Raw genomic sequence first — 60948 nt, 5'->3', positions numbered from 1 at the left:
AAGGTGTGTTTTTAAAAATCTCAAAAATAAAACCACTAAATTGTACTGATAACGTTTCTGTTGCATCTTTTCCATAGGTGAGCTCATTCACTGTTTCTCTGATATTTTTGAACTTCAGTTTAATTTATATGCCAGTTGATTGGGAAGAAAATTAATTGATGGGCTATTTTTCTTATGAACAAAATAAAGGGGGTTTTTTTTAGCTAGTTTTGTGAAGAAGCATACAACTTGCTGCCTCTCTCTGCAGTATAAAGTACAATTTAGGAAGATCTTCAAGTTTGTTTCTCTCTGTGAAAAGAATGTCTTGAAAGCAATAGCAAGCAGATGTTCAGACTGCTTGCTATTGATAAAGTATGTGATCCGTGGACCAACAAAAATGCCATTCTTAATCTTGGCATCCATGATTCTTGGAAACCTCTGTCTTAAATAACAAACTTCCCCGTTTATTGCTTTTACAATTTTCATCATTCTGAGTTTTATGTGAAGCAGAAACAAAAATATCTTTGTTGAGTCAATAAGTGGTTCATATGCAACATTTTTCTGCCTGGAACCAACCACATGGCCATTTCTTTTCAATGTAATGTGACTCTCTTGCACAGCAATCCCATTCCCATGTGTAACAATAGTACTTGGTATGTCTCAGCTGCATTGCAAGCAGAGGCACTACTTCTAGATTTCCACAGATGTACCAGTTGTATTTGGTGTACTGGATGTGCTTCAGTAACAGTTCCATGTTTTCATATGTTTCTTTCATGTGTGCAGCACAGCCAATATAGCTTTACAATATAGTAACACCAGCTAATATGGTTGTGATTCCTACCTGATTTACTTAGCAAGGGTGACAAAAATGCACATATTTATTAAATATATATGGCACCCATTTCCTTGATAAGACAACTCTGGCCAGCTTCATAAAAGATAAATAAAAAAGCAATTAAAGATGTAAAACTATGCAAATTAGAAGTATTAATTGTGAATTATATTATTAAACATTATTACTTGTTAATCCATCTGCAAATGTCTAAACATTTTATTAGTCTGGAAATGCAGTTTAGTAACAGTAACAGAGTTGGGGTACCTTGGAGGTCATCTAGTCCAACCCCCTGCTCATGCAGACCTGTACTAGGGATTCGAACCACGGAACCTTTCTGATCAACAAGCTCAGTGTCTTAGCCACTGAGCCACCTAGTCAGGCTAGTAACCCAGTTACTCCTACTGTTTTGTTATTTAGATATTTCTACACACATTTGAGTTAATAGTTGATATGGCATGGTAAAAGCATTAAAATGATAAACATTGTTGGATTAAAATGTTGATACAAAATTTAATTTAAATAATCTGTTTATGTGTGTAGGCACCTAACATGCTTATAATCATGCTTTAAATGTTGGGAGATGGAGTTTAACTCAGTGGTGCTAATTAAACATTTATTCAGAGGTTCACATTTATGACGGCATAATATTGTATAAATTCCCAACCTGTGTTTTTATGCCTACACTTCAGTGTTATTTTAAACCTTGAGAGTGGTAGGCATGCGAGACTCCAACGTTGATGAACCACAACTTCAAGCAACCCAACCTCTGTGTGTGTGTAGGAGGTGTCCAGCCATAGGGGGCAGCAGGGTCCCCCGACCTGTTTATCCCCGCACCCCCACACTTCATCGAGGCACCCCCTGGGCTGGCCATCCGTTTGCTCTGGCATCGGGGCAATAGCGAGCAAAGAGCAGCGACCAGCAGCCCCTTCACTAATTTTTCTGAAGGCGGACGAGGCTATTCTGGGCAAAGGAGCGTCTCCTTCGCGCTTCCACCACGAAAGAGGCAACCGCCTCCATTCCCTACTAGAAACCGACGCCCCTGCGTTAACAAGGAAGAAAAGACAAGAAGCCCAACGAGCTCCCCCGCCCCTCCGCTTCCCCAAGGGAAGGTGGGGGACAAGAACCAGCTCTAACCATAGAGGTGCCGACGTCCAGAGCAGCCCTGAAGGACTTCCTTTAAAAAGCAAATGCAGTCACTCGTTTGCACTTCCGGTGTGCGCGAGGAGGACGGATACGAAGTTTGCGCCAGAGGTTTGAACGGTTGTTATTGTTTTTTTAAAAAAAAATACTTCTCCCCCCCCCCCAAGTCTCGGGCCTGGGTGAGCTTTTTTCGCTGCGCCTTCTTCGTGGGGTGAGTGGGTGATCTCGGCTAGAAGAGGTCCGAGCACCTTGTTGGGCAGCCTTCAGGTGGGCCGCGCACTTTTGAGGTGACCTGGTAATCTTTTCGTTATTAGTAGGTATTGGCCGGCCCTCCGGATGGCCCTCAACAAATCTATGCATGAGAGGAATAGATACAAGAACAAACCTCCCGACTTCGCTTTTCTGGCATCCAAGTATCCAGAATTTAAGCAGCACGTGCAAATTAACTTGTCAGGAAGAGTGAGGTAGGTCAGCATGTACGCCCGCTTATCTTTTCTCTTTCTATGAATACCTATCGGTGAAGACAGCGTTTCACTGAGTGAGAAAAGGTTTTCCTCTAAGAGGATTCACAGTACCAAGGAAGAGGAATATTTGCAGGGTTGAAATGAAATGTCCTTGATGCTCTCTGGGCATGGTTGTTTTCTTGCAGACGTTTCATTACCCAGACTAGGTAACATCTTCAGTGCTAGACCGATGGGGATAGGATTCATAATCTAAAATCTCACTCCTGAGAGAGGGAAGTAGAAAGAGAGAGAAAGGAAAAAAAAAACAATCTCTCCAGTTGTTCAGTGTAAAATACTGCATATGTGTAGTTTTTAACTGAGGAATTTAATATGTTATGGTATTAGACAAGATGCTATCAATATATGTATGCATTACTAGGGCTGCAGGTTTTCGTTAAATTAGGCCATTAAATTAAATTAAAAGTGCAGATCTTTCTGGATATAGCAGATTATTTAAACCCCATTTTTCTCTGCTGTTTACTCATTTCACAGCTCTCTACCTGTTTCTTGTATCTTCCAGTGTAAATTTCAAGGATCCACAAGCAGTGAGAGCCCTGACATGTACATTGCTGAAAGAAGATTTTGGACTTCAGATAGATATACCATTAGAAAGGCTTATTCCAACTGTTCCCTTGAGACTTAACTATATCCACTGGGTTGAAGATCTAATTGCTCAGCAAGATACTGCTACTAAAGGTTCTGTTACATGGGGAATAGACATAGGTACGTGGTACACTATATGGATTTGATCATGCAGTCACCAAGAATTAAGCTAAATTAAAAAAAAAATACTTTTTAAAGTTGCTGTTTATGTCCTAAGGAGTAGCAAAAAAGATCCTCTTTGCCATGCAGCATTCATTTCGTAAAAGTTTACTTGACACAGTCGACTAATAGTGTGATTACCATGGAGAGGCTTGAAAGTTAGTACATTTTTCCCATTTTTCACTTTTAATTAATCAAATTTCCCCTTCTTGAATATGACATAGGTACTGGTGCATCCTGTATTTACCCATTACTTGGTGCAACTTTGAATGGATGGTATTTTATTGCAACGGAAGTGGATGATGTGTGTTTCAGCTATGCCAAGAAAAACGTAGAGCAAAATAACTTATCTGATCTTATAAAAGGTAACACTTTGTTTTTCTTTTATAATACCTAGGCAGAGTTCTTTATGTGCTGTTTAAAAAACAAAATCATATGAAGTACATGATTTATAGAGGTTGGTTGTTTTGATTCACAGGGTTCTTTTTAAACTACTTTGTTAAAGATTAGTGGCAATGAATAGGAAATCAATTAACAAAACATCTAGCTTTCGTTCCAGTTATTCCAGTCAATTATGAATAGATAATAATGATAATGATAATAAGTGTTAAAGGCTAATTATAATTTAATTTATTTGACTATATGAGTTTCCAAAGATTCCTTTTAATTGTTCTTCAGCTGTTGCACTGAAGTACAACTAGGTTTATAATAAAAATGTAGCTATTAAACTGAGCATCTAAGACCTAGGGCCTTGATGGCTAACCTTTTCTGGACTGAGTGCCCAAAGCGCCTGTGTGTGTCCCCACGCCCCCAAAATGCAATGCATGCACAGGGCTCTGCATGCGTGGGCCCCCCGCACGTGCCCCACACATGCGTGGCAGAGCCCTGAAGATCAGCTGGCCAGTGGGAGGCATGCGCGCATGTGCGGCAGAGCTGAACTGGGACGACGGCTTGCATGCCATCAAAGAGGATGCTGCGTGCCATACGTGCCATAGGTTGCCATCATAGGTCTATGGTGAGTTATATGCATCAATCTTTTTAATATAAACAACCTAGATAAATATTTATTTTCCGTGTTGATGTATTAGGGATTTCTAATGTTTGAATGAAAGACTACTAATTACTTCTCTTTGTTTTTCTTTTAGTGGTTAAAGTACCACAAAAAACACTACTCCTGGATGCCTTAGAAGAAGAGTCTGAAGTTATTTATGACTTCTGTATGTGCAACCCTCCATTTTTTGCCAACCAACTAGAAGCAAAGGTTTGTTTATTATGAGTTTATCAATGGACCTTTACTTCTTCATTTGATGAATGCTTATTGTTGAGAGGATATTTCATATTTATAATACTTGAAGCTGAATGGTGATGTTATAACTGAAACTAAACCTGATTTTTATCTCTGGTCAGTGGTTGAATGATCTTGGTAAAGGGGACCTAGACATCAAACCCTTGTCATGGACAGATCATTCGCTCCTTCACTTAGACTTTCCTACCGCTTTCCCCCGCCGCAGGGAGACGGAACCAACCAGATGGTTCCGTCCCAGGCGCCTGATGGATCCCGAAAGGTTCCTGACGGAGCTTGGGCCGTTTCCTGAGACTCTAACACACGACTCGACTGAAGAACTGGTGGCCGCCTGGGAAAGGGCGGCCGCTGGAGCTTTGGACCGCGTCGTGCCTTTGCGGCCTCTGACCCGATGCCGATCTCAATTAGCTCCTTGGTTCTCTGAGGAGCTGAGAGAGATGAAGCGTCGGAAAAGACGCCTAGAGAGCATTTGGAGGACTAGTCAATCCGATTCTGACCGGACACAGGTGAGATCTTATATCAAGACCTACCTAGTGGCGATAAAAGCGGCAAAATCTAACCATTTTTCCGCTCTTATCGCATCTGCAGAGAACCGCCCAGCTGCCCTGTTTAGGGTGACCCACTCCCTTCTTCAGGGGGGAGTACGGGAAGATCCCTTGCAGGGTCGTGCTGAGGATTTTGTGCAATTCCTGCATGATAAAGTCGCTCGGATTCGGGATGGCTTGAACTCCGATTGGATGAGTCCACGGGAGGAGACCGGGGCAGGTCTTGAGAATGTTATCTGGGAGGAGTTTGATCCTGTGACTCCCGAGGATGTGGACAGAGTTCTGGGTAAGATTAGTGCCGCCACGTGTTTATTGGACCCGTGCCCCTCCTGGTTGGTACTGGCCTCCCGGGAGGTTACACGAGGCTGGCTCCAGGGGATTATAGGTGCTTCTCTGAGTGAGGGTGCCTTTCCTGCCGCCTTGAAAGAGGCGGTGGTGAGGCCCCTCCTCAAGAAGCCTTCCCTGGACCCGGCTGAATTAGCTAACTATCGTCCAGTCTCCAACCTTCGTTTTGTGGCGAAGGTTGTTGAGAGCGTGGTGGCACGACAACTTTCCCGACACCTGGATGAAGCTATCTATCTAGACCCGTACCAGTCGGGCTTCAGGCAGGGGTACAGCACAGAAACGGCATTGGTCGCGTTGGTGGATGATCTCTGGAGGGCTCGGGACAGGGGTTGCTCCTCTGTCCTAGTCCTATTAGATCTCTCAGCGGCTTTTGATACCATCGACCATGGTATCATGCTGCAGCGGTTGAGGGGGTTAGGAATAGGGGGCACCGTTTTGCGGTGGTTCTCCTCCTTCCTCTCTGACCGCTCGCAGTTTGTGTTGGCAGGGGGACAGAGGTCGACCTCGAGGCGTCTCACATGGGGGGTGCCGCAAGGGTCAGTCCTCTCGCCCCTCCTGTTCAATATTTATGTGAAGCCGCTGGGTGAGATCATCCGTGGTTTTGGGCCACGGTACGCTGATGATACTCAGCTGTACATCTCCACCCCAGACCACCCCAACGATGCCCTTGATGTGATGTCTCGCTGCCTGGAGGCCGTGCGGGTCTGGATGGGGAAGAACTTGCTCAGACTCAACCCCTCCAAGACCGAGTGGCTGTGGCTTCCGGCGCCCCGATATAGTCAGCAGGTGCCATCGCTAACTATTGGGGGTGAATCTCTGCCCCCCACAGAGAGGGCTCGCAATCTGGGTGTCCTTCTGGATGCACGGCTGTCTTTAGAAGAGCATATGACGGCCGTGGCCAGGGGGGCCTTTTATCAGGTTCGCCTGATTCACCAGTTGCAGCCCTTTCTGGATCGGGACGCCCTACGCACGGTCACTCATGCCCTTGTTACTTCCCGGTTGGACTATTGTAATGCTCTCTACATGGGGCTCCCCTTGAAGAGCACTCGGAGGCTCCAACTGGTCCAGAATGCGGCCGCGCGGGTGGTTATGGGCGCAACTCGTTGTGCCCATGTGACACCCCTCCTGCGCGAGCTGCACTGGCTCCCAGTGGTCTTCCGGGTGCGATTCAAGGTGTTAGTTACCACCTTTAAAGCACTCCATGGCATAGGACCCGGGTACCTCCAAGACCGTCTTCTGCCACCAATAGCCTCCCACCGACCAGTCCGTTCCCACAGGGAGGGTCTCCTCAGCGTGCTGTCAACCAAGTTATGTCGACTGGCGGCGCCCAGGGGTAGGGCCTTCTCTGTGGGAGCCCCAGCCCTGTGGAACGAACTGCCCCCGGAAATTCGTAAGATCTCCGACCTCCGGGCGTTTCGCTGCGCACTGAAGACCCTATTATTCCGCCAGGCCGGACTAACAACACAATAGTTTTTAAATTGGGATATTTAAATTTATTGGGGTTTTAAATCTGAGCCACTTTATTTAATTATTTTAAATTTTATATTGTTGTTCTGTTTGTGTTTTTAAACAGGCTGTACACCGCCCTGAGTCCTTCGGGAGAAGGGCGGTATAGAAATAAAATTATTATTAAACATGTAAAATGGTTTTATCCCATTTGTTTATTTGCGTAATAAGGTAAAATAAAGAATCCGTTAAGTTCATAATGGCTCAAGTTAGGACACATCTTAGTCCAGCTTTTTGTTTCTCATACTTGCCAAACAGATGCCTCTGAGATGCTTTCAAATAGGAGATGTACGCTTATCATTGTTTCTGATGAATAGGTATATACATACATTTTATTTCTTTGATAACTATGAAAGTGTCTCACTTTTTGTCACTCTGCAACCTACATTGCTGCAGTTTCTTGGTGATTTCCTATCCCTATTTAACTTTGAAATTAACTAAGGTCAGATAGCTGCTGCCACCTGCTGTGAAGCAAAATTAAACTCTTCTCTGAGATGATTTTGGCTATAGGAAAAGATTATGAGAGCCAAACCAATTTGTCATATAATTTCTTCAGTTCATAATGGATCTTAATTGAGAATTTATCTGTTATATTACTATTGAAATATGTCAGTCTATTTCATGGTAATGAACACCTTTTTTATCTCATGCATTTATTGTTAATTGAGGAAGCAATAATACCAGCATTAATAGCCTTCTGAGGTGTGTAAAATGGGGGCCCAGATTGTTGGGGATAATATGCTGACTCTGTAAACTGTTTATTAGAAAGGGCTATAAAGCACTATGAAGTGATATATAAGTCTAAGTGCTATTGCTATGCTTCATAAATATTTTGTTTGCTGCCAGAATCTACAGAGATTTTTTCTCAGTGTGAATAGTTGTAAATATAATGGACTTTTCTCATAAATTCCCAACTTGGATGTTTTTTACATTAGGGTATTTGAAATCAAACATCTGAAAACTATACAATTGGAAATGGCTGCCATTGAGTATTTTCCCCCCAACAAATTTCTCCATTCTTAATACCAGCTTCACTTATGTATCTTATATAATTATTTCTATATTTTCAATACTCTTTTGGTCTTTAATTAATGTATTTTTGTGAGAGTAAGAACTCTCCCTTGAAGAAATATGTCCATATCTCTTCAAAAGACTTCTCTTGCAGAAATATGGATATAAAAGTGTGCTATAAAGACTCTTGTCTGATGTATTTTTGTAATAGTTATTTACTGTTAGAATAGACTTTGATCTCTTAAAGGAATGAAACAATGTAGATGTCATAGAAGTATGTCTTGGATCACGGATATTATTAAATTAAGTTATTAAGGAGGGCATGTTTTTACTATAACAATCTTCCTTTTTCCTTTTTTTGGGGGAGGGGGAGATTAAATTAAAATAATGTTTAAAGTTATGAACCACAGATATGTCTTATTATAACTAGGTACAGTTTTTATTGTTTTAATAAGAATTGTTAATTATAAGGTCCAAGGCCTGTTAAGTAAATTATTCCGCTTGTTATAAAACAACATGCCTTGACCCCATAATTCCAAATCTAAGAAAATACTATTAATCAAAGTTGTTACCAACCATTTTTACTTTATTTTCAAAAAAATCAAAATGTTGCCTTTTCCGTTTGCTTTTGTAAAACGTCTCTTTATTTATGCATGGTTGTGTTGGTATATATTTCCAATAATTATGACTTCTCATTTTAGTAGTAGCAAATATTGCTAAAATTCTATAACAAATTTGTTACCACACTAATAATTTTAGATTTTTTATTATATAAAAACAGTGCAAAATATACACTAATGAATTTATTCCACCAGATTTAATTCAAGAGGGGAGTGTTTGTGTGTAGTGCTTATATATATAAATTGATAACAGTCAAAAGTATAAATCAAATGTTTCTAGCGCATCTTCTGAGAAAAAGACCTCTTTGTTCTAGCAAAAATCTTTCCATCATAAAAAAATAAAGAATTGTGAGACTAAAGCCATTATTAAACAAACCTGTTATATCAGCTACTGAAATTATTCTTCGGTTGATTTTCTTCACTATTTTTTAAAAAATTGAGGTTTTTTTTTTCATCTTTGTTATTCTACCTGTTGAGCATTAGGGCAAATAATAAATGATCCATTTTTTATTGTGAAATAGATAAGATTCTGATGCATTTTGATGCTCTTATTTTTAATTATTAAAGTAAAACAATATGATTCCTTACATGTATATATATATATTCTTATATATAGTAAATCTGCAAAAACAGTCCATTAACTCTTTGTTATATGCATTATAAAACTATGTTGCCTGCCTGAGCATGGAACTATTTATTTTAAATATAAAATACTTTCCTGCATCCTTGTTCGTTCATACAAACCCTGGTGCTACTGTTATAGTAATGGAGAATACATGTAGCACAGGGCTGAGTGGTTAGGTTATTAATATACTAATTAGGTATCAATTTAAATGGCACTAAAAAGTAATTAGAAAAGCCACCCAATTTTTTTAAAGAAAATGTGAAAATATAAGTTACTAGAATCTGCTGCTAATGATTTTACCAACAGCTTTCTATCTTATTTGACCATTATCTAATTGCTTGTGATAAAGCAATTAATTTTATCTTTCTAATGAATGGCACATCTTAGTTTAATTTCCCACTTTTTATTTACTGGTTCCCAAAATTACTCTAGTTCTATTTTCTTTTAATAGCTTTGTTTTGCTTGTTTTGTTTTTTGAAGTAATCTGGCAATGGCAGAAAAAAAATAGAATGTTAATGAAAGGAAAACAAGATATGACATAATTATAGGGAAAAAATAATAGCTATTAGTTGTTTACATTTTAACTTGTTCCGCCAGGCAGGGCTATCAACATAATAATTTTAAATTGGGGTATTTTAAATTTTTGGGGTTTTAAATCGACCAAATCTATTTAATTATTTTAATTTTTAATCATTGTTGTGTCCTGTGTTTTTAAATTGGCTGTACACCGCCCTGAGTCCTTCGGGAGAAGGGCGGTATAGAAATAAAATTATTATTATTATTATTATTATTATTATTATTATTATTATTATTATTATTATTATTATTATTATTATTATTATTATTAACTGTAAAACAAATGGTTTCTTTTCCAGGGAGTAAATTCTCGTAACCCTAGAAGGCCACCACCTAGTTCAGTCAATACAGGAGGCATAACTGAGATCATGGCTGAAGGAGGAGAGCTAGAATTTGTCAAGAGAATCATTCATGATAGCTTGCAACTTAAAAAAAGATTACGGTAAGAAGTTACATTAAATTAAAAGGCACTGGCATTTAGTATAAACTGTATATCTGTATTTAAAGAAAAGCAAAAAAGATGGAAATTTTACGCACGCGCGCACAGACACATGCATGACATGCCTATAAATCATAATTAGCTTCAGAATAACTTCTTCAATACAGTGAAGAATTGTAGCCATAAATTTATCTTTCCAATGTTGAAGAATAAGTTTCTTAATAATAAGAAACAATATGAAGGGTGAGAAGACTCCATTTCCATTATCCAGTCATTAGTACCTATGTAGTAGATAAGTAATTCAAAACAATATGGACATCCACAAATATTACAACTTGACTTAAAGTCTAATCAATATATGTAATGATTTTTTTCATGGCATATAATATATTTTGTATATTGTATTTTGTATATTACAGTATATATTTTATATCCAAAAGGTAGTCTGCTTAATTCAAGGTACCATGTCTAAATATGCATGAAAGGAGAAATTGACTTTGGTTGTTTGCTTGCAAACATTTCATTACCCAATAAAGTAACCTCATTGCTAATGATGTGAGATTTAGAGAGGAAGAAAACATACTACTCTTCCTCATCAGAGAAAACAACAGCAAATTAGAAATGAAAGTCTTATTGAAAATCGGTCCACACTAACCAAACGCTCCATTATCAAAATAACAACTCAGCCTCCCACAAGGTGCCCAGAATCATGATGTTGACATGGTGGCAAATATAAATATTTTCATTCTCTCTTATCTAATTTTCACATTTCAAAAAGACCAGAACACATTTTTTTCCAGCAGCCAACTTCCAGATAAGCAGGGATTGATACCGAACAATCAACAGAAATTAAAACTCTAATCAAAGAACTACCAAAAAGAAAATCAGAATATCAGTTTTAAATAAGAATAAATATTAATTATTTGTATCTTAATGTAAATTTGTTTGCTGTTTCAAAAAAGTCAAAATGACAAGTCGTCTATTTTAAAAAGGCTGGTTCCAAGAAAGAAGAGTCACTCCAATATATCAGTCTATGATTTATTCTATTGATTTAGAAATATATTTTCTTTACTTGAACTTTATTTCCCACTTCTGAAATGTTTTCCTTATTAAAGGTGGTATAGTTGTATGTTGGGAAAGAAATGCAGTTTGGCACCATTGAAAGAAGAACTACGAATCCATGGAGTAAGTAGTTCTCTAAAGACATTAAAGTTATCTGTTACTCAAAAATTGTGACTAGACTGCCACTTACATAAAGTTACATCTTGAAAAAAGTAGTCTTTAAGTTTGCTTATTATGCTTACTTAAAACAAAACTTCTAACAAAGAAGTGTAGCCTTGATGCTCTTATAAAGAAGTATTAAACCACTATTTTTTCTTCAATGTAGATCCATTAGAAACCAATATTGGTATTATTTTGGGATATGCAATCCGGGATCTGCTTTCGTAGCTTGCTTGTTTTCCATATGGACTGTACATAGACATCTGGAGCAGAAAGAATGCTTTTTCTTTCATTTATGTGAAATTGCTGGTTCCTTCCTATCTGACCAGTCACTCATCCTGTGCTCTTTCTCTTTTGAAGAAATTTTAAAGCTGGTGCTAAGAATTAGAGTGAAATTATTCTTAATGTTTCACTATTTTATTATAAAAAAACCTGTAACTATTTAAAAGGAATTATGTGGGAGAATATTTAAATTGATTTAAATTCTGCAGTGCAGATTAATAAGTAGTATACTTTGCTTTTCTTAGTAAATTCAAAGGACATCATACCACTAGCATGCTATAAAATTTTCATTCAAGTCCCTTTAATATTGATTCAATAAAGTGGCTGAATCACATGTAATATGAAATTGGCACTTCATATTTGACCTTCAGATCATAGTGCTCTTTAGACCAGCTGTATCTGCATATTTAGATACACTCTTATTTGGCTCTGCAAATTGGGAAAAATGTCCACTTTAGAAACTTGTCGCTTATGTTTATATTTCATTCATAGATGTATATGTACACTATCTCATATATATGCTCAACAATTTATATCAAATTCAGCCCCTTCCCATACATGTACAGCAAATGAGAAAAACAGCATGCTGCAACTGAGAAAACAGCATGCAGAGTTAAAATTCCACATATACCAACACTCCTGCAAGACCTGTGCTTCCTCTTTAACCTGCAGAACTATCAATTAGCAGGTTTGTGGAAGTGCATTTTGTGAGCTGGACACTGTACATTTCAAGATAACTTATAACTTATAAGTTATAAGTTATAACTTATCCAGATGTGCTCTTCATATTATTCCTTTTTTTATTTTTGTAACAGGTTAATTGTAAAAAAGAATACATTGTCAATATAAATTATTTTTTGATGTTATGTCAGATATCTTTTAAATTAGACAGCTGCAGAATTCTTAGAAACTGAAAAAGCTTAAGACTGGTTTTATTTTTCCATGCAGGTTCCTAAAGTCACCCATACTGAATTCTGCCAAGGTCGGACTATGCGATGGGCCCTGGCTTGGAGCTTCTATGAAAATGTCAAAGTTCCAGTAAGTGGTTCTCTTGTCCTCCTCTTTCAGTACCTACTTTGAATCTTCATGGGGAATGATTTAGAGGAAGTCCTCACAACTATTAATTTAGAGACAATTCAAAATTATGGCACTAAATAAAGTGACTTATGATTGTCACCAAACTTATGACTATCACAGCATCCTCACAATCATGTGATCAAAATTCTGGCACTTCGCAACCAACACATATATACAACAGTTGTAGCATCCCAGGGATATGTGACCCTATTTGTTACCTTCCCAGTCAGCTTCCGACAGGAAAAGTAATGGGGGAGGCAGGATTTGCTTAACAATTAGGTGAGTTATTTAACTCCAAAGATTCACTTATTCGTGGCAAAAAAAAGACCTTAAAATTGGAAATGGCCACCTTGCTTAGCAACAGAAATTCTGGTCCCAATTATGACTGTAAGTCAAGAACTACATATATTCCTGTGACTGGTTGCATACTTTTCAGTTTTTCCAGAGCAAATAGAGAGAGATAGAGTACCTGTTGATGAAACACATTCAGCTCCCTTTTTATTTCTATGGCTTACTGGGGTGATTCTTCAGATCCCGGTGATGGGTTATTCTTTATACAGGAGAGCATTTCTTAATATAGTGTACTTGTGAGAGAGTTATATATGCATATCTTAAGACATTAAAACAGATGAATGTGGACAACAACACAAATGGAAAGAAAGAGTGCAAAGATTTGTTGTTCCATTGCCTTCATCTCATGCAAGTGGAGGCCATCAACCATGTGTGATTGCAAATTATGCCATTTGTCTTACTTGTATAGTCAGACTCAAGAGGGAGTAGTAGTAAGTGGCCCTCTTCGCTGGGTAATAGTCTTTGCCTTGGTGGTATCTGACTTCTCAGACACTATCATTGTCAGTCAAAAATTATTTATTGTTTCAACAGACAATGAAGATACTAAATATAATTCAACTACTTATTACTAATAATTGGAGGAGGTGTTAATTTTTGGGTTGTTCCCTCAGATGTATTGTAACTACCCTGTTTCCCCGAAAATAAGACATCCCCTGATAATAAGCCCAATTGGGTGCATGCTCTAAAATAAGCCTCCCCCCTGAAAATAAGCCCTCCCTGAAAATATTTAAACGCAGAACTGGAAATCAGGTAAGACTGCAAGAGGAGCCCCATCTTGCTCCACGTGCCCCAAAATAATAAGGTCTCCCCGAAAATAAGGCTAAGCGCTTATTTCAGGGTTCAAAAAACTTTAAGACAGGGTCTTATTTTGGGGGAAACACGGTATATTATTGCTGTTCCCAGAATACTTAGAATATGTACTTAGCTTTAGGCTGGCTCAAAAAGTGTATGAGATGCATTCTAACATGTATAGGGAACTTCAAATTGGAAAAATTCACAGAAGGAAACTACCTCATTGTGGCTTTCTTCTCTAGCAACATCTACCTCCCCAAATATATATTTAGAAAATGACAGAAGCTTTCTAAATAATGAGGCATCGATTTTTGAAGGGTTCTCTTTTCTGAATTTCTTTAGTTCAAAACCAGATTTCTACCTTTATTCATTCCATTTCCTTTCCCGGTCCCACTGATAATCCTTTCTGTTATGTTCACCATGTTCAGATGTGGCTTTCCACTGCCATTTTGTGGGGTGGGAGGATGGCTGCATAGTGAAGAATGGGATAGCAGATATTTTAGGAACTCACTAAGTATATGTATCCTAGGATCAAAGTCCTTTTAATGTTCTATTCATGTTCTTCAGGATATCATTTTGTTTTCTTATTATTTTGTTCAACTTGAATGTTGTACTTTTCCTCTCAGTCACCTCCTTCTAAGAAAAGGAAACTAGAAAAACCTCGGAAACCAATCACATTTCTCGTCCTGGCATCTACAGCCAAAGAGTTAGGTATGAAAGCTTCATCTGTAGGAATCAATGCTGTTGAAGGATTAGGAGTTGTTGCAGCATGGATTAGAAAACTACTCACTGATTTGAAGGTATGCTAACTTTTTAAAATTCTACTTCAGGCAACTGCCAGTAGCCGAAAAAGCCACACTATATTTGATATTATTCCCTTCAATAGGTTCAGCATAAAACACTTCCGTGTGGAAAAGATGAGGTCAGCTTGTTTCTAACAGCTGTGGAAAATTCCTGGATTCATTTAAGGAGAAAAAAGAGGGACAGAGTCAGGCAACTGCGTGAACTTCCTCGAGCATCTGAAGATTTCCTGCAATCAGCAGAAGAAAAGAATCAGAAAACATCCTGTAACATTTCTGAGTGTGAAGGAAATGCAAATGGATCTACTGAAAAATCATCTGAGGTACTTTGTCTTGATGTTGAGTCATCAGAAGATAATGGACTTAATAATGTACCTGCAATTCAGGAGAAAAATATTCAGGGATCCACTGAGGAAAGCAGCAGCACAGAGGAACCATCCTTTATTTCAGAATCCAAAGATATTTCCAGTAATCAAAATGAAGGGACCAAGACTTTTGCTAATGAAATCTTGGCTCTTGAAACTGGACAGAATGATAACACTTCAGGGGAATGGTTCCTTTTCAAATGTGTGTTAATTGTGAAGAAAGAAGGTTCTGATATTTTAATAGAAATGCACTGGATCGATGGACAGAACAGAGACTTAATGAATCAACTGTGCACTTATCTAAAGAATCAGATGTTTCGTTTGATCACAATTTAAAGACATGTGGATGTTTGGAAGAATTATCCTTATTTTTGTAATCTTGCTTTTGTATTTAATACCCGTTTCCCCTAGACCTATCCCGAAAATAAGCCCTAGCATGCTTTTACATGTGTGCCTAATATAAGCCCTACCCCCCAAAATAAGCCCTACTTAAGAACCAATGCAGCTGGCTGCCTGCCCATTCCTTCTGGTTGCTCGTGGTGCGGTGGCCACAAGGCAAGGTGGGGTGGTAGAGCTGCCCCATGCGCCCTGCACCAGTTTACCTCAAGGCCCCCGCAGCCAAGCCATCCATGCCCTGACCTCTGCCTCACAGCAGCAGCAACCACCATGTTGTGGCCTGTCAGCCACCGGACCCTCCACCAGCTGTGTCAGGTGAGGAAGAGGCAGAGTCAAGGCCAGTGTCAAGGCAATCTCAGAGCTCCAAGGGGGAAGAGGGAATAGAGCTGTCAGAGATAGAGGCAGAGCCTGAGCCATCCATTAGCCCTAAGATGGAGAGGCCACAGCCCCCAGGTCTAGAGGTTGCTGATGAGGAAGAGGAGGAACAGCTGGATCCAGTGCCTGACAATATGGATGCGCAGAAGGCAGGGGAGAGAAGAGCAGTGAGAATCCTGAATCCTGTCTGGGACTTATTAGACTCCTTCCTTTAAATCAGCATCACTGACTGGTGTGCCTTCTGAGTGTGTGTGTGTGTGTGTGTGTGTGTGTGTGTGTGTCTGCTGCTGGAAAAAGCACACCTTTCAGGACTTCTTGTGTGAATATGGAGAGAGAGATTTGTGGTGTGTGGGGCTATTTCAGTGGGAAAGGGAACTGACACAGGCACTGAAAGACTTAGCCTGCAGCTCCATTTCTCCTACCTCACGGCAGCGACACTGACACAGCACACTGCCTCCTGTCCCACCACGAGCAAGCAGAAGTGAGCCTCCTGTACATGGGGGGGAAAATAAGACACCCCCTGAAAATAAGCCCTACTGCTTATTTTGGGACACAAAAGAAAATAAGACCAGGTCTTATTTTGGGGAAAACATGGGTGGCATCCACAATGGTACCTCTTAAAGATAATAGGTTCTAAAAATTTGAGGTATTTATGATTAGTTAAAACAAAAAATGAATTGTGCTTGCTTTCTACTGGAATAATTCGGATTTATGTTATAACTGTATTTTCCTTACTGATTTCAGTGAGTCATAAATGTAACTAGTTAAATCTGAATCACTTTCCCTGTAATCATCACCTTTGTATAATGGAGTTAATATTTTTTGTTTCAGCTTACATATTGAAAGAGCAGCACTGTAATAGCATTAAAAATGTTGTAAAAAATTGTCAGCTTTTCCAACTGTTCAGAAATTGTTTTATATCTATATCTTGGCCTCCTTGTCAGAAGTGCTCCCACATGTTGGATTGCATCAAAGCAGAATATTTTTTTCAACTTTGAAAGAACAGAGGTTGTACACAAATGCCACTTAGATTATTTTGCTATAGAATTGAGAAAACTATACTTCATTCTCTGGTGTATCTTGATAAATTTTAAACAAAGTTGCAATGCTCTGTTACTTAAAATCAGAATCCAAGGTTTGGAGTGCCTCATTAACAATAAATTATTTTTTGCAAAGATGCAAAATCAGTAGTTAGTGGATCAAATAGAGATCAGTAATATCACTTCTGTAAACCATGAGGTTAGACAAGGTTAATAATTTTCTCATTTTTTGGAATTTGAAGTCACATGTTTGTGCTTTCTACTGCCATCTTGTGCACAAGTTGTAGTATTGTAACTAATTTTCTTGTTCAGTGCTTGCCATCTGGTTGTCAAAGCACATGAAACTTCCTGTTTGTTCCATATGACTGATAATTTTGTCTTCTGTCAACTTGAAAGAGCTGCACCACAAGCACATATTGAATGGAGCTTTTTGAGAAATATGTCCACAAATATAACTTCTCCTTCAGTGCATTTGTTTCTCAGGCCTTTTGCAGCCAATATTGTAGATCAACAAACCAAGCACAAGAAATAGCTGTGAGAAGGAAAAGAGCCAAAGATGTCCTATGTAGTCTTGCTGGACCATATGCCTCATCAAGTGAAGAGGAATTAATTAACGTAATTCAAATGTTCCTTTTAGTTTGCAAAAGGTACTTGGAACATCAATATAGAGCCAGTTCCAAGAAGTTAAACCCAGCAATAAAATTGTGCCAATGTACTCCCAAATTATTTTTCCTGATTATTTTGGCTGGTTTGATTTAGGGAGGGGTAGGGGGAATCAAAGCATACCAAAAGTTTGCATGTTCTTCAGCCAGGGGCCATGCATTGCAGGAGCCATCAATAAATCTTCAACCTTGTGCAAACTGTTCTAAAATGCTCTTCATGAATTATTTTCAGGAGCTCTTGGGCTCTTAAAAATCACTCTTGAATGCCATTCTGTTTCCTAAAGACAAGTGAGATGGTAACTTTGTTTCTTAGAGCTATGCAAATTTTTCAAGTGAGGTGCTTTACAAGGCACAGGGTGCATGTGCAGAGCATCTCTTTTCAACTCATTAAAGCAATACCTTTTTTTTTCAGGCTTGCACAACTTTTTTGTAATCTGCATCAACTGTCTATATACTGCAGGAAAGCAAGGACAGGCAGGAGCGTCCAAGGTTGGCAAACAACATTTTATTTATTTGTCATATTTAAGAATTGCCAACTTCTTCATAGAGGGACTGGGCAATGTACAATAAAATATTAAAAGCATTAAAAAAGTATATAAACTCTAAAAGAAGGATGGTAATTCATTAAAAGATGGGGGAGGGGCTTTTTCAGAGCATCAATCAACCCTACAGCGACATGCTCATCTGAGCCATGTTTTTATGCTTGTACAGAAGGCCTGGCGAGTGGGAGCCCGCCTCAACTCCAGGGGGAGCAGGTTCCACAGTGCAGGGGCTTATGGCCTCTTAACAGTTCTAAAAGACTTGGGACTTTGACAGCCCTACCACAGAGCCTACTGTACTTGCAAAAAAGGGTAGGTAATCTCTTCTGAACTCATGTGTGTATGTGTGTGTGAGAGAGAGAGAGAGAAAGAGTGAGTGAGTGAAATGGGTGCATCTATCCTTTCAGTCCTTTTAGCATCGTTTTTCTTTAGTACAATACTAAAATATTATATTTTTCTGGATTTGTGTTCTAAATCATGTGTTGCTAGTAACAGAACTTTACATTCAAGTCTTGGGTTTTGAGTTAACAAGATTTGGTGAATATGGTAAGGGGTTTGTGGACTTTCATGGAATGACATAGAGAGAGCAACGCCTGATACGTTGACATCGCTCTTGAACCCCAAAACATTTGGTTCCTCAATGACTTAACCATGGTGGCTTTTTTTTTTACTGTGTTTTATTGATTAATTTATAATCCCATAAATTCACAATAATCCAATAATGCACAAAACACAGTGCCACCTTGTGAATGAACTCAACCTCTGACTCCAGACCAACCCCATCTACACATGCATAATTCAAAAAGAAAGAAAGGAAAGAAAATGGGTAAAAAAGGGAAAAATATCTCACGGAAAACCTAAATAGAGCTTTACCATGGCAGAATGTTCATTCTATTCTTTTCCACCTTTGCATGATATATTTTAAAAAAGCCTTTTCTGAGCCTCCCCTTCCCTAAGTGAGACTGGGCACCGAATGTGTTAGTGTTGCCTTTTGCTCTCAGAACCTTTTCTCCCTTCTCTGTTCTGGCAAAAGTCTGATCCTCACCATCCCTTTCATTCCCTGAGTTCCTGCTGCATGAGAAATGAATTATTAATGGTGCATTAAACAGAGGCTGGCCCAGGGCCAAGGGATGGTGCTAATCAGAAGCTAATTGAGGGAGAAATTAGATACTGTTCCCAGCTGCCTGAAAGATGAGGGGTAGATGGCAGCCTGCTAGAAAAGGTGACCCCCATGACAAAAATCACAAATTTGCCGGCAGGACCATGGAGCACAGCTGGTTTGAATGCTGCTCTACACTCCCTCCTCTCCAGCCACATGACTACCCATTCTTTTCCATCTCCTAACCCTCTTCCTATGTTACTTATTTCCAAAGCCAGTTTGAGACAAGGTGTGATCTGGGCCCTGTATTTGATGGTGTAGATCAGCACACAAATTATAATTGTAGTAGTTCTGTGCAGGGCTGAGTTCCTTTTATTGGACAGCACAAGAAAGTGCCACTGTGGCTAATGGTTTTGAGATTGGACACCATTTGTCTGAAATGGTATAGGGTTTCCTGCTTGAGCAGAGGGTTGGACCAGAAGTCCTCCAACGTCCCTTCCAACTCTGTTATTCTGACGGGTGCAAATCTGGCTTCCCCTAGGTTCAATCTGCCGCAGCTCTTGTTTATTGGAGGAGATGAAATGGAAGCTTTTAGGATATAATAGGAATCAAGAAGATTCAAGCCTCACCTGGTTCTCACTTCCTTAATGAGAATTCAGACGAGCCCTGTAATGATATTTAGAAAAGACCTGGGGAGGTGAGCAAAGAGATACTGTCTAGGGAACAGGTAAGAAACAGCATAGCCCACAGCTGGATAGTGGGGCTGGGCAAGAGGATAAGGAGGGATTCTCCCTATTTCTTGAGCTGTAAAGGAGAATTGTACTTTCAGACTTGCAAGATTCTATCAATGTAATTTTACAAAAAAAGTAGAATTGGCTCCTCTGGTCGTATTTCCTGTCTGATCTACCTGGTAAGGCTGACAAGTACTAAGAGGAACCAAGTGAAATTTATTAGGTGAAAAGAGCAGATTGATTTATTGACCCAGCTCTGCTTGTCTTATCTTCCTTTCTACATCCAGTGTCTTTGTGGTGAAATCTATAGTTGCCTTAAATACCGCCCCACTTTCAGAGGGGGGAGTAAATATGACCTGTTGTTCTTGGCCTGCTTTATTCACCCAACTGATTGAAAATATATCAGGTCAGATTTCCCCCCCCCCCTTCCCTCTACATGCTATAAGGCCTTAATTCGTTTTATCCAAAGCAAATTCTCCTTTCAGGTCATTCATATCATTGACCTGCCCAATACCTCTGAAAAGTAGAGGGAGATGCGTCCATGCACTGAGAACCAGCAGTTTCAAAGTCATGCTCTAAAATAAAATTAGGTTTATTCTTCAGGGGGATGGTTATTTCTAGAGCAGGCGTGGAATCAGCCTGCCTGATATTTTCTTAGCCCCAAAGGCAGAGGTAACCTTCAGGAAATCAAGAGCTGCCAGTGTTAAGGACATGCAAGAAAAAGGAAGACAGAAAACAAGCAAAATATTTTGGATACATAGAAATAGGTCCCAGTAGAGATGCTGCTGGGGAGAATTTTACTGTCACCCATTTTTCTTTGCCTTTGTGCATTGCATATGTTCATCTATCTTTCCATCTGCTCTTGGGATTTTTCTGATGAAAATAGCTCTTTATTATATATGTGGGAATATTACAGTCATGGAAGGAAGCCAAAGTGCTGCATTCCCTGAGGAAAAAACTGTTCAGAGGAAATTCCTCAAATACCCTGAAGCACCAGTAATCCTCAATTTAGGACTGGTTATTTCCTGATCATTCAAAATTATGATGGATCTTGAAAATGGGACTTATGACCTGGATTTGAAATTCTGATTTTGCCCCCCTTCCCTAGTTACATAAGTACATTTGGGCTTTCGACAACCAGCCCACATTTACAGCAGCACCCCACGGTCACATAATCACAATTTATGACATTTTTGCCAGAAACCAGTATTTACTTCCAGTTTCTGGCAAAATCTGTCCCATAGCAAATAATGGATTCACTTAACAACCACTGCATTCACTTTGCCACCACAGTGTTTGCTTTATGACCACTGCAAAAAAGGTCATAAAATTAGGTCTGATCATAAGATGTTCTATTTTACCACCTTCACTACTTAACGATCAAAATTCTGGGGTCCATTACAATCATAAGTTGGAGACTCACTGTAATGGCAATAGCTCTCTGGAAGCTCTGATTCTGGAAAAGCTGGAAGGAAAGAGAAGAAGACCACCAGCAGTGAAGTGGATGGACTCAGTTAAAGTGGTGATAAATGTATCATTGGGAGACCTGAAAGATCAGATTAAGGACAGATCATCATGGAGAAAATCTAACAATTTGATCTCTAAGATTTGACATTGATTTGATGACACATAATGAATTCAGTAACTCTTTGGTGATACAGGGGCATAATAATTCTGCTGTTTTTCCATTGCACAAAATTCTCGGACACTGTTTAGAGTCATTGCTGTATGAAACTCAAACCATGCTTCAGCATGGATGAGAAAGACATTTGGTAAACCAGCTTTCCTTACATGGAGCCTCCACAGCTCTCTCCAACTAAAATGCCAAAACATCTTCTCATAGGATCTGCCTGGAATTAATAGACTTTGAAAAATGGCAGCAAGATAAAAACAGAATTTGAATTCAACAGGAAGATGTGTTACTGAACAGATGAAAAGGGATAAAAGTGTATTAGTTCTTTAGCAGCAGGTCTCCTTCAAAGAAAATTGCTTGTAATATAGTTAACTTGGGTGCAGACTCTAGGTTTAGCCCAGTTATCTTTGAATGCTAGCAGAGATTTGTTATATTTGGGGTAAAAGATAGGTTTATTAAGGAATTCTTTGGATAGGAAAGCCATGTTGCTACCTAAACTATAACTGAAACAGAGAGAAAGGGGACATGGTGCTGAGAACTTTATTAAATACAGTCTCATTTTACTACAGGCCAAGTGAGAGATAGATACAGAGGCAGAGTGCAAAGATTCTTCCTTTCCTCTGCTTCTAGCCATTTATCCTAGTGGTTAGAAGACTCACTGGTGCAAAGAGGTAATCAGCCTCCAACAGAGAGAGAGTACTGTTCATCCCCAAATGGATTTGTAGCTTCACAGCATGTTCAGTCAAACTGGAAAGGCTGGGAATGGAGGTCTCAGTAATACAGTCCTCTAGCATTATTGATTTTATCATAGAGAGGCTAAACTTGCCTACTCGCTGCACCCTTCAGATAACAACTCTGCGGAGCAATAAAAAAAATGACTTAGAGGTGTGGGGTGGGAATTTGTGAGAGAAATCACAAGAACCTGCTTGCCTGCCAGCCAGCCTCTTCTTGTTGCCTCCTACAAAATTTGGTGTGATTTTGTTCAACATGCCCTTTTTTCTGTAGAAAAGTAAGTAAAGGAGAAAAGCTGTTCAGGTATCTGGTTATTACAAGAGGGTAGCATTGAGAATAAGGATTTGTAAAAAGAGAAACCATGCAGAAACTTGGAACCTGTCCTATTAGTCACCTGTGACGTGCCCATTCATTTTCTAATGCTTTGTATGTTCTTTTCATGAGCATCAGCTCAAGAGAACATTATACACATTTCATTTCAGTTTCCTGTATGCAATAGTCTGATTATCACATCTCTTTTTGATATTATTTTTCATCATTTTTAAACTTATCCATTGAAAAAAAGGACAATTGTTCTAGTATTTCTCATCTCAGCATTTTTAGGATAGGTGCACTTCAACGCCCAGAATTTCTCAGTCAGCATGCTAAGGTTGAGAAACACTGGCTTAAGCCTTGGCTTTGGTAAACACTTGCTATTTAATTTAATTTAATATTTAAATTTATATACATATAATCCCAATATATATATATTGGGATTCTGCAGACTTAAACAATGAGAAAATCTCCACATCTATATCTGTCTCCTCACTACCATATTCTTTTTCTGGCTTATTCTTCAGTTCGAGGGTGGTTTGTTGCATAATAAATGTATTAGGTGACATTCTTCCAAATGTAAATGTAAAGTTCCAAATGTAAAATTCTGTCTGCTATTTTCCGGAACAAGTGTAGATAATTTATAATGAATGACCTCTAGACACACCTTTGCAAAGCCTAACATAAGTGCAACAGCCTTCTAGAATTCAGATTTTCTTAATAGCTTGGTTCTTTTATTTATCTGTTCAGAAATTAACATGCCACAATTTACATCAAAGCAATCTGTACACCAATAACAATGAAAACAGTACAGGGAAACGAGTCTGGAAAATAGTGGTGATGGTGGTGCTGTTGATGATGATGATTCCTCCTTTCTTTCTAGACTTATTTAACTGAATCTTTCTTATTGCTTCTTGCAGTACAGTCTACAAAAACAGACTTCATTTATTTATAAACGTCACTACTGAATTTGAAGAAGCAGGGAGCAGCAGAATTCAGACTTCTAGCAGACTGAGATTCCAGAATTGGGAAGCATCACTACATATTATTGTTGGTCAATTGTCAGCCAGATGTTTAGATTGGATTTGGCATTTTTACCCACATATCAAGTCCCTTCCCAAGGACCTAGGGTAGGTTTTAAAGAACATTTGGCAAGATGTAAACTGTTTCAAGTACAGCTGCCTTTTGTAATTGTCTGATGGTTATTGTCAATGCTAATGCTGTTCAAGTGGTGCTCCAGGTCTTTCGGGATTGCACCCAAGTCACCTACTACTATTGGTACTACCTTTGCTTTCTTTTGCCACAGTTATTCTGCTTCCATTTGCAGGTTTTTCTTTATTGTAATTTTCTCTTAGATTCTGCTGTCTCCAGATACTGCAACATATACTATCCCGATCAATAGATGCTATTATCATATCTAGATGCTTAGATTGGATTTGGCATTTTTATCACTTATCAAGTTGTTTTATTATTATTAACCTTAGAAACAAAGAAACCCCTGACTTCTAAACTTGCTGAATTCCAACATCTATTCTAGCAGTTCCAGCTAGTGTGGCCAATAAGGAGTATTCCTGGAATTTATAATTCAACAATATCTGGTGCCACAAATGTAGTGTCTCAATTTGTACTGTACTATATAAGCTTACTTTAGAATATAGTAAGTCCATCTTCTACATTTTTTTTTGAAAAAATTTTTATTTGTTTTTAATATAAAACATAAAACACCATCTTTTTAGAGCAAAAGTTTGGATCCAGGATAAAATAAATATAAATTCCAAATTTCATCAATTAACATCTTAACAAAAAAGGAAAAAAGAAAGAAAAAAAAACAAGTAAAAACAGAACAAATCTATACCCAATTTTGTCATTCAATTTAACATCTTATTCTAACATTTAACATTTTATTATGTAATCACCCTAAATCTTAAACTTCAAATCTAAACAGCTCTTTATAATATTCATTTATCATTTTAACAATCAGTATTTCATATATTCTCCTTACTTCAAAGACCCAATTCAAGTCAGTTTCTTTTAAATCACATCTAATAATCAACATATAATATTTTATTCCTCTCTTAAAAATTTCAAAATCAGTAACTATTCTTCAAAAATATCTCCCTTCACTACTCCTATTTTTATTTTTGGCTGAATTGCAGCTTAATTGGCTGTCTTCCACTCCTTAATTGGCTGTATTCCTCCACTCCTAACCTTATTTGTTGGCTGGATCACAGTTGATTTTAACTGCTTTCCAACATTTTCTCCTTCACTCCTCCTAGGTTTATTTTTAGCTGGATAACAGCTTTTCAGCTGTTTTCCAGTGGTGCTTACCTCCACTTCTTACCTTTTATTTAACTGGTTCATAGTTGATTTTAACTGGTCCCCAGCATTATCTCCTCTACGCCTCCTGGATTTATTTTTGGCTGGTTCACAGCTTAGCTGTTTTCCAGTGGTGCTTTCCTCCACTCCTTACCTTATATTTAACTGAATCACAGTTTGGCTCTAACTGGTCTCCAGCATTTATCTCCTCCACTCCTCCTAGGTTTATTTGTGGCTGGTTCACAGCTTAATTAGCTGTTTTCCAGTGGTGCTTTTTTCCACTCCTTACCTCATATTTAACTGAATCACAGTTTGGCTCTAACTGGTCTCCAGCATTTATCTCCTTCACTCCTCCTAAGTTTATTTTGGCTGGTTCACAGCCTAATCATCTATTCTCCAAAAATGCTTCCCTCAACTCCTAACCTTATATATAACTAATTCACAATTTAGTTTTAATCATCTGATCCCCAAAATCAAAATAAAATAATAATGCATTTTAATATATATCTTCTCTCCTACTCTCTCCTACACTATTAATTTTATTTAAATTTCATCCATTTTATATTTGTTCCTTGTTTTTATGTAAAGCAACATATAAAATCTATAAACAATTCTCATTGGTAAAGGCTTCATTCACATTTTCTTTTTTTCTATAAAAAACAATATTTTAAACCCTTTTAAAGAAGCCAGTTTCTATAATCATTAAATCTATCAGCAATTCTTATCAATAATCAAAAATCATTTATACTCTTCATGTTTCTTATAGTTTTTCTAGAATTACCTTTTTCCAATCTTAAAAATCACTTCTCTTAATAACAATAATAAAAGGTAAAAAAAGGAAAGAGAAAGAGAGAAGAAAAAAATAAAAAAGAGGAAAAAAATAAATAAGAGAAAAAAAATAAGAAATAAAATAAAATAAAAAGATAAGGGTATGGCAAAGAGAATATAAAAAAGAATTTCACAAAAAAAAAACAAAAATAGGGAAGAGAGGAATAAAATAAAAGAGTAATAAAGTAAATAAAAAAAGAAAAAGAAAAAAAAGAAGAGGTAAGAAAGAGAGTAAAAGAAAAAAGAGGAAATCTCCTTCTTACATCGTTTAAACCTCAATTACATAAAAAACATTTACATCCCTTTTAATTAGACTATAGTATTTTTCATCTTGTTACAATTTTTTTCCCTTTTCAATTCCAAATGTCAATAAAATTATAAAGACTAAGAAGTTTAGTTCTTTTTTATTCCCAATATGGTATTGTCATATCCTCTTCCGTTTCTACGCCCTTTCCTTTTGCTGCCACGTCTTTAATCAGTTTTAATTGTCCAATTAATTCCTTCTTTTCAACTATCCATAGATAGTCCAAAAATGAATTAAATACATCTAGAATCAAACTTTTTTAGTTTTCCTTCAAAATAATCTAATTGAGAAGACAAGAGTCAAAGTTTCTCCTTTAAGTAACAAGCGGTCCACAATTTATATTTTCACTTTTTCTTGACAGGCAACCATTTTATTTCTTTCCTTGAAACCTTAAACAAATTAGGAATCCCCAAAGTTGGACCTCCTTGATTGTTTCCATAACAGACCAATTTAGGTAGCAAGATACATTGTGTCTGAGTTAATTCAAAAGTAATCCACAAGTTTAAACTTTCACTTCTTCATGACATGACTCCATTTTAACCATTCTGTAATTCTCCGATAAGCTTTCCCGGTTGCTTCAAAAAATTTCTGCTTACCACCTCTTCCCTCTTTGTCTCTCCAGAAGTAATCCAGTTCAATAACAAAGAGTTTCAAAGTTTTACAATTTCCAACAATAATAAAGATAATTCATAAATGGGTCTCTTCCTCCGGCAAATAACTTTCCTAAATCTTCTTGCCCCCACAGTCTGTGGCCGCTGTTTAAGGCTAGGGCTCTCTTGTTAAAATCCATTATTTAAACGCTGTTCCCACCTGGGTTAAATCACTCACCCGGCTTCCAAACAGTTTGCTCTATTTCTTCGCTTCTTCCTCCTGCACATCGCTTTTCCCGGTTGTCATAGCCTCGGGGCAGCCGCCATGGCTGCCGCTGCCGACACAGAGGGTAATCCTCTGGCCGACCGAGGAGCCTGCCCGTTCCTCTCGGCCGACCGAGGGGTCCCTCTCTTTCCCCCTGTCCCTTCAGGACAGGGTAAGTCCGTAGACCTGCCAGTGGTGGCATATCAGATGGGGTTTTCGCGGGGCTCCTAAGAGCCCCGCTATTCCACCATCTGGGTCACCGCGACGCCAACCGGAAGTCCTTCCATCTTCTATATTTGAAGCAGGGATGGGTTCTAAAAATTTTTACTACCGGTTCTGTGGGCGTGGCTTATTTTGTGGGCATGGTTTGATGGTCATGTGACAATTCTTTAGGATTTAGCAGAGGTACTGGTCTACCAGGCTTTTAACTGCTTGCAGAGCTGTACCAGTCTACCCATTTGTTCTTGGAGCGTTCCGGTCTAACCATTTGTTTTTGGAGGCACTGGTTTACTCATTTGTTTTTGGAGGCACCGGTCTACCCATTTGTTTTTCGAGCGCACTGGTCTACCACCACACTGCCTTTTAACACTGATCAGCTGTAGGGCAGCCCTTTGAAGCCCCGCGGCAAGAGTTTAAACAGTTTTTTTCCTTCTAGCCGATCAGCTGGGACTCAGGAGGCAGTGAATAGATTGGGGGCAGGCCAAATAAAAGGTAAGAATAACGCGGGGGGGGCAGTTCCCAAGCAAAGAGAACTGGTTTGGTGACATCATATTGTCACCTCTACCGGCTCGGCCGAACCGGGAGGAACCTACCACTGATTTGAAGGACTTTTATTTGCTGAACAAGTTTTGGAATTTGGTTCCTGTGTTTGTCTCACCCAGCTAAATTTTTTGTCAAGATAAATGCCTATTCTACAGATTATGAGGTCAGCATCAAATCTGATTGTGTAGATTTTACAATTGGATCTGGTCATTCTAGATCAGAAGTCTGTGTTGCAATAAAATATGCAAAAAGTATTCTGCAAAAACATACAATAGACTTAAGGCAGGACTTGTGAAACAGAATTGGAGAACTAGAATCAGATTGAGGAACCAGGAGGTGGAGAATGAATTTGATATTTATAATTTGAGAGCTTATGCATAGACCCAACTGTTCAGGCTAAACACTTAATGTACCGATCTAGAATATGATTAAATAGCCAAACAGAAAATAGCCTGCCCTCTTATTTCTGGCTAAATAATCTTTGTTTGAAGTCTTGGAAAACAGGCTAAAACATTTAGAGCAGGTGTGTTCAACCCATAGCCCATTGGCTGCATGTGGCCCTGGACAGCTAGCAATGTACTTCATAATGTTGTTGTTTTTTAAATATAAAAAATAAAGGAATTATTTATTTATATACATTATTTATTATGTATATAATTTATATGCAGTCCAAGACGATTCCTCACTTCCTCTCTTGGATGTGCCTGATTTAAGGGTTAGACTCTGATATATGGAAAAGGTTAGCAGTTCGTACTTACTGGCCATACCAGAAGTCTTTCACAGAAAGCCTGCATGATACAGTATCATATTTTTCCATGTATTCTGTTGTGCTGTTGTGCCATTCTAGGGAATCCTAATTTTTGAATTTGATTCTAGAAACCTTGACAACATTGTCTTGAGTTCCCTTACAAGACATTCTTGAATCACCTCTGATTCTATTTATGAAAGATGGGGGAGGATCTTGAGGAAAACTGTTCTCTATCCATTCTGCTTTACCTCATTAATGACAACTGCTTATTACAGCATCGTCTGTTAGAGAAGGAAGAACATTAGGCAGATGAATTTGAGAGCTCTTCCAATGAGCTGCATTTCTGGAATCTGAATTTGACACAGAAAGAATATGGGGTGGAGGTTCAATTAAAAACACTTTTTAGCTAGAAGCCAAGATTGCATACAAGATGCTGTTCTATTGCTAGTTCAGTCCATTACAGAAAGAGATTTAAATCATGGTTTATGGCTCAGCAATTTGAAAATTTATGTTGAAATCTGTGGTTAGGCAAACTATGATTTAGTGGGATGCATGACAGTAGTTTATTTTGCCAGCATTTTAAAGTTCACAGTCCATTCTTATCTTCTAAACTCTATTTTCTCCAGGTTACAGTATCAAATTGTGTAGAACCAGCAAAGGTTAGCAAAGTAGGGGTGAGGGAGATGGTTTAATTTTTTTTCCAGAAAGAAGCTTAAAATAATTGTTTTGGTTGATCCCATGTTTTGCACTTGTTAGTGTGAGAAAAGAACTACTACTGGTAATTTTTTTTCTTGGTTTGTAATCAGCAAATTCATACATTAATAAAGATCTTTGGGTTTTTGTAAGTTTCAATCATGGCAGTTACCTGATTGTAGGATTTTAGGGGCTGAGTATGCCTATGAGTCCAGCTATTATGTTTTATAAACGACAGTTTACAGTTTAATGTATTGTGTAAGCATAACCAATTATGATTTACTCCAGAAGTTAATCAAACTAATAACTGAACTGTACTTCTGAGAATACTTTCATGAAGTTTCAATTAATGATACAGACCATTGTGAAGATGACGTTAAACCTTTTTTTTCAACAGCTGGTGGGTCTTGTATCATATTTTGCTCCTAACAGCAGCAGGAACAGATTCTTGTGAGTGAGTGAGTGAGTGAGTGACTAGTACAGCTACTGTTCCCAAGCTAAACGTTCCATGTGTGCTGGATTCAGTTCCCACCAAGCCTAGAGAGGAAAATCTGGGGTGTTAACACCTTCAGGAATGTCAGTATTTATCCCGAAATGCTTAGCACCCTCAGAAGAATGTGATTAGGTGCATATTCCCTTTTCCTTTATAAGGAAAAATCCCAGAGATTCACCAAGAGTCCTTCATGCCAAATATTTTGCAAAATATCTATATTGCCACCATACAAAAATATTTCTTTCTGCTTCTTTACAGTTGGTTATAAAATGTCCTATAAATTTGCCAAACAGTAGAAAAAAAACCTTGAGCAATTCAAGTCCTACAGTTTTCAGCAAAGACAACAGACTCTTTTACCATACTAAAGACTAAACTATTTATTCAACATGTCAATCTGAAACATAGTACACACATCATCAGATGCATGGAATATTATCTTGAGAAAAGAGAAAACATACAATACATCTTGTGGAAGATGTTAAAAATGATAAGATGAGCAGAAAATTAAACTATAGGAAATACAGTGATCATTATTGATTGATACTGGCCATTCACAAAACAATTGACACCAGATATGCATGACATTATCATTACATACATGACATGACATACAGAATGTTAAGAATCACTTGACTGTATTCTGTCCACATGGAACATTTAAATGAACTTTTGCCACAGTTATGTCGAAACGCTTACATTCTTCTTTTATACAAATGTGTTATTTTAGTATCATTTTCTGCAAGTGACTTACTTGGTTTTGAATTCTAGATCTAATCAAGCAAATATTTATTTAATTAGATTTAGATGCTACTGAACTCCTGATAGAAGAGACAGTATAGATTCACCCATACCAAGGTATATATTTAAAAAAATAATAATAATTGTATATATAAGAATTATTTTGGGTTCACATGGTCTAAGCCAAAAAGAAAGAAACTGTATCATAGTTTAGTGTGCTAAATCCATTTCACACTTCTTCTTCTTCTTCTTCTTCTTCTTCTTTTTTTTAAAAAAATTGGAAGGAATTCTACTGGCATGGTCCTTTTTCTATGAATTCTCCATTGAAAGATAATCATAACTGGTTGCCACCAATCAGTTTCAATTTTTTGACCTCTCAAGTCTGTGCAGCTGTGAAGTTTTCAGTGAAGGGTTTCTTTCGTCAACTGAATCATGGGAACATGAGAATAGAAGATGCCTTGTGCCTTCCATTTAAAACCCAGGAATGCAGAATCTTGTAATCTTGAAATACAGAAGGTGACAGCATAACTCTGAAGCCTTGCATATGGAGAAGTTTTGAATTAGAAATGTGCTTATTAAATCAATTAAACTATATGTTTGGAAAACTAGTTTATAGTTTTTACACACGTCTCTGTATTCTTTCTGATGTCAGATGTTTAGATTGGATTTGGTATTTTTATCTACCCAAGGACATGGTATAGGCAGATGCTGATGATGTAAAGATATTGTCACAGGATTTAAGTTGGTCCAAGTAAAGCTGTATTTTGCAATTGATTGATGGTGACTTTTTCAATGCTGATAGTATTCAAGTGGTGCTTTGGGCCATTTATTAGTACTACCTTTTCTTTCTTTTGTCACATATAACAAAATTCTTTCTTTTATTGTTATATAATAACATTATTTGTTTATTTATATTTTTACAGTTATTCTTTCCTTGAATATATTCTTGGATCTCAGCACATATTCAGGGTTCTGTGCAGAGGAGATATTTGCAGAAATAATGTCTGGGCCTTCTGTTTGGTGTTAGGCTGACTTTCTTTTTGGCATTATTTTCAGTTTGACAGAATGTGGAGGATGACTGCAAACCAGCCTTAGGAGCTCATCTTACTACACCTATGCCTTCTCTAAAGTCCTGGATCTAGTCAAATTATTGAGTGCCTTGGAGTCTTGATATGAATCTTTAAAAAGGTATATAATCTCATTGTCTGCCAGCTCTGCAGATAAAATAAGTGGGATTATCTGGGAAAGGCACTTTGTGGAAACAAAGTCTTAGTTTCGTTTATTCAGGTCTCTCAGCTTGGGTCAACCCACCAGATGCTTTAGAGGGCACTGTTGTGCCATACAAGAACTAGGGTTTGAACTATCCTGAAAACTCTCTTTACAAGAAAGTTTTCCTCTTTTGAAAGAAAGAGAATAGAGTTTAGGTTACATACCATGTTTGAGGATGTCTTTCCAAGATTATCAAAAAGTGCCTGCTATTATCTACTGTTCAGCAGTTTTGTTAGAAATCATACAGGATGTCTTTGAGTGAGGTGCAAAACAGAGACAAAGATCTTTTTTAAAAAATTATGGTGGGAAACAGATGTGTATTATACTATGTGATATATTTTCTCAAGGATCACAAAAGCCAGAATTGCATTTGCTTGCTGCAATTAGCAAACTTGCCCCAACCCAGTACTCTGATGGTATATTGGGAATATACATCCCAGAACAATAGTGCTGATACTGACTGGCAACTTTGGGAGAAACGGTCCCAAACTTTGGGACAAGGTGATTATGTTAACTATCTGTGCTATGTGGCTGTTGATAAGGCCACAGCTTTGAAAATCTGCTCTTTTAACATCAGAGTAATTAAAACTTTCACTTTCAAAAAAATCAATGTGAATAACAGGGTTTAGCTAAAGCAATTGGTTTATCTCCAGTCTGGGGTGGGGGTGGGTGGGAGGGGTAAACAACAGAATGAAAGTTCATTCCACCTTTAATCAGCAACCTAAACTTCACTTTTTACCTAGGAAATATCAGTAAGAATTTACTTCTACCCTGTTTCCCCGAAAATAAGACATCCCCTGATAATAAACCCAATTGGGCTTTTGAGTGCATGCCCTAAAATAAGCCTCCCCCAAAAAATAAGCCCTCCCCGAAAATATTTAAATGCAGAGCTGGAAATCAGGTAAGACAGCAAGAGAAGCCCCATCTTGCTCCACGCGCCCCAAAATAATAAGACCTCTCCGAAAATAAGGCCAAGCACTTATTTCGGGGTCCAAAAAAAATATAAGACACGTCTTATTTTCAGGGAAACACGGTATCAGCTAAGTGTCTAGGAGGCGCCAATAAGAATGGCAAGCCCAAGGCTTTCTCAGTGGCCTCCTTCAGCTCTAGGTTCAAAAGCTTTCAAAGAAAAAAGACATAAGGAAAACAGAAACTGTCATATGCAATTTAGTTCTTGAAAAAAGACATTGCCAGCACTGGAAAGGTCAAATCAAAGTTTTGGTTATCAGCCAGAAAAGTAGATATATACACTACTCCATATAATATTTACAGACACCCATCTTGTCTTTTATTAAAGTGTCAGGTCAAACAGACATTTTAATCAAAATCAGCTAAGTTAAAAGGGCACAGCCATGTACTACTGATGAACAGTAATAAACAATAATCTTTCTGTCAATTTTCAGCTACATACTAAAGAAACCCTATCACAATCTGTCTCGATGCATATCCCGTTGTCCCTGCTTGAATCACCCACCTGGAGAACTAGAGCACTGATAGTCCTTGACTTACAGCTATTTTTTAGCAAGCATTCTAAAGTTGTAGTGCTGAAAAAAGTGACTTACAACTCACGCTTATGATTATTGCAATGTCCCTATAGTCATGTGATCCAAATTTGGGCAGTTGGCAAACTTCATGTATTTACAGTGGTTGCAACATCCTGGGGTTATATGATCCTCATCTGTGACTTTCCCAGTTGTCTTCCAACAAGCAAAGTTAATGGGGGAAGCTGAATTCACTTAACTGTGTGATTCACTTAGTGATCATATGATTTGCTTAATGTTTGCCAAAGAGGTCAAAAAATCAGGTGGACTTATCAATCTCTTAGCAATAGAAGTTTCTGGTTTCAGTCAAAAACTACCTGTTTCTCCCAGAAGGCTGCGGAGTGGGTCAGGAGTGGGATGATCCTGTTGGTCTGGCCAGTCACTGAGTCGAAATGCTTTGGCCACGCCCCCTCGTGCCTCTGTCGCCTCCAGTTTTATTCGACTCAGTGGATCTGACCAGATGGTTTTTCTGAGTCCTTTCACTCCTGACCACTGCTCAGGGTTATTTTCTTACGAGCACTCCTCAACTTCTACACTTTCAAGCAATCCTGCGCTGTGCGAGCTGGCCACTTCAGTGTTAGGCTGAAAACGCCGCTGCCGCGCCGCCGCTGCCCACTCTACAGCTGACTGGTGCTAGCGCTCCCAGTGCTTCACCGCTTGCGGAACAAACGCTGGCCGTTCCCTCAGCCTCTGGCCGCAGGATTGCTTTGTCAACATTTTCCTCAGCTCCTCGCCAGCAGCCGCCATTGTCGCACCATTACCATCGTGCCATGGCCGCCATTTTGAAAAACGGCGCTTCTCCGAAGCGTGATCGCAAAGAAAGTGCCACTCTTCTCAGTGAGTGAGATCAACCCCAGGTAACAACTTATCGGGATTTGTCCCTTACAGTGGCAAGCGGCCAGTGCTGCATTGTGAAACTGGGCAGCCAATTTTGCATTTACAGCGAGTACGATCCTCGTGGGCGGCCAGTGTGATTCATTTGGGGCGGCCATTTTGATTGCACCTCTCCACGTCTGGCGACCATTTTAACTGGGGCAAAAAAAAAAAAAATTGCACGGAAACTCAGCGAAGGCCCATATCTGCTCTGCAATACAAGCCTTAACGCTGTTCTCTTCAGGCCCCTTTTTTCTAGCCGCCTCTAGTGCTGGCATATCCCAGATTCCTGGGAAAGCCACCCATTACTCATCAAGGACTGCAGGCTATTACCATGTCCTTCATCTGGTCTGTTCCACTATGACGGAACAGTCATCTGACAACAAGGCCGAGACTGCCCGCAAGGCAACCTCTAAGTCTGCTTCAGGCAGAAAGTCTAATCAACCACAGGACCTCCAACGCCGCCAAAGGGCATTGAAACAATAATTTTTACAAGCCAAGAAGATGAGAGCTGAACATGAGGTCAACACCGCAACGGCCCACTCTGGCTCTCAAGACCAGGATACCAACAATGACCTTGACCTCTCCGGGGCTTTCTCCCCCGAGAGAACTGACCAGCAATGTACTTGTTCTCCACCTTCCAGGGCCCAGCAAAAAGGGGACCCCTTTGCTTATGCAATTACCCCTCAGGATCCTTCACCTGCACAGAGTTCTAACCCCTTGGACCTGCAGGTTCTGCCTGAGGCGGTTCAACAGTTAATTGCCAGAGCCATCTTGCATGGTATTGCAACAGGCATATGAGAACACCGCTCGGCATCGGTGGTCTCGGAAAGCCTTCATTCACGGCACACCCGAGTCTCACCTTCCGCCAGCCTCATTGGATCTCCTGAAAGGTCTCCAATGAAATCTAGGGGCAGTGCTGACCTCGGCCTGGAGGACAAGCCACAGAGGGACACAGGAGATTGTCCTTCCCAATTTCTGTCCCAGACCAGCTCATCCACTGGAACACAAATGGCACACCCTAGATGTCTGCAGAACTATTAAGATCTACATCTCGCGGACTGCCCCTTCCAGGCGTTCTGAGGCTCTATTCGTATCATTTCAACCTGCCTCATTGGGGTCTAAGGTATCCTCGGCCACCATTGGCCACTGGATCCAGCCTTGTATTGCCCGGGCATATGAAACACAGTCTATTCCTCCACCAAGGCATATCACTGCTCACTCAACTCGCAATGCAGCTATCACCACTGCTTGGGCCACGCAGGCCTCCCTCGAGGAAATATGCCGGGCAGCTACCTGGACTACTCCTGTCCACTTTATTAAACACTATCGTTTGGATGTCTTCCCTTCTGCGGAGGCTTCTTTCGGCAGGAAAGAAGGAACTAGGAGGCCTCAAGGCCAGGTGTACCTGTTAGAGTACACCTGGCCTTGAGGCCTCCTAGTTCGCAGGCTTCCCACCCGTAGGGCTGATGAGCTTGGGTATGTCCCACTCCTGACCTACTCCGCAGCCTTCTGGGAGAAGAGGCGTTGGACTTACCGTGAACGCCGTTTCTCCAGGGGTTGCGGAGTGGGTAAGCCCCTCCTGCCTGCGATTCCTTTCTCCACGACTTCTTGCTAACTGTTGGCAGAAGCTGTCTTTTAGATCTGGATTCGTCAAACAAAACTGGAGGCGACGGAGGCACGAGGAGGCGTGGCCAAAACAATTCGACTCAGTGACTGGCCAAACCAACTGGATCATCCCACTCCTGACCCACTCCGCAGTCCCCGGAGAAACGGCGTTCACGGTAAATCCAACGCCTCATTTCTGTTCCAATATCTCTATTTTATCCATTACCAATCTCCATTTGCTTTCTCTATACAGATAGTCCTTGATTTAACAATCGTTCATTTAATGACCATTTGAAATCCCAATGGCACTGAAAAAAAGTGATTTATGACCATTTTTCACACTTAGGACCATTGCAGAATTTTGTGATCAAAATTCAGATGTTTTGTCAACTGGCTTATATTTGTGGCCATTTGCGATCACCTTTTGCAACCTTCTGACAAACAAAGGTAATGGGGAAGCAGGATTCACTTAAGAATCCTATTATTTAATTTAACAACTGCAGTGATTCACTTAATAACTGTGGCAAGAAAGGTTGTAAAATGTGGCAAAACTCACTTAACAAATGTTTCACTTAAGAGCAGAAATTTTGGGTTCAATTGTGGTTGTAAGTTGAAGACTATCTGTATACAGGAGATAAAACAAGAGAATGCAGAGCTGAACATATTTACCTCACAAATGAATGAGGAAACAGCTCCATATTTTCTGGATTTTATTTTGTTAGCTATTTCCCTCTCCAGATGAGTATACTTTTCATCTTGTTCTATTGGCCTTATCTACTCAGAGAATAATTTGGAGAGAAAAGAAGAGGCATTGAGCGCTATGCAGATTGGCTTCAGGGGGTTCAGTACTCAGCCACAATCCCCTTGCAAACAAAAGGGAGGGGGAGTTAGAATTAACATTAAAAGGAACATTCTGATGGTATGAGGTGTTCAAGAGTGGAACAGACTGCCTTGGAAAGTCATAGTAACTCCATTACTGCTTTTAAAGGCAGAAACATCAGGTTACTGTAGTGATATGTGTCCTTTATTACCAAGAGGCTGGAGTAGAATCAGGCCTGTCAAACTAGCGGCCCATGGGCCAGATACATCATGTGCAGGCCACGCCAACCCTGGCTCCACAAAGGCAAAAAACATTGCAATACATCATCATCCAGCCTGTGACGCAATTGAGTTTGATACCTATAGAATAGATGATCTTCAAGTTGGTTCTAGTTCTAGGATTCTACAATTGGTCTACAAAAGAGGCATTTCTTTTTGGTCTACAAAAGAAGTCTACAAAAGACAATTGGTCTACAAAAGAGGCATTCCTTTTTGAAGGGGCATGCCTCTTCAGAACTGGGGTATCCTATAGCAATAATCTCTAAAGGAGGAAAGAAGGCTTCCCACCTCTGCAGATATGGAACTGTAATTAGCTTGTCTCCAAAGAGTTTTAATTTACTGATCTCATAACTCATACAATTACATTTCTTTAATAGGATGACAGAGTTCAATTTATGAATGCTTTACCTCACTCTTGCAACCTGAATGAAAAAAATGAAGTTCCTGCAGTTATTTAAGGCAGATGCTGCCTTGTATGCTGATGTGGGATTTCAAATAAAGGTACAATATTGATCTTTTTGTACAACAGCAACCAATTTATCTATGTTAGAGCCATGAAAACACAACATGCAAAATGTGTAGAAGCATTTAATTGTCTGCAGAACGAGTTGGGATATTCCTCTTTAAATGCTGACTCAAGAATCTGGTATCGCCAATGTCTTTTCTGCTGAATCTGAATGGGTGGGCTTCTATTGTTCCCTGTTTCTAAGGCATTACAAAGTTTATTGAGTCCCTGATAGCATTCAATTTCAGTAAAATATATGAGTCAACCAGAAATTAGGAGCTTATTGACAGGCACAATGTAGGAAAAGCAGCTGACAAGTTCACAGGCAACATTCAGCCATTAATGCTAGAAGAAAAAGACAAAAATAGAGGAAATACCAATGTGAAATTTCACTGCAAAGAAAAGGTAAGGGGAAAGAAAATGCTAGGAGCTATGTTCACGCTGCATGCTAATCCATAATCTGTTTTGAAGAAACCATAATACTGGATAGTTAAACTGGCTGAATTAATATACAACATTAAGCCATGATTTAAAACCATGGTTTATTGATAGGTAAGTGAGCTGTAGTTTATAAGCTGAATAGCTAGGTTGATATATTACACATATTATGGTTTAGGACCGTGATGGCGAACCTATGGCACATATGCTGGAAGTGGTACGCACAACCATCTCTCCGGGCACGCCAGCCATCACTTGTTACTCTTCTGGGTTCCAGGGCACACATGCGCACTGGCCAACTGGTTTCCACACGCGGGAGCAGCGGAAACCAGAAGACCAGGTGACCGGCGCACATGCGCCTGCTGAAAACTAGAAGCTCAACTTCCCAGCACGTGCATGCATGCTGGAGAACTGCTCTTTCAGTTTCCGGCGCTCCCATGCGTGTGTGCCGGAGAGCTGCTCTTCCTGTTTCCAGCGCTCCCCTGCACGAGCTCTCCTGTTTTGGCACTCAGTGCCGAAAAGGTTCGCCAACACTGGTTTAAGATGATGCATAAATACAAGTGTTGCAATCCATAACTGATTTAGTATATGTAATTTATGGTTTGCTGAACAATTCATTCTAAAATGAATTCTGGACTAGCACAATTGTAACATCCAGTAGTGGAAAATCATAGATTCTGAGAGGGGTGAAATTCTCCCGGTTCAGAACGGATCGCCCGATCCAGTAGCGATGGCGGCGGATGGTTCGGAGAACCGGTAGCAAAAATCCCTGTGGGCCCCCCCCCCATGCCCAGCTGAGCCGCACGATCATCTGAGGCTTTTTTTTTTTTTTTTACTTTTAAAACCATTTTTTCTACAACCTCTTCCGACGAAAAAATGCTTTTAAAAGTAAAAAAAAAAAGCCTCTGATGATCACGCGGCTCAGCTGGGATCGTCAGAGGCTTTTCAAAACATTTTTTTCTGCAACCTCTTGGCCGAAGAGGTGGTTTTAAAAAATGCTTTGAAAAGTCTCTGACGATCCCAACTGAGTTGCCTGATCGTCAGAGAGGCATTTCAAACCATTTCACCCCTGGATTCTTCAATGTATTTATTTGGCAATGCTATAATTACTTTGGCTTTCAAAGTTCTGTACAGAAAATCTATCCTTCATGTTTGTTTGTCACACTGCTATTTAAGTTATGTTTGTATGTGGGATGGGGGAAACTCTTCTAGGTTATATCACATCTGTGTTCTGACTCAGAAAATCCAATCGGAGAAAGAAACGAAGCTTCACCTCTGGAAAGGAAGGAAAGAAAGGTGATTGAAGAGAAAAAAAAAGTTCTTTACCTGTCCCATCACCTAATTCTTTAGGGTACATAACTAATAGAGTTGTCTTATGATTGTTATATTACATTATGTCTGAGCTCTCCCTTGGCCATTGGAATGGAACATTTGACAGGGAGTAGCAATCTTTTTTTTTCTCTCCCATTCTGACATCAGTTTCAGGAAAATTAAAGACTAAGCAAAGGGGTAGGGACAGTTTAATATGCTGGAAAATTTAATCTGCAATTGCAGGATATAGATATGATACTACATCTGGAATTGGAAACATTTCTCTAAACCAGACTGAGGTCTACCTGGTTTTGACTTAGATGATGTTTCAATAAAACCACTATGATTTCAACCCATGCTTTGTAGTTTATGTTTATACAGTATTGTTCTCTAATTGAATTAATTGCCATTTTTAAACAAGTGATGGTTAATCCAACAAATGAGTTCAACCATTGAGTTAAATTTTCTCAGGATTTTTTTTCTGAACATGCCCACATCCTGTATTTTGGAACAATTGATACAAATACAAAGGCTCTCCAAAATCCATTTTCAGATTTAAAAAAAAAATCAGCTAAAGCATCTTATTAAAGAAGCTGTCATTGTCCTGCATTGCTTGCCTGCTTATTATTTTGCAAGGCTGGACAGCAGCTGTGCAAATTGCTATTTGTAATGGCAGATTAATATACTTACTTGTGAGTAAAATTGCTTAGAATTGAAGTGCACCTGCTATTTCTAGTAGCAATTTACAGCTTTTCATGCCAGCAAATCTGCTCATAAAGAAAGACTCCAGCTGCTATATTAATAAGTGGTAGCATAATTCTTTCCCTGCCTCCAGATTTATTCATGGAGAAGTATCCTAGGCAGTTACTTGTTTGCCACTTGTGCTCTTGTTTTTCATTTTTCTATGAAAAATGAAGAAACTGAAATGAGCTAAAATATGCATAGAATCAAGCAACATAGATCAGCAAAAGAGAAAACAAGGCAACAGTTTATGGCCTTGTTTTCTTATGTGCTCTCCAGCATTAGGAAACATTTCCTAATTATATTAATTTTCCTAAGGAAAATGAGACCCAGTTTGGTTTAATGGTTAAGGCACTAGGCTGGAAACTATGAGTTCTAATTCCATTTTAGGCATGAAAACCAGAGAGGTAACTTTGGGTCAGTTGTTTTCTCTCAGCCCAATCCACCTCACAGAGTTGTTGTGAGGAAAATAGGAGGAAGGAGTGTTATGTATGTTTGCCACCTTGAGTTATTTATGAAAGTGATAAAGGGATAAAAATAAATAAACCTTTTGTCCTCCACATGCCTGTTTCATTTAAAAGCATGATTGCATTGATCAGAGTTAATAGTTCAAGAAAACTGAGGGGACAGTGAATTGCCTGCCCCCATGATCTACAAATATTAGCATCCTTATAGAGTAAATAATAACAAAAAGAAGATGCACCTCATATGATAGGATCATAGATATGCAGGTTTTCATATATGCTATAGAAGGATTTGCATGATTGTCAGTAATCTTTTTCAAGCTAGTAGTAGGATAGGAACTCTTCACCTCTTGGGAAGATGACAATCAAAATAATAGTGGTTAGAGCGCTAGAGTAGGGATATTCTAGCCTCAGCTCCCATTCTGTCAAGGAATTCACTAGGTGACTTGAATCCCTTGATATCTCTCAGGCAAATGTTCATTGTATGGATAAAACAGTAGAAATAGAGAACCTTGAACCTCTTATCTTGGGCTTCTGGAAGTACAAACCATAATTGGAAATAATGCCAACAATAATATGATGCTATATAAGAGAAATTAGGATAGAATCTGCAGCTGAGAAATGCACATCTTTCACTTGATTGCAAAGTGCATCCAGCACAGTTAGTCCTCATATAGATGCTTTTTCATATTTTAAAAGTCAAATGAACCAAAGAAATATGTCTATTCACATGAAACAACTAAATTTCAAAAATTTCAGAGACACACTTCCATATTCCCTGATTAGTGAACATTCAGTAGGCATAAACACAATTGCTTGAGAAAAACAACTAGGATTATTAGTTTGCTATCCTTCTGAATGTCTCTGCTGCTCAATACATTTGTATCAAATTATCTCCTCTAATTCCCTCCCCTAACTGGAACCTAATGAAGGAAAACTGTAGATATATAAATATATAGTGAGGCTAATAGCTTATCTTGTCAGGAGTTTCCAAAAACAATAAAATTAACAGCTGCAAATAATTACATGTACATCAGGTGGCATGAGTTAGTGAGCTAAACTGATGAAAGCCCTGTATATTTTAAATATGTCTTTTATTAGGTGTTGAGAATGGCTGCTCTGGGAAGAGAAGCCATCTTAAATATTCTTAGAGTAGAAAAAGAGTTTAAGTCATATATTGCATTATGACCAAACCAGCTTAGCATCAAGGTAAACAGAATCAGCTGAGCAGTCCTGGCTTTTTGGTTGAACAAGTCATATGAGGCACAATGCCATTGTCTAAATATTTACACATAACACTTGATGGGACTACAAGTTTTGTCACCCCAAGTGACACAGCTTCAGAGGCATAGCTTTTAGCCTTAAAAGCTCTGTGCTCTTTTATGATCCCACTTAGCTATCAAATAAAACTCAGTTAGCTTAACTGGATTTTAATTACATCTAAAAGATACATCCAGTATCTTTACTGGAGGGTCTTCTTTCCCCACTCTGATGCCCTCTAAATGTTTTTGTTATCAGTTTCCACAGTTAACACCCTACATCATCTTTCTATTTTCATGTTTGGTTTACTAAAAATGTTAATTTAGCATGATTGTGATCCAACTGGAGCAGAGATATTATGGTATGCCATATCTCACAATTAGTTAGTAATAGTCAAAGGAATTCCATGTTTCCTAAATTATGTAGTCTGAATTTTATACTCCCCAGATTACAGAAATGTTAAATATGCCAATTTTGAAATGGTCCAACAGGGCAATTTTCCAAGAGGCAAATTTTGCCAGTCATTAACCTGAGAAAGTAAATATTCATATGGTAAATCTGGAAAATTAAAAATATGTTCTGACAAATGACACTTTTTGAGAGGAAAAATATGAAGAGAAATAGGCCCAAATAACCCCCTCCCCAGTGGATTCAATTTCTGAAAATAGTTTTTAAGCTTCTATAAAGGAATATCACATAAGTTACCTATTACAAAGCATTCATTATGAAATAATTAATTTTACTCAGCTATCAGCTCAGCCAAGGCCCATATATCCAAATCATTTTGAAGCACGTCATTTTTAAATTTATTTAGATCATCTAAGAGGTATATATTTTCAATCTAAGGGAAATGCTGCCTGTAGGCATTATTGAATTGTCCAGAAAAAAATATTTCAACAACTAGTAGCTGCCCCCTCCATGCATCAATTTAGATTTACATCACTTAACATTATATCCAGAAAAAGCCCAAATTTGATTAATTTTACTGTGAAAAATTCAGGTTGGCCTGTTAACTATTGCAAGCAGTTTCCAGGGATTTTGCAGGTATCTGTTCAGAATGAATGACAATTTGGCAAGTTCTCAAGAAATGAGAGATGAAGCAAGACTATGCAAGATTATCTGGGACTCTTGAGTCTCTGGCACCTGAAGAAGTGGACAGGACCTTCCATGGAATAAGCTCAGGTTACTGTAAAATCCTTGTCTTTCCTGGTTTCCACCTGTGTCAGAAAGAGAATGACAGCATGTAGATAGGAGATTGTAAATGTGTCCTTAAAGGAGAAGGATATATTGCTGCAGCAATGATGTACCCCTCCTAAATTTAGTTATAACTAGATCCAGTGTCTTAGTTAATGATTGAATAGATTGCAACCTACACTTGTGCAAGATTGTAGAAAAGTTGTTTGGATTCCAAACTATGGAGAATGAAACAATTTTCTGAAACTACCAAGCACAATTCATTTCAGAGCATGGGACAGAAATGGCATCAGTCACTCTTGTGGATGTCTAGCAGTTGGACATGGATGATGCACTACACCTGGTCCTACTTCAAAACTGTCAGTGGCATCATCATCAATGATAAGTTTGGTGTACCTACAAAGGTTAGGGCCTGCACTATCTTGCAAAAGGTCCATTTCTTTTGGAATGGATAATACCAGCTGGAATTAAATGAGAAGAAGCAATTGAGGACTTCTGGGGGTGACGTAGGGTCGAGGTGGCACAGGAAAATTCACTCTGTTCCCAGTGCCAAATTTCTAAGTTTTTGGTGCCCTTTCGGGCAAAGATCGGTCCTGGAGGGACCGGTAATAAGGGGAATCTTTGGAGGAGGCAAGGAGAGGTGCAATCTCCAGCCACACCAAGAAGGACCTCAGTTCAAGCTTAGAAGAAGTCAGCCGGTGCGGCTGACTCAGAGGCCCGATGCCCCGAGCGAGACTAACAGGAAGCAGGAGAGTGAATACGGTGCGGAGAAAAGCGGTGTGAGCAGAGTAAGAAACTTTAAACTTCTTTTTTACCTTGGTGGAAAGCCGAAGGGGGAGAAAGTGATTTTTGGAGGGACAGCAAGTAAGAGAAAGACTCAGAGCGTAAATGGGCAGCAAACGACAGGGAGAGTAAAACGGAAGAGGACGAACTTTAGACCAGCAGAGAAATATTAAAGGACTGAAACGTTAAAATACGAGAATATTGAACATGCAGAGAGGTGGATCTAGATAGGTGGACTGAGAAGTGAATTGGACATTAATTTTATCCCCAACTTAGCAGCCCCAATGGAAAGAAAGAGGTGGATTGGCAAAATAGAAACACTGACGAGTGACTGTGCAGATTGGAGATCGCCATATTGAATGACACTATTTTGGAACGGAAATAGAAACGTAAGGAAAAAAGATCACAGCGGAATACACTGGATTTATAGAACTTTTGGATAACACATCCTTTGCTCTTTCCTTTTGGACATATCTATATATTTATTGTTCTAGACATTTATATTTATATCTATTTATTACAAAGTAAACTATTACTTATATAAATACCTATATACAACCTAAAAGTATATTTTAGAATTATTTAAATCTATTTAAACCCCATACACATAATTAACTGTGGTAATTATTATTAATTGTTTTATAATTTAGTATTGATTATTTCTAAGAGTTTAATCTGTCATCCTAAACTAAGTGGTTTTTCTCTTTCTCTCTCTTTTTATAGTTTGATTATTATACAGTAAGAATTAATTATTTAAAGTAAATAGACAAGTTAATTGATTAATAGATAATGTGGATTTTGGGAGGATTTTTTAAAGATATTAATGAATTGAATTGGTTAAAAGGATAATTAGAAATCAACTCAGTAGTGTAAAATAGTAGGAGTGGATAGTAGGAGGATAAGGAAGGAAGGAAAAGAAGGAAGTGTTATAGAAATTGGATGGTGATTTGGGAGAAGGTAGATAAAATCTTGGTGGAACAATATAAAATACTCAAAGAGATGACTAGTACCACCACAATGACGGTGAAAACAGGGAAGAAAGCTGCATCAATATTAGCAGGACCATTGACTTCACCAGTGACACAAAAGACATTAGAGGGAATGTTTTCATCAGAGAAACAGCCCACTGCATTAACCATGAAGAAACCAGGAGGGACATGGATGAGGTCAAGAGAGAGGTCAAAAGCTACATCCAGAAGATAGACGAAAAGATGGACTCGATACAAGAAATGATTTTAAAAAATGACCAAAGGATAATAGCAATAAAAAAAAAAAAAAAACAGAAATGACAGAAGAAAGAATGGAATCCTTAGATTTAAAAATGATGGGACTAAATAAAGAATTAGAAAACAATGTGGCACAATTGGAGATGGAAAGAGCTGCATTCTTTTTACATTTTCAAAATGTGGCGGAAGACAGAGAGGAGGACCTAACGTTAGTAATGGTGAAGATGATAGCAGAGGCCCTCCAAAGCGAGAAGAATGAAATAATAAATGAGCTGGACGAAGTGTACAGAGTCCACACTAACTATGCTCGACAAAACAAATTTCCCTGGGAAGTACATGTAAGATTCATGAGAAGGAAAGTTAGAGACATTGTGTACAAAATAACAAAAGATGAGCCTATGTTGTATAGGAACAAAGAAATAATTACGTTGAAGCAAATTCCAAAAAGAATAAGAGACCTGCGGAAGGATTATTCGTTCCTGGCCACGTTACTAAATAAGAGATTTATACCATTTAGATGGATAACGCCAGAAGGAATGTTGGTAACATGGCAGGGAAAGAAAATAAGGGTAGACTCACAAAGTAAACCAAGAGATCTATATGATGAAGTGATGGGTATTGAAACATCAGTTAACAGTAAAGAGGAAGTGGGACGAAACACTAAAGGAAAACAGAGAAGAGCACGTGAAAGACCTCTAAAGGAAGGAGAAAAAGAGGAGAAAGGAGAGATCCAGGAGGAACAAGGAGTACAAACAAGGGGGGGGGAAGAAACAGGAAGGTCTTAGCAGATACACCAAGTTGACTCAATTTATTATTTACTGTTTATTAAAAAAAAAATTATTATATGTATATGAAATCTGTTCCCCACCCTGAGTCCTTCGGGAGAAGGGCGGTATAGAAATTCAATAAATAAATAAATAAATAAATAAATAAATAAATAAATAAATAAATAAATAAAACAAAAAAGAAACAACAGGAAAACTAATAAGAAATGGAACAGAATCTAAAAATTCTATCGTTAAATGTAAACAGTTTTAACTCACCATTCAAGCGACATCAAACATTAAAAAAAAATTGGAAACAAAAAACAGATATTGTGTGCCTCCAGGAGGTACACATAAGAAAACAAGACGAAAAATATGTACAATACAAGAAGTTAGGCAAAGCATATGCAGCATTAGTTGAAGAAAAAAAAAGAGGGGTTGTGGTATATGTTAAGGAAGAAATAGAGAGTAATTTAAAGTATGTAGACTTGGAAGGGAGAATAGTGATGATAGAAGTAAAACTTAATTATAAAAACATTTTATTGGTGGTGATATATGCTCCAAATAATCGACAATCAGAATTCTATAAAAAAGTGCATGAGAAAATTATAGAACAAAAAATGGAAAATGTATGTTTGATCGGAGATTTTAATACGATTATGGACGTAAGAAAAGATTATAAAAGTGCCCAGAGAAATAAAAATAAGAAAAATGTATTGCCCAGAACCTTTATAGATTTGGTAGAATTAAGTATGGTAGATAGTTGGAGATTTCATAATCCGGAAGTTAAAATTTTTACATATTATTCAAACCCACACAAGTCTTGGTCTAGACTGGATATGGCATGGGTAACTAATACATTGCTGTTAGAGATAGAAACGGTAGAAATATTGTCTAATAAGTGGGCGGATCATAACCCAATAATGCTGACATGGAAGGGATGGCAGAGAAAAAAAAGCAGATGGACAATAAATACACAACTATTAAAAGAGAAGGAATATAAGGGGTATATGGAGAAGGAATTAGAATTGTTCTATAAGGAGAACATAAAACAACATACCTCCCTACAAAACTTATGGGACACAACTAAGGCGTATGTGAGAGGTCTGACTATAGCTTATAATGCAAAACGGAAAAGAGAGAGGGGAAAAAGAATATAATAAGGCACAAGAAGAAATTAAAAAATGGGAAAGAAAATTACAGGAAAACCCGGGAGATGAACAAATTAGAATCAAATGGACAGCAACGAAACATAATCTGACTATATTAGAACAAGGAAAATACATAATGACATTGAAATACATAAAGCAGAATTATTTTGAGCATGTGGTTGGTGTATAGAATTATTTTGAGCATGTGGTTGGCATATAGGTTGAGGAAAGAAAAGGAAAAAAGAACAATTCAAAAATTACAGGATAAAAAGGGCATAATTCAACAGAGTTTAGAGAAGAAAAAGGAGATAATAATTCAATACTATGAAGAGCTATACGAGAAAGACAAAGTAACAGCGGAGGAAATAGAACAATATTTAAGTGGGGAAGGGATGTCAATATTGACAGAGGAAGAAAAAGAGCTACTTGACACGGAAATTACTATAGGGGAGTTAAAAGAAGCACTGAAGAGGCAAAAAAATAATAAAACGCTGGGGACAGATGGTCTACCAATGGAGCTTTATAAAAGTTTAGGGGAATCACTAAATGGGATATTATTAGAAACATACAACGAGGTATTGACGGAGGCAAAGCTACCAAATACATCAGCATATATATCCCTGATACCGAAAGAAGGAGCAGATACCACATTAATAAAAAATTATAGAGCGATTTTCTTATTAAATACTGACTACAAAATTTTCATGAATATAATTGCAAATAGGATGAAAAAGATATTAAACAATAGAATACATCAGGATCAAAATGGTTTCTTGCCAACAAGGCAGATAAAAAACAATATAAGAATGGTAATTAATGTTTTAGAATACTATGAGATGCATCCAGAGAGACAGGCAGCACTGATATTTCTGGATGCACAAAAAGCATTTGATCAAGTCAATTGGCAGTTCATGATACATCAAATTAAAAATATGAAATTTGAAGAGAAATTTACAAGAATGATACCGTCAATATATAAGAATCAAAAGGCAAGTATTTTAGTAAAAGGGGACCCAACAAATTTTTTTGGAATAAATAAAGGATAAGACAGGGTTGCCCGCTATCACCTTTACTTTTTATTTTGACTTTGGAAAACTTATTAATTAGGATTAGGTCAAAAAAGAAATAAAAGGATTAAACATAAAAAAAGAAGAATACAAAGTCCAAGCATTTGCAGACGACCTTGACTTCTTCATAGAAAACCCAATAAAAACAACACCAAAATTAATAAAAGAGAGAGAAATTTGGAAAGGTAGCAGGCTTAAAAATCAATAAAGAAAAGACTAAAATGATAACGAAAAACATGATAGCAAAACAGGTGGAGAAATTAGTAAAAGATTCAGGATTACAAGTAGTTAAAAAGGTGAAATACCTAGGGATACATTTGACAGCCAGAAGTGTAACAATAAAAGAAAATAATTATGACCCTTTGGTTCAAAAAATAAAAGAGGATTTGGCAAAATGGGGGAAATTAAAATTGTCATTGCTGGGAAATAATTGCAGCAATAAAATCGAATATACTGCCAAGACTCCTTTATTTATTCCAAACAATTCCAATAAAATTAGACAATAAATTCTTTATTAATTTGGATAAAATAACTACTAATTTCATGTGGAAGGGGAAAAAATCAAGAATTAAATTAAGTATATTACAAGATGATAAAATTAGAGGTGGATTCGGACTTCCGGCATGGGAAAAATATTATCAAGCTTAACATAGATTAGAGAATGGGTAACATTGGGAAATCAAAGATTATTACAATTAGAAGGCCACGATTTAATGAAGGGATGGCATGCCTTTCTATGGAGCCCTAGAAATCATTAATTAGTATATGTTAGGAAACCAAAAGTAAACATTATATGAAAGTACCCGGTTGGCTATCAACAATAGAAGCAATAACATACCCCAACACACTATCCAAACAAAAATTGTTAAGATATAGAGAGATATTAGACCCACAAGGAATATTGAAAACAAGAGAGGAATTAAAAGAGCAAGGAATATTAATAGACTGGTGGCCCTACTCACAAATTAAGACAAGATATAGGAAAGAACAGGAGGAGGGAGGAATAGACCCAAAACCAAATCGATTAGACAAATTATTAGAATCCAAAGAAGAAAAATCAATTTCAAAAATTTACAAATACCTACCAGAATTCGATTTGGCAGAAGAATTGGTTAAAGGACAGATGATAGCTTGGGCAAGGAACATTGGGCACAGTATACAGCTAGAAGAATGGGAAAGGGCATGGGAAAACAATTACAGTATGACAAAATAAGTAGCATATAAGGAGAATCATTATAAAATGTGGTACAGATGGTATCTAGCTCCTTTGAGGTTAGCAAAAATGTACCCGAATGTAAATTCGGCTTGTTGGAAATGTAAGCAAGCTCAGGGTACTTTCTTCCATTCATGGTGGCTTTGCCCAGAAATCAAGAAATATTGGAGGAAAATAAAGACATAGATAGTAGAAATAACAGCTCAAGAAATTGAATTAGAACCAGAAATCTTTATTAGGCATGATCAAAAGGAACATTAGACAGGACATAAAATACTTAACACTACACATAATTACGGTGGCAAGATTGGTACTAGCACAATTATGGAAAACAGATCGTTTGCCAACAGACCAGGAGATAATTCAAAAAATTTACGCATGTGCAGAAATGGATAAATTAACCTTAAAATTAAAAGACAAGGAAGACTCAAAATATTTTGAAGTATGGAATAGATGGTATAAGTGGACAAATCAAAAGAAAAAAGGGTAAAGACTAAATTTAGGAAAAATCAAAGGTAACAAATAAGCACCATAAGGTAGATAGAATAAGAAATAAATCACTGTTTATATATGTATGTATATATGTACACACTGGTACATATATTTAGCTTGTCGGTGGAGTTGTGTATTGTATATGCAATTTTACGATTGAGAAAAATTTGTATAATTTTTTATTTTTAAATTTTTAAATTCAGTAAAGTTTGTTTTTTAAAACTTAAAAAAAGAGAGAGAGAGAAGAAGCAATTGAACCCTTGGCAGTTCACATTGAAGTAAGGTTCAGTCCTCTTCCTCATTTCATTTAATATTATGATATTCTGTTGGACACATGTCTCCTAATAGGACAGCAACAAAATTAATATTTTAACAAAAGTAATGATTAGAATAAGAACTAATGTTGGCTCTGAGATTTATAGAAATAGTTTCTATCTCATTCCACTTCTGGATTTTAATTCAGAGTTAGATTTAACTCCTTTGAGAACTCCTACAATATAAGCTAAAAACCATTAAAAGTTGTTATCAAGAAAACATCATCCTGAGGATATAAATAAGACTGGACATAAGTAAGAGCCCATATTAAGCTTGTATCAGTATGGGCATGAAATATCACTATTTGTGTTTCTTGAATCCGATAGGTATCCAGCAGTTCTGTTTAAAATGACCTGGCTCTTTTTGGATAGGAAAGCCACTCAGAACATTGTGAGCGGGTGCTCACATGTGGTAACTGTGAGAATTATTCAGGCTCCCTGATGAATAAAGTTATTTAGATTCTACTTGGCCTCTGATTGGGTAGGATAGATGAAGGAACTTTGGGCACAGTATATGGGGGTGGGGTGAGCTAGGATGAGTTTCAGCTGTTGATCTCTGAGAAAGTGGGCAGGCATCTCTGTATAGTCAGTTTAGCCATCTATTTACTGAATCTAAGTCCCTCCTTTGTCATAAAAGCAGCCAGGAAGATGACCCACAATTGGCTATAGACTGTGGTATTGTCCTCTCTGAGAGTGGGCTGATAATCACTGTCTTAAAAGAGGCATTAGTGTGTTCTCTCAAGAAGCCAATCTTGGATTGAACAGTTTTTGACAACTATTGACCAGCCCTCTACCCTTCCACTTGTCCTATTTCAATCACACGCAAACTCAGTTACTATGGAGAAAAGCAATTTTACTTCAAGACTGAAAAGATTAACAAAACAGTAGCTTGCCTGAAGTATTTGATTTGTTAGGAGCATGCAGAAAAATAGTCAAAAATCCCATCCAGGTTCTAAGAGCCAGGTCAAGGTTGTCAGCCAATCTTGAGGTCAGAAGTTCAAGGTTTCTTACAGGAACTTACAAGATTCAGAGGAACTTCATGCAAGAGGCAGATATCAAATATTGTTTGTAGCAATGGGCACATGGGTCAAAACTGCTTCTCAAAATGGACTATAGCCAGCTGTCACTCATCAATAGATTTGCAGTAGCCTTATGGAACTGTTCTGCTTTACTCATTGGGTGAAAAGCTACTCATCTGACTGTTCCAGCTGTCCAAGTAGTGCCTTGTGTTTGATCAGCTTCATGTGACTCTTGGCTTGGTGTCTCCTGAGGTTGATATTCCACAGATTCAACTGAAACAGTTTCTTCAAATTCAGATTTAGAATCCATATCCTGAGTCTGGATCATGACATCTTTTTTCAGTGGTTCTCTTCCTTTCTCCAGGGCCATTTCCAACCAGTATTGGTTGAGAGGGGAGAGATTGTTCTCTCGGCCCTTTCTATGTGGGGTACTACAGGGTTCTATTCTCATCCCTCATTTTCAATCCAGTATGAAACCACTGAGTGAGTCACATGGGTGAGTTTGGTGTTAAATATCACCAGTATGCTAATGATACTATGTCTTTTGACCCTAGGCCAGTCAAGAGAAGCTATCAAGATTTCTGTCCCTGTACTAAAAGGCTGTGTGGGATAGGATGGGGAACAACCATTTCTGACTCAGTCCTACCAATACTGAATTCTGTGGGTATTGAGCTTATCCAGATCTGGGGCTATTCCATTTCTGATCTGAAATGGAGTAGCACTTCCCCCTTCATAGTTGGTATGCAATCTGGGAATTTTTCTGAGCTTGTAACCCCTGCTTGAACAGCAGGTGGCAGCTGTGACCAGAAAGGACTTTGTACAACTACATCTGGTATGACAATTGTATCTTTTCCTAGTTTGGAATGGGGACTTTCAGACAATCATTCATGCTCTTGTCACCTCACAGCTTGACTACTGCAACACAGTCTACTTGGGGCTGCCCTTGAAGACCACTCTGAAGCTTCAACTAGTCAAGGATACCGCTGTGCGGAAAGTGATTATCATATGTCATTCTGCCCATGATCAAACCTCTGTTTTGTGAGCTACACTGGTGCCAGTTAGTGCTATTCAAGTTGCTGATTATTTATGGCATAGAACCTAATTACATGAGGAACTGCCTATTTCCCATAATATCTGCCCAGTCATTTTGATTTTGCAGACTTGGCATACTCTGGGTTCCTTCAATTCAACAATATCAGGATCCCAAAAGTGTGTCTTTTGTGTAGCAACACCTGCCTTGTGGAAAAGATTCCCCCTGAGAATTGGGTGGCCCTCATTCATCTGTTGTTTAGAACAGGGGTCTCCAACCTTGGCAACTTTAAGCCTGGCAGATTTCAAATCCCAGAATTCCCCAGCCAGCTTTGTTTCTGCCAGGCTTAAAGTTGCTAAGGTTGGAGACCCCTGGTTTAGAAGGAGTCATGAAGACCTGGTTCCTTATCCACTCCTTTTGTGAGGGAAAGTGAGACCCCCCCTCACTTTTTGCCATCTAGTTTGTCATGTTTGCCATCTTTTAACTTTTATTATTTTATATTGATAGTTGTGACCTGCCCAGAAAAGAAACAGAAAAGCTGCATTGAAGGACAAATAACATCCTACCCCACCCCACCCCATTGAGGGCTATGCTCTTAGGCCATTTTTCTTAGCAGTGTATTCTGTTTTATATCATTTAACCCTCAGGGTGCTGATATAACTCTAATGAAGAATGGCTCCATAGTGCCAGAACAATGGGTGATGCTAGAAGATGCTATAAATCACTAATGAGAAAATGGTCTAACCTAGCAATGGCAATCGTTTTTAGAAAGACTAATGCAAAAAGTCAAAAGAATGGCATTTTCAAGTATAAGGGAAAGGGTTTTTAAAAAAAAAAAAAAAAAAAGACAGAAAATTTATCCTCCTGGGTGTAAGGATGAAGCCAATAGAAGTTTAACTATGTTAGATAAACTGTTTCTAAAGCATTTGCCACAGGCTTCCCCTTTTACTGGAGAAGATGGAGAAAAGGGATCTGCCTGGGTGGAGTGTAGCAGTCCCTTAAACCTGGGTCACAGGTGAGGCCATTCTATCTTCCCATGGGGCATGTTGAAATATGTTTTTTTTATCAAAAGAAAAGCCTGCAAAGCAGAAATGAAAAGGAAATGTTAGAAATACAATGCTAGAAAAAGAAGAAGACTGAGGAAAGAACATGGCAAGACCAAAACCAAGCAGAAGAGCACAAGAGAGTGTGTGACCATCAGTAAACCCTGAGGCTGTACTTTGCACCCCGAAAAAAAGTGTTTCCCTACTCATCCTTTGGCAATGCTTCTGGGATTCTCTTCATCTATTATTACATCATTTCCTTTTTGCTACCGGTATCTCTGTTTGTTGAGACTGATGTCTCATGTCTGATTGGCAGGTTATCCTCCTCCTTAAACCAGGATATTTCCATCAGTGGCCCTACTGAACCATTTCTTTATTTTTGGGGTGCATCAAGGAATTATTTTTTATCATTATTACAGAGGGGGGGAAAGAAAGGTGGCATACTCTAGAAGTAATGGAAAAGCAGCTTCTTTAACTTTGTAGATAATGACCACTACACCTTCTGTTTTCATTTTAACAAAAAAAAAAATCTATTTTTAAAAAATAAATGGAGTACAACATATTACAAAAGCAGCCACTCCTAAAAATATAAAGCTATTTTAAAAAAAAAAACAGGGACCAGAAATAAAAATAGTACATTCAGGGGACAAATGGCAATTTCATCAGCCTTTTTCCTTTTCTGTAGGAAAAAAGTATTTAAAAACAATATGTGGGAGAGAATCAAAATAGCTCCCATTATGCCCCTTACTGTTTTCCTTTATGTGGCCTTAATGCTGAAAAACTCAAGCTTACTAATTTCTTGACCATCTTTCTCTAAATTAATTTTGGCAAATGAGAACCCTATTAGTAGCTTGACTTGAATGTCAAGACTTTTTTTTAAAAAAAGTATCAGCTAATTTGAACTTTCGCAGTCCTACTGCGAAAGCTCCCCAAAATTAGATTTAGAATAATATATGAATGGCATATATATCTACATCTTACTTCTTACAAATATTGTTCATTTTCTGAAGATTTATTAAATATGAAACAGGAGTCAACCCACATTTAGATGTTAGTGGGGCACTATGACCCTACAAAGCTTCATACAGTTACTATATTGGTTTTATGACTTCTCCCTGTTTGGATAAGTAAGCAGGCTATAACATACTTAACACTCTTTGGAGCATCTATAATTATTCATAGAGGAAAATGGCACATTGCCTTGCAAGGGAAATCTTCCTGCTTCTAATAAATATTTTTTAAGAAAAATAATGAATTTATTTATAGCTGTCCAATAGAATCATAGTTTTTCTCCTTTCTTCTGTAGTTGCTGTTCAAGTAAGTAAGTAAGTAAGAGGGGAAAAACAGACCCAGGAAACTACAGACCAATCAGCCTAACATCAATACCAGGGAAGATACTGAAAAAGATAATAAAAAAAACCAGATCTGCCAACATCTAGAAATGAGTAAAAGTCAGCATGGGTTTGCTAAAAACCAATCTTATTTCATTCTTCAACATAGTGACTAAATTAGAGAAATACTGTGGACATAATATACTTAGACTTCAGCAAAGTACGACAAATTCGACAAAGTAGACCACAACTACTTCTTGGTAAGCTAGAAAAAAGAGTAATAGATAGCTTCACCACCAGATGGATTCACAACTGGCTGACAAACTGTACTCAACAAGTAGTCCTTAATGGTACTACCTCTACATAGAGGGAAGTAAGTAGTGGGGTACCACAATGTTCCATCTTAGGCCCAATACTCTTCAATATCTTCATAAATGACTTAGATGAGGGAATAGAAGGAGAATTTACCAAATTTGTGGATGATACTAAGCTAGCAGGAATACCCAACACCCTGGATGATAGTCTCAAGATCCAGATGGAACTTGACAGATTTGAACACGGGGCCCTATCTAACAAAATGAAATTCAATGTAGAAAAAAATAAAGGCTTACATTTAAGCAAGAAAAACCAAAAGTACACATTTAGACTGGGTTTAGGTTAGGTTTTAGGTTTTATTAAATTTGTATACCGCCCTACTCCCGAAGGACTCAGGGCGGTGAACAGGCACAGGATAAAATACAGAAATACAAAAGTTAAAGACAATTTAAAACCAAATTAAATAATATTGGCCCATGACAATTAAAATCCCAATAAATTTAAAACAGATTAAAATTGCGATCTAAAATTTAAAACAAAGGGGAGAAAAATTAGGCCAGGCCGGCTTGCTGGAATAAAAGGGTCTTAAGAGCACGGCGGAAGGTGCGCAGATCCGGGATCCTCCGTATCTCTGGGGGGAGCTCATTCCAGATAGTGGGTGCCCCCACAGAGAAGGCCCTCCCCCTGGGGGCTGCCAGTCGACATTGCTTGGCCGACGGCACCCGGAGGAGACCCTCTCTATGAGAGCGTACCGGCCGGTGGGAGGCTATTTGTGGTAGTAGGCGGTCCCGTAAATAACCAGGTCCTAAGCCATGGAGTGCTTTAAAGGTGGTAACCAAAACCTTGAAGCGCACACGGAAGACCACCGGGAGCCAGTGCAGCTCGCACAGGAGAGGTAATACACAGGAGCGCCATGTTGCTCCCATAACCACCCGTGCGGCTGCACTCTGTGCCAGTTGGAGCCTCCGTGTGCTCCTCAAGGGGAGCCCCATGTAGAGAGCATTACAATAGTCCAGGCGGGAGGTGATGAGGGCATGAGTGTACTGTGTGTAGGGAGTCCCAATCCAGAAAGGGACGCAACTGGCGGATCAGGCGAACCTGATGAAAAATCCTCCCGGTCACGGCTGTCAAGTGCTCTTCTAAAGACAGCCGTGAATCCAGGAGGACACCCAAGTTGCGAGCCCTCTCCGTGGGGGCCAGCGATTCGTCCCCAATAGTCAGCGATGGCGTCAACTGACTATATCGGGACGTCGGAAACTGCAGCCACTCAGTCTTGGATGGGTTGAGCCTGAGCCTGTTCCTCCCCATCCAGATCCACACGGGTGAAACTAGACTTTAGTAGTAACTGTGAAAGGGATCTTGGAGTCTTAGTAGACAACCAATTAAATATGAGCCAACACTGCAGCATGAGCCAAAAAAGCCAATTAAATCCTAAATTGCATTAACAGAGGGATACAAGCGATCTAGTGAGATACTAATACCATTCTATAAAGCCTTAGTAAGACCATGCCTAGAATACTGCATCCTGTTTTGGTCACCACACTATAAAAAAGACGTTGAGACTCTAGAAAGAGTGCAGAGAAGAACAACCAAGATGATTAGGGGACTGGAGGCTAAAACATGATGAATGGTTGCATAAACTGGGCATGTCTAGTTTAATGAAAAGAGGGGGGGAACATGAGAGCATCTTCCAATATTTGAGGGGATGTCACAAAGAGGAGTGGGTCAAGTTATTCTCCAAAGCACCAGAAGATCTCCAAACAAGGAATAATGGATGGAAACTAAACAAGGAGAGATTCAACCTGGAAATAAGGAGAAATTTTCTGACAGAGAGAGCAATCAACAGCTTGCCTTCAGAAGTTGTGGGAGCTTCATCACTGGAAGCTTTCAAGAAGAGGCTGGACTGCCATCTGTCAGAAATGGTGTAAGGTCTTCTTAGGATTAGATGACTTACAAAGTCCCTTCCAACTCTGTCTATCTGTCTGTCTGTCTGTTTGTCTGTCTGTCTGTCTGTCTATCTAGTCTAAAGTTCTGAGAATAAGTACCAATGAAGCTTTTAATTAGTTATAATATTGACCTGAAGCTGCATTTTAAATCAAACTAACAAAATAAGTTGTGTGTTATGGCATTTTATTATTCCAGAGCTAATGTAATAATTGCCTTTTTTAGACAATGATATTAAATATATCAGTACAATCTATCCATCTTGATGAAGTTACAGAAATGATGGTAGATGAACCCTATAGAATGCAGAAGGCTATATCTTTTTCATTAGTACAAGTTTTTCATGAGAAAAACACTTTCCAATCACAGATTCACTCTTTAGACCACAAGGAATTACAACTAACATACTGAAATAACATGCTGACTGAACCTACACTCAGTTCTTACAGGGCATGTATCTATCTATCTTCTTCTAGTGATAAACAGAATTAGCAAGCAGATTGGACTGAAAATGGATCCTTGAATATTTGTCTGATATAGAACAATTAATAATAAAGCATCTCAACAAAACAAGTTTAGATAAAACTTTGTAGCCAATTTATTACTTTAAAAGAAATACTCTTTCTGATAATATGCAAGGAGGTTATTAAATGTATCTAGTTTTTCTTTTCTAAGCTGGGTGACAGGTAGCATAGCTTGTGATGTTTAATTTTTTTTGCAGAATCTGATATACTTTGCTAGAATATAGATGAAGAACTGTTAAATTAATTCCAATTGAGTTATCTGTTGGGGAAAACAAAACATCTGAGTCAAGATTTTGGAAAGCTAAGCACATCTTGCTTTACATCTTGGTTTCAGATGGGTTATGAAGGATGCAAGATAATAGGTTCTGTTAGGACTTCGTAACAAATTTTTCTGCTAGTACAACACTTTCAAAGAGTCTTAGTTCAAGACAGTTCAACCTTTCATCACCTTCATCTGAACATTTCAGTAAACCCAGCCAAGTCATCCAGGCTCTCAATGGGAGTCTCTGTCTACTGCATAGAAGGTCTTTTTAGAGATCACCAATTGCATTTTTACTCTGGAACAGTTTCCCAAAAGCCAGGTATGAAAGGATTGGGTTTTCCTCCTCCAAAAAAAGATTTTACCACCCATTTTTGTGTGTTTTTTCTATAACCTGCAGCCAAAGACATCTGCGCTGTTCGTCTCCTTGCCTATAAGCGCACTATGGTCAACAGATGTCAGCTAATAATGTTTAATCTGAATTTTGCTATGAAAAGTTACACCAGCTGCTGAACTGCTGGTCTTTTGGCAAGCCTACTATGAATGGGAAAGAGGTCTTCCTGTCTCTCTAAAGAGAAGGATGTGTATCTTCTATGTTTCTCTGCATGGAAAAGCTCAGTAAAATGTTTTTTTGATTTCGAACCTTGTTTCAGTTTTATGTTATTTTTACACACCGTGCTATGATACATAGTGCTTTGTACAAATCTGAACCTTTGGTCAAATTGTTGCTTAGACAGGGCACCCATTAACTTTAGATATTATCTAAAACTTGTAGTAGGCTTATCTTAACTCCAATTCCCCTTGATGTCAAGATCTGGAAGAGATTTTTCAGCTTCTGCACAAAGGGATAAGACATACAGTGGTCAGAAAAATACATAGAGCTGCCTTAAAGATACTTTTTATTCCCATGAGATTTTTACGTTACATATGCTACCAGCTTGCATAATAAATGGAGGTCACTAAGATATTACATAGTCAGCAATGATTCTGACTCTAATCAGGTCAGTGTGAATAGCATGATAGCGGTGATTACTATGAACTGTACTTTTCTGATATCAGGAGGGCCACAGGTTCTCTTTCAAGAGCAACAAAGGAGAAAAAAAAATATGGATATAAAATTCATAGTCCATCTCTGGAATAGTCATATTAAATAGCCTTATTTATGCCAGTGATTCCTTCACTCATCCAACTATAAAAAGGGAATAGCAAATTAGTTGTCCTTAGAATGACTAGAATGGTGATAGAACAGGCTAAAGTTCTGAAGGAGAACTATTTCATGAACATCATGCCTCTACAAGTAGTGCTTGTTTAGTGATCACAATTGGGACTGGCCACATGATCATTTAGTGTTTCAGTAAATGAAACAATGACTGTGCCTATTATCTCACTTCAGCTTTCCTTGCTTCACAGTCCTTCAAGGTTGTAAATTTCCAGGGAAAGATTGAAGTCAAATGAGGTCCAGGCAGAAGAAGAACATCATGGCTTCAAAATCTAAGGGACTGGTTTGGACAAAACTCAGCAGCACTTTTTCGTGCTTCTGTTGATAAAAATAGGAACGGCAGCATGATCGCCAATGTCCGATGATGGATATGGTACAACAACAAGAAGAAGGTAGGAAATGTGGGTGCATTCTGGGAATACTGGTTGCAAAGTTATTTTTTCATCATCATCATAACTAAAAACAGTAGCTAAACAAGGCAGTTGCTAAATGAGGACTAGCTGTACTCCATCTGATGGTGAAATGGAAAGCACTTAAAAAACAGCAAACTCGACTCATTTAAAAAAGACAAGCAGAGTCAGGCTTAGCTACTGTTTGGAGAGAAGACCACTAAGAAATACTAGGACTTTAAACTGGAGAAGAAAGTAGATTGGGATTTTTGAGAGACCATCCCAGAAGGCAATAAAATTACCAGGAATTGATCTTTATCCTTTTACTTCTGCCAGGGATGAGAACTACTTGGGTGTAGCAGTTTAGGCATAGATTAGAGCAGGGAAACCTACCATAGGCACCGAAGCCATCTGAGTGATTGGTCATTCTTTATCAGCCTTAGGAATAAGGCAATGGCAAGTCTCTTCTGAAAATGGAAAGAAAAAAAAACCCAGACTTGTCTAGGCACTTACTAGGAGTCAAGATTGATTCAAACTGAATCAATCAAAACAGAGAGTAAGCACTTCCTTAACTTTTTAAGAATGCATTAAATAGATCTTCCTGAAGATCTTCCTGAAAATAGATCTATTATGTTTGCTCAAAGCTTCTTGGCAAGCCTATTAAGTAAGTTGCATCTTGTTTGAATATTAACAACTGAACCTATCAAACCCAACCACTTCCTTTTCCTATATAGCTTTCACAAGACCAGTGTCGAGTAATCTTCCAATGGCACTGAAGGAGGCAGCTATCTGGGGAGGTAGGGAAAATCCCAACCAAAACAACTTTGGAGAACAAGTTATTAACCCCATAATCTATTGGTTCAGGTAATTATCTCATTCAGTTCAATGGCAGGTCAGGCTTTGGATGTGGAGTGATTATGAGCACTACACGCACAAAAATGTGTATTCTTTGAACCATCCTGAATCAACTACCTCTCAACTTAATTGGACTCATATATATTTTTTTTCAGACTGTGTGTGTGCGTGTGTGTGTCCGTTCTGTTTATCCATCCCATTCATACATTTATATACTTGCGTTACACCCTCACTAACGTCGTTAGTCATCCCACCCCCTCCAGATTAGCATCCAAACTTTGCAGAATATGCGGCAAGTTGTCAATCATTTTGGATGTCTTTTTTCTGCGCCTGGTCGGGTTATTCTAACAGACGTTCTCACAGCCTGCTCGGATGAATGAAAGCAACCTTTATATATGCAGCATGCATGCAAACATTTCCCCCCCTTTAGGACTAATTGATGCAGCTGTCGCGGTCCGCACGTTGCCTAGTCCGGCGTTCCAACAGCAACGAGAGGCGAGGGATCAGAAACACCCTCAAGAGGCGGGATAGCGCGCGTGCGCGTCCCCTAAAGTCCGAGGAGGCGAGCTCGCGGCGTTTTCATCCGCTCTTTGCCCCGGCGCGAGTTGGGAGGTTTCTACCTGTTTGCCTGGACAAGAGAAGATGTTGCAAGCGGTGCCCAGCTGAGCGGCAGCGGGCCAGGTAAGGAGTCAAGGGGAGCGCGGCTCAGCTACAAGGCGCTGTTGATCGCAAGGGTTGACTTCTCTGGATCCGGGTGCTTCTTGCATGCTACCTCCGCCTCCTTTTTGAAGAAACCCATTTTACTTTGCAAAGCGAGAGAGGCGGAAACCCCTCTTTGCTTCTCCATGAACTCGTGAGCAGGTGTGAGAGAAGTGTGCTTTTGCATCATGCCCGAGCAACACTTTTGCATAGGCGAAAAGGGGATGTATGTAGTTCCTGTTTTCCGTTAAAACCATGTCAGTAGATACTCCATTCATTTTCTCCTTTCTTTCTATTACATTTATTCCCGGTCTCTTTTCTCTCAAGCCGCTGATCTTCCCATTTGGTTTTCTCCTCCCAGTTCTCAGGTTTTCTACCCTTTTTTCCTGATTCTTTCTTTTGCCCATTTCTCTTTTATCCTTAAAAGTCCTTCACCTCCCTCTCAATATTCCCTCAACCCCCTTTATTCGGATGATTTGGGTTCTCTAAGTTAAAAGGACCCCCCCAAAATTATAAAAAGGTTCATGTAATCCCTTGGTCAGCCTGAATGTGGGGCTTTTGTTACTGTTTCTTTACTTTTGATTTTCCTGTCAAAGTAGTGTGGTTTTGATCAAGATTCTGTTAAAGATTTTTATTCTGTATGGACTATAAATCATGTTTCCTGGGTGAAAAATAC

The 60948-nt window shown here is 38.5% G+C and overlaps 2 protein-coding genes and 2 long non-coding RNA genes across 9 annotated transcripts in view; all 4 read left to right on the top strand.

Moving 5' to 3' along the window:
- Nucleotides 1-1496: 1496 nt before the first annotated feature.
- METTL16 (methyltransferase 16, RNA N6-adenosine) lies at nt 1497-17611 on the top strand. 4 transcript variants are annotated; one of them, XM_034415957.3, is made up of 10 exons: nt 1497-2065; nt 2269-2418; nt 2978-3180; nt 3444-3584; nt 4365-4480; nt 10050-10192; nt 11305-11374; nt 12641-12730; nt 14539-14712; nt 14799-17611. In XM_034415957.3, exons 2-10 carry the CDS (start codon nt 2291-2293, stop codon nt 15411-15413), a joined length of 1680 nt encoding a protein of 559 aa, XP_034271848.1. In that variant the 5' UTR covers nt 1497-2065; nt 2269-2290; the 3' UTR covers nt 15414-17611. The 4 variants fall into 4 exon arrangements, with proteins under 4 accessions (XP_034271848.1, XP_034271850.1, XP_034271851.1 ...); XM_034415959.3 differs by having other exon boundaries at nt 1497-2074; XM_034415960.3 differs by having other exon boundaries at nt 1502-2065; nt 2272-2418.
- A 35-nt stretch (nt 17612-17646) lies between these two features.
- Nucleotides 17647-30691, top strand: LOC148114103 (uncharacterized). The gene is made up of 5 exons (XR_015733843.1): nt 17647-18039; nt 18262-18401; nt 23517-23726; nt 30394-30450; nt 30618-30691. It is a non-coding gene; the product is annotated as an uncharacterized LOC148114103 (long non-coding RNA).
- Nucleotides 30692-31444: 753 nt separating this feature from the next.
- On the top strand, nt 31445-37229 carry LOC148114102 (uncharacterized). Its single transcript, XR_015733844.1, has 2 exons — nt 31445-31521; nt 37100-37229. It is a non-coding gene; the product is annotated as an uncharacterized LOC148114102 (long non-coding RNA).
- Nucleotides 37230-60080: 22851 nt separating this feature from the next.
- Nucleotides 60081-60948, top strand: part of ZNF385C (zinc finger protein 385C) — a 198128-nt gene continuing 197260 nt past the window's right edge. For 2 of the 3 annotated variants that reach the window (XM_087892209.1, XM_034415953.3), the window contains exon 1: nt 60165-60254. The gene's annotated coding sequence lies outside the window, so the exon portion shown is untranslated. Of the gene's footprint in view, nt 60255-60948 lie in introns of all 3 variants that reach the window. The other variant, XM_034415954.3, reaches the window with a different exon arrangement.

Source organism: Pantherophis guttatus, chromosome 4 (genome assembly GCF_059756535.1).
Source record: "Pantherophis guttatus breed Tessera chromosome 4, ASM5975653v1, whole genome shotgun sequence".
Taxonomy (NCBI): domain Eukaryota; kingdom Metazoa; phylum Chordata; class Lepidosauria; order Squamata; family Colubridae; genus Pantherophis; species Pantherophis guttatus.
Note: the sequence above shows the minus strand (reverse complement) of the source record. Positions and strands in the feature narration are given on the sequence as shown.

Excerpts from the sequence above, each read along its gene's own strand:
- METTL16 (XM_034415957.3), top strand. The coding sequence starts at position 2,291 with ATGGCCCTCAACAAATCTATGCATGAGAGGAATAGATACAAGAACAAA. Across the intron at positions 3,585-4,364 it reads CTTATCTGATCTTATAAAAG|TGGTTAAAGTACCACAAAAA; the intron begins GTAACACTTTGT and ends TTTTTCTTTTAG. Across the intron at positions 11,375-12,640 it reads AAGAACTACGAATCCATGGA|GTTCCTAAAGTCACCCATAC; the intron begins GTAAGTAGTTCT and ends TTTTCCATGCAG.